The sequence below is a fragment of the Molothrus ater genome, chromosome 1 (assembly GCF_012460135.2).
Source record: "Molothrus ater isolate BHLD 08-10-18 breed brown headed cowbird chromosome 1, BPBGC_Mater_1.1, whole genome shotgun sequence".
Lineage (NCBI taxonomy): Eukaryota > Metazoa > Chordata > Aves > Passeriformes > Icteridae > Molothrus > Molothrus ater.
This window is the reverse complement of record NC_050478.2, coordinates 102,139,329-102,211,417: the sequence shown is the minus strand read 5'-3', so window position 1 is coordinate 102,211,417 and position 72,089 is coordinate 102,139,329. Positions and strand designations below refer to the sequence as shown.

General features: G+C 39.9%; 1 protein-coding gene across 1 annotated transcript; it reads left to right on the top strand.

Moving 5' to 3' along the window:
- Positions 1 to 26,409: 26,409 nt before the first annotated feature.
- RAB12 (RAB12, member RAS oncogene family) lies at positions 26,410 to 49,396 on the top strand. Its single transcript, XM_036406338.2, has 6 exons — positions 26,410 to 26,772; positions 38,283 to 38,343; positions 46,094 to 46,232; positions 46,745 to 46,834; positions 47,774 to 47,878; positions 48,157 to 49,396. Exons 1-6 carry the CDS (start codon positions 26,529 to 26,531, stop codon positions 48,268 to 48,270), a joined length of 753 nt encoding a protein of 250 aa, XP_036262231.1. The 5' UTR covers positions 26,410 to 26,528; the 3' UTR covers positions 48,271 to 49,396.
- The last annotated feature ends 22,693 nt before the right edge of the window (positions 49,397 to 72,089 follow it).

Below are 72,089 nucleotides of genomic sequence, written 5' to 3'. Positions count from 1 at the left end.
TTGTTACTTCAAATATTTCTTCACAAGGAAATTATTTTTTTTACTTTAGTGTGTTCCCTCCACATTCCTTGACCTCAAACTGTTCTAGTCCATGAATAAGTCTATTTCTTGTTGAGAAGGAGAACCTACCACAATTCTCCAGACAATCAGAAGGAATTAGCTTTGGGAAAAAGGCCATTGAAAAATTTCACAGGAAAAGACAGTAGAGTCACCCCATTTTTTCTGCAATTACCAGACCTGGGACTAACTCACATTTCTGATTTCTCCTCCAGGGAACTTGTGCTAAGCGGAGCACCACTTTGTGCTTTTATGTAAAACCCAGTCTCATCAATACTTTTCCAAAGATACTCACCGCATTAAATAATTTTCAAGAGATAACAATTTCCAAGGCCAGCTTCCATCAGTGAAATGCATTTACAGAAGGATCCTTTTCACTGATTCCCTCTCTCATGTGTTAAACAGCTTTGGGCCTTGTGTCCAAAGGGCCTTGAGGGACAGGAAGAGGGAGGCCAAAAAAACCCAACTTCATAAGGCCACTTTCCCTTCCTACACAGCAGAATGTTTGAAGTTGCTGCCAGCCTGCTCAGCTGGAACAGCAGCACTAATGTGAGCATCATGCTCCCGTTTGTAAGGACCTCTCAGAGTACCTGACAGCTGCAAAGCTGTCGGCTCCTCAGTGCTGCCCTGCTGACCAAAAGTGCCTGAGCCACAGAGGGCTCTGGTCTGCACCACGGGGACCCAAACAGCAGGACCTCTCCAGCTGCTCGGCCTCCAGCAGCTGTGGGGGTACGTGGTGCAAAACACAGCGCTGCCACACGAGTGCCCTGCCTTAATGACTTTGCTAATGAGGCATCCTTCTGGAGAGCTCCTAGTGCTGGCACCCCCTGCCCACTGCCACCCGTGCCGCCTCTTGTGCTGCAGGACTAGGGAAAAGTCTACTACTCCCCTCTCACATGCAGCCATGCAGGAAACACTCCTGCCTCTCTGAAGGATAACTCTGAATGATGAACGGTATAAGCCAGGAATCTTGGCAAATTAAAAAGTTTAATTTATGATGCTGCATAATTCTAGCTGCTTAGCAGGTGTGACATTACTTGCTTATTTGAAAGCCAAAAGAGGTAAATTAGATGAAAATGTGCTTTGTAGGAGGTTGTTAATCAGAAAGGACTGCTGGCTCCTTCAAACCGCAGGCGTTCTCAGCCAGTGGACTGCGCCACCAGCAAAGACCTCTCCACCCCATGGGTTCACAGATGCCCATGAGGGCTGTTTGCCTTGTTGGTTTTGGCAACAGCTGAGAGGTCTTTAACAAGGCAGCTTTCCCTCAGAAGGGCTCAGTTCCTATTGCCTTTTCCCCCAGCACAAGAGCTGATCACTGATTCTCAGCAGGAACTGGCGCGGCTCCTTGGCTTATTCAGTATCCTGCGAATAGCTGCTGAGCAAAGCGGTTCTGGGGGGAGAGAATAACAACAGTCTGGAGCCATTCCCACCCAGTGTCAGAGCAAAGTTCATCAGCCAAGAGATTTCTTTTGTATCCAAAAAGCATGACATTAATCTCTGTAACAGAAGAAAATTAGCCTCTCTGTTTGGCAAAGTTTTACTATCACTCATGCTCGCTACTTCACTTGCTCAAAAAATCTGAAATCTCCAGAGAAAATGAGTCCCAGAAGGTCTGAGACCTTCAGAATAGAAATTGCTAAAATGCATATACAGGAATAAAAGGTGCTTCCTAGGTCTTCAAGTGGTTTCATCCAACAACATCTGGAAGTAAATGCTAATACTAAGAGGGTGGGTGGGAAGGAGTCAAGTGTTTATAATAAGCAGGTAGAAAAAACTGATGTTGGCACTCAGGGCTTAGGGATCTGTCCTAGGCTATGTCACAGACTCTTGCTGGTCCTTTAGCTTGATTGTGTCAGATTCAATTCTCCAGGTTATTATTGAAGAGGCACAGAAACTGGAGTAAAAATCAGTACAGCAAAGCTGAATTTGAAGCCTAGTTTCATCAGTGTGCAGACAGGATCTTCCTGTGACATGATATGAAACATTCCTGCACATTCCTTAAAATAACCTTTTTCTGTGCTATGTGAGTTAGATTGCCAATTTTTCTTTTTTTTTTTTTTCGATTTGCATCTCTGTAGGTCTCTGCTGGCTCTTCATCCTTCCAAGCAGAGCACAGCTGTCAGGCAAAGCAAGCTGTGAGAGAACCAAAACCCACAGCACAGAGGGTCACCAGCTGGATGCAGACAGGTGGTCAAGAGGTCTCTCCACTAAGGTCTATGCTGAACTCACCATGCCAGTCCTGCTGGGCACACATTTCAGTCCTGCTGTGCTTCCCTCTCTTTCTCCCATAATAGGTGTGATTTGATATTTTCTGGGGGGTCTGGAGTGCATGTGTGGAAGTGATGTTGAGTGAATCTGAGGCTGAGGGGAAATTCTTCTTTCTACTAATTCTTGCTCATATTTCTAACTCAGTTGAACCTCCTAATTTATTGTCACCTCCACCTTTTGTAACAGCTCCCTAATAGGGCATGAAATACCGGTGAAATGAACACCAGATTTTGGAGAGCCCAGAGCAAATACGTCCTTCTGGTTTGTCATTGCCATTTATTTTTTGAACTTTCTTTCCCTCCCCTTAAGTCCTTGATTCAATCCATGACAGTTTCTTTGCAGCTCAGATGGCTACTCATTTTTCACACCAGATTTTGTGACACACCATATCAAAAGCCTTACTGAAAGCTCAGAACCGCTTAATCGATTTCATTCCCATCATCCATTAATTTAGTAATTCTATCAAAAAATAATCTAGCTTGGGTGGTATGATTTGTTCTTTGTGAACGTGCACAGACTTTTTTTCCTTGAGGTTTTCTATCGCCTGGAGATGTATGGAGTGCTTTTCCACTTAGTATTTCATTACTGAACAGCAGCCTGACATTAGACTCACCAGAAGACACACTCTGACAGCCGTGGCAGGTAAGAAGAAGGCACTGAATTCTTCCAGTCATTCCACTGCAGTACAGTGAGAATCAGTAGCTAGATTTTAAGACAAGTGACATCCCAAGGGACCCATAACACATGGGGAATCTGGTGGTTTCAGTCCTACCATTGTAAGATTCCTTATTGCTGCTTTCCTTCCCAATAGCTTTGCATCTAAGTCCTCCAAATGTTTTTGCCATGTCCTGAAATCCCAGGATCCATTTCATGATGCATTACAGAGTCTTTGCTTTTATCCCATAGGGTAGCACTTTATGTTCCCAAACAGAAACGGGATTTTTGTATCTTGATCAAATTATCAGCAGACAGCAGGTTTTTAGAGAAACATATTTAATATTAATTACTTCTTGTTTCCTTTCACTGAGAAATGGAGTGTACTAGGTCAGGATAAACTTGCAAACAAATGAGATATTCTGACACATCTTGGTCAATGAACTTCTTCAGGTCTATCTTCCAAGTGAAAAAAAGCACTTTGAAGCCTGATGGGGCAACTAAACAATGAACTGCTCATAGGCTGTCATTTGCAGTTCATCAGTCAGGAACTTTTTCTGATTCCAGGTATTTCATTTCTCAGCCAGGGCATTAAGCAGGTGGATGTTTCACTTTCAAGCTTTAACAGGTGTTCATCTGTTGTGATTGCAGGCACTGTCCCTCATTGCGGGGCACTGAGCAACTTAACCTGCACTGGCTGTTTGCTGAACATGGACAATTTTCTTCCAGGAGCCCACAGAGAAGACAGAGTGGAATCAATAATTTTAAAGCCCAGTTTAAAGTGGCTTGAGAGTTTTACTGACCTTATTTCCCTTCCCCATTACTTTTTCACTCAATGTTCTGATAGCCTAATTAGCCATATGGTTTGCATTAGCTGTATTTTTGCTTTATACAAGCTGTGTTAAGTCTCTGTTAATGTGTATAATCAAGATTTGATTGCATGATGTTGTGGGGGACAGAAAAGTTTGGGAACAAATGGTCTGTAACACACACCTTGTACCCCTCCTTTCCATTCACTTTTTTCTGGTCCCAGTCCAGAAACTTTTTCCTAATTGTTGTTTGGAAGCAGTCAGCTGCAAGAATACTTCAGGCACAGCAGACAGGCCCTAGCAGAGCTTGAGGAGCAGGGAGAAAGGAGAGCTGAAAGAGGGGGGGAAGGGGAGAAGCAAACACATCTTTATCAACTCTTATAATAACTGAAAGAAGCAGGGCAAAACGGTAGTGACTTGACTTTAAAAGCTCTGTTAACTTTGTTTTTTCCAAAGGAAATTTTCCTCTACATCTTATTATTACAAGATCAGAGATGGCTCATGTGTACTGCAGAGGCTGTGGTCACAACGCACATTCACAATGAAAAACCATTTTGATTTCTATCTGCTGTCTCCTTGTCATACAGAGACACTATCAACACCTGCATGCAGACCATGGACCTCAGCCCAGCTGGACTCCCAGAGAAGATAAAAAATCTCATTTAACCTCCTCAGTCTCTGCTAGGAAGCTGTGATTTCCAGTGTAAACAGCAAAATGGCCTATACACACTATTTCTGAAATCTGAGGGCAGTGAGACCACAGAACTGTCTGATGCCTGGCCTGATATTTGCTATGAGTTTCTATAAAATATCCTCATTGGAAAAGAGATTGAGGGCCCTCTTCCTAGGAACAAGCCATCACACAGAACACAGTCACTTCTTCCTGCCAGACAGCTTCTCAAAGTCTGCTTTCTGCAGCTCCTGAACAGCACCACTCTGCTTTCTGCAGCTCCTGAACAGCACCACTCTGCTTTCTTGCACAGCCTATCCCACACCACAACAGGAGGGACTATCTGTCATTTCTCCCCCTGCTTGCTGTACACCTCTCCAGTTAGGTTAAAGCATGCCTGAAGGGTTACAGGAGCAACCTTCTGAGCCTTGGGAGGTCCCCACCAGGACAAAGAACATTTTCAAGCTAGGCTGAAGTTACTTTATTATTTCTTCTGGCCCCTCTTTCCAAGGTTGTGGCCTCCACTGGGCTTTATGCCCAAAGACACTTTTTCTCAGGAAGGTGCAGACAGCAATGCCTGGATTTTCCCTTTTAATGTCAGAGTGGCTCGGGGCTTGAAATGATTAGAGGTGATTAGTCTGACCACTAAGACATTTACCCCCAGCTTGCTAGCTGGATCCCATATGATTTTTGTCAAGAAAAACAAAGCAAACCACCATTTCAATGACTTAGAATGAGGTGCTGATTTATATTTATTTCAGTAGAAAATTTAAGCCTTTACGAAGAGGATAAAGTTCCACTGAGACTGAGTGACAGATCCTAACATAAGAAGCTTTAGCATTTTATTCATTTATAAAAGTGTATTTGTATTCACTGTAATGCGTGACAATTCCAAATAACCATCTTTTTTTAAAATGTGCTTCCAATGAAATATGTTAACAGAAGCCTGTGTTCAGAAATCCAGTATTTGCAACACATTTTATGCAAATAGCTATCCTTCAAGGTTAATGTCTCTTCTCCAAAGGTGAGGAGAGAGTTCTTACAGTCTTGCTAGAATGAGGCACTGAATCTGCAACCAGCAGAAAAGAAAAAAAGAGGTTAAGTCCTGATTTCACCTTGGTCCAGCTCTGACAATGCATTGACCTCAGTGCTGACAGCCTAACTCAGGTTTAACCAGATCTGCTGGCTTTAGTGAGTGTTCCCCTCCCAGCTGTACTCACATTATCCAGCCATGTGCTCCAGCTCTACTCTGTGTTTCCTCCTGCTTTTCTGGTAGGTGTGCTGTGGTTTATGACTGAGTAAATATAAGGGACAAGTGTGAAAGGTTAAAATCTTTCATCTAGCTCTTCAGAGACAAGAGCCAATGTGCTAACTAGCATTTCCATGGAGCAGAGGCATCTTGAGAAAAATGAAGAGAAAACAGGAAGAAGCCAACATCTTGAAAAATGACCCACAACTTCAGAAGAGCATTAATATCCCTACAGATAAACGTACTGAGGTTAGAGAGCACTGGGGATGTTTATAGATATGGTGTTAGAACTTTTCAAAGCCAAAAATAGGAGTACTTGTCTTTCTGACCTTCATATTTATTGCTATTATTATTATTGTTATTATTGAGTGTTTGAGTTTCAAAATTTCCTCTACAGTACCTAAAGGGGTTTATGATGGACACTACAGGAAAGCTTAAGATAGGTATTTTAAATATAAAGATGTCAAAAAAATATATATAATCCTGTTGCAGAAAAACAGCTGCATCATCTTTTTCTCTGCGTGTGTGTGTGTCTTAGATGCTGAGTTAGATCCCCAAACGAAATGTCTCCAAAACTTGACCGGAGGATGACATTTCTGTTTTGTGGCAGCTCTTCAGGTTGTGACATTTATTGTTGCTGCTGTGCTTTTTTCTCTGTACAGGGACAAAAACAACGCGTTTCCGCTGTGTGCACAGAACAGAAGCGCTGGGTTTCAGTCTCTGACGCCGGCGCCTGTGGCCCCTGGCGATGGCAAGGCTGCCATGGGACACAGGGCTCCGCTCTCTTGCTCTTCAAGCCTTCAGAAAAAGCCCTGCTGACACAGATAACTTCCTGTAAAAAAATCTGACTGATGAAGCAGCCTGTTTCCTGTGTGATAAATGAACAGCACGTACTAACCAGCTCTAATGGGCAGGATACGGGTGAGTGGCTCGAAATTGGTATAAGAATAGGAACAAATGGAATGGACTGAGGAATAGGAAAAATGCCCATTTGCAGTGCATTTCCTGTCACAAGAATAGAGATGGATTTCTCTGAGCATGATGATATCCCCTCTTGCCCCAGTGGTAGCATTTTTGAAGAGGGTGCTTCCACTGCAGTTTCTAACTCAACGGGATCAAAATGAAAATGACACCAGGCTTATTTAAAATTCGCATCCCAAATATTTTTTCATTGCATATTTACACTGTTGATTGGCATTAGCATGCAGTCTGACACCAGATGAAAGCACAGACTAAGTTCATCAAAGATAACAAGTAATTCTGAGTAATGACTAAATGGCATTCCTAGATATCTACTCTTAAAAAAGAAAATGAATAGTTCTGGTTGTAATTACCAACACAATTTCCATACACTAAACTAGCATTTATGAATCTCGAACTAGGCTCTAATTGACTATGTTAGCTATGTGTCAGTTTATTTTTCTAATGCAAAAAAATTTAGTTGTTATCACTAGAACTGTTTGTTAAAGTTGAAAGCAGATAAATCATTAATAGGGCTGTCATATATTCATTATGGTTAAAATATATATCTCCACTTGTCATTTGGATGAATCTAGTTTCTTTTCTCATCTCAGTTTATTGACATCGCAGATGAAAAGAGCTTCTTTACTTCATTCCTGTTGTAGCTTAAAGCCTTTACAATTGTTTATTGATGAACCAGTATTTTGAAAATCAAGACTGCTGAGGCTTAAGATTGTAGTGACAATTACATGGTGTTTTGTTGCAAAGCTAACAATTTGCATGGGATTGATGATAGCTTGACATTAGGCAAATAAGGTATTATTATTGTAATTTACTTCAGAATTTTGTAGAAAACACTGCCTTGGTCCAATGCACAGATATCTATGACCGTGCTATGGAATCTCCTTCATGCCAAAATTTAACCACTTCAGTAGCCTTCCCCTTGGCATTTGCAACTGCACAATGCAAATACAGATCTGCCAAGCCCTATCTGCACTCAGGCATGGGAGTAACTCCTTCCAGGGGACTAGTTCTGCTGCAGGTTACCTGTCTGTATTAAGGACTTCATACACCCAGCTCAGAGGACTAACCCTGGAAGACCAGCTATAAGTGTGTGTGGTAGCATACAAACCTGAGAGATATTGTTGCCAGATGAACAGATTTTTCATCGTTTTTGAGGATTGTTATTGCTGCCTGCACTAACAGCTACATCCTCACTAGAGAACAACTAAATACATTGCTGGTACTGAACACACCTTGATAGACCACTGATTTTAAAGGAACATCTGTAAAGCTTGGCACAATAACAGAGAACCAGACAACGTGCTCTTCCTGCCATACTCAGTACCAGGTGCAAGAATCTACTTTAGGACATTCAGACACGGCATATGCCTGGCCTTAAATTTACCAATAGGAAAATGTAGCCATGATATTTTCTGAAAAATCTTTTCCTTAGGATTTTTTTCTCCTGAGAAGCTGAGAAGCCTCAGGAACAAAATGTAAACAATGATTATCTGCTGCTGTGGAATGCAACAGGTAGATCTGTGATTGGTCTCATGTGGTTGTTTCTAATTAATGGCCAATCACAGTGAGCTGGCTCGGACTCTCTGTCCGAGACACAAGCCTTTGTTATTCATTACCTCTTTTTCTATTCTTAGCTAGCCTCCTGATGAAATCCTTTCTTCTATTCTTTTAGTATAGTTTTAATACAATGTATATAATAAAATAATAAATCAAGCCTTCTGAAACATAGAGTCAGATCCTCGTTTCTTCCCTCATCCTCGGACCCCTGTGAACACGGTCACAGGAAAACAATTGTATTCAGCACAAAAAGATACTGTGTGGCAAGCAGGCTAAAGCCTGGGGATTTTGAACCTCAACTCTTACACTGACAGCTTTTCACCCATGCAGGGTTTATGGTGCACATTAGAAAACATTTATTCTTTCTTGGGAAATAAACTTTAGGATTTGGTGCTACAACCTCAGGGCTATTCTTTATCTCTCCTAGCTGGATGAGTGCAAGAGAAAACCAGGAAGGCACTGCCCACTTCCATGCTGCTCATGTGGGGGCAGCTTGATGCTGATCTGCATCATCTTGGAACGTGTGCTTTGATGGTTTAATGGTGTGTTGGCAGCCTGACCTTCAGTGTTTCAATTTCTTACTGAAAGTGAACAGTTCTGATGTTGGTGAGGACATACAGGCACCCTCAGTTCCAGGGCAGGTCCAGCTGCACAAGTACTTGGAAGTTAAATTGTCCACTCAGTGTATCTCTTGACCAATACCTTCATCAACATGAGCTTTGAATTACATCTTTGAGTTGAAACTGGGCATGTGCTGGTGCCACACTCAGCTTATTACTTCTTCTCAGTAATGAGAAAATTAAGGTATCTGGTGTCCTGTCAACTGTCCAGGAACATAAACTACCCACATGGAGAAGGAAAAAATTTTGCCTCTTCTAATACCAGTTAGTGGTGCGACATCTCAGAGACTGCCAGATCTAAGAAAATATCACACACTTTGATAAACTCATGTACCTTCATAACCTAGTATTGCACTGGGGGCATGTATGGATTAATTATATTAATCATACACATCTCACAAGATTAAATATGGTGGTTGATGCTTTAACACACCAAGAAGATTATTCACTGCTGACTAAGTCAATAGATTTCTTTTTAATGAAGTATTTTTGCAAAAAGGTATCTTCCCTTCCCATCCCCACATTGTCTCTAAAAGCAATGATGGCTTTTAGAGATCCATAATTTTCCTTCCTGTTGTTCCCTATTGTGACTGTACTTGTTGAGTGCATGTTAATGCGATTTCTGTGTTCTGTATGAGCCACATTTTTTGTTTTATCACTTAAGACTTTCAAGTAGTATTACTTGAGTCACAGAATGTAAATTTCACAAGACAGCAGCGAAACATTTGAACACCACAGATGAAATTTATTTTGTTTTATTTTCATTTGTACTGAATTTACTCAAATTGCTAACTACTGAGAATGCAGAGAGTATACTGTTACACATCTATTTCCAAAGTGCTGCTACTGTTTTCATTATTAATATTCTATAGTTTATTCCTTCAGAAAAAAAAATTAAAATATGTTTTTCCTTCATTTAAATCTGCAAGGATTTTTGAATTTTAACCTAGAACAAGATAAAGAGATTTCTTCTGTCTGGTATCTTTTCCCAGTTGACTCCGTGGTATTCTAACTGTAATGATAATGCATCCCAAAACATCACTTGCCAAAGAGAAATACAGTGGATTGCATATTCTGACTGGCCAGGTCACTTTGGTCATTTTGAGTTTCAGTAACAAATTATTAAATAGAAATAAATGAAACAATATAGGCAATATAGTTATTAAATTCGCTATCCTTATCCTTTATATATTAAAAATAGATCGTTCTTGTAAATTTACAGTGAAAGGCAAAAGTCCAGTGATGTTACATGCTCTGGGGCAGAAGCTGCTGACAGCAGTTAGGTGTGAAAGCCATGCTAAGCCCAGAGAAGCAAATGAAAGGAGAAGCTGGCAAACTCAGCACAACCTGCCTTGCAAGGGGCTGGTGGAGAATGAAGAATCTTGTTGCTCTTCTCCATGTCTGCTGAAGCATTTTCAGCAGGTACATGGCTATGACAGGGAAGGGTACAAAGGTGGAAGCAGAGGCAGATATCCCAGGAGAAGAAAAGTCTGACATACACAGGGTGACTTGGAGTTGGGTCTGGCAAGGGATGTGAAGGACTACCAGAAAGGGTTCTCCAAGTTCATAAACATCATGGAAAACAAAACATGGCCCCACTGCTGAATGGATCAAGGGAGCTGGTGACATATGATGTGGACAGGCTGAGGTACTCCATGCCTTTTTTGCCTAAGTCTCTACAAGGAAAACTATCCTTCAGGAATCCCAGGCACTTAAGACCAGAAGAAAGGTCTGGGGCCAGGAAGACTCACCCTAGTGGAAGAGGAGCAGTTTAGGGAGCACTAGAACTGAGTGGATGTACATAACTGCAGGGGCCTGACAGGCTGCACTCATGAGGAGGGAGCTGGCTAATATTGCAAGGACAGTCTTGGTTATCTTTGAACAGTCATGGCAACTGGGACAGATTACTGAAAGAGAGAAAATATCACTCCTATCTTCAAGAAGCCTAGAATATCTAGAGAAATACAGAACAGTCAGTTTCAGCTTAGTCTCCATCAAGGTTTAGAAGAAAATCTTCCTGGAAAACATCTCCAAATATAAGAAGGACAAGAAGGTTATGGGGAATAGTCAGAAGGATTTGCACAGGGAGGAACATGTTTCACCAACCTGATAGCCTTCTACACTGATATGACTGCTCTAGTGGACAAGGGGAAAGCAGTGGACACTGTTCACCCTAAATAAAGACTTCAAGATCAAGTCCTGTAACATCATCGTGGACAAGCTGACAAAATATAGATCAGACAAGTGGACAGTGATGTGGATTAGAAAGTAGCTGAATGACCAGGTCCAGAGCTTTGTGATCTGTGGCCCTAAGTCCAGCTGGAGGCAAATCCCCAGTGGCACAAGTCATGGGGCACAACACTGGGGCCAATACTGTTCAACACCTTCATTAATGACCTCAGTGATGGGGCAGAATCCACCTTCTGCAAGTTCACAGATGATACAAAAGAGAGGAGTGGTTGATACACCAGATGGCTGTGGCACTGTTGAGGGACTTTGGCAGGAGAACAGGGCAGAGATGAATCTCATGAAGGGAGAGTACAGAGTCCCACACTCTGAGAGGAATAATTCCAGGCAGCAGCACACACTGGGGGCAAGAGGCTGAAAAGCAGCTTTGCCAAGGAAGACCTGGGATTCCTGGTGGATAACTATCTGCCCCTGAGCCAGCAGTGCACCCCTGTGGCAATAAAAAGGCCAACAGTGTCCTGGGCTGCATGAGGAGGAATGTTGCCAGCAGGTAAGTGATTCCTCCTGTGTTTCAGCGCTGGTGGGACCACACCTGGCATGCTGGGTTCACTACTGGGCTCACCAGTAGGAGACAGATTTTGACTTTCTGGAGCAAGTCCAGCTAAGATTCACTAAGATGATGAAGGGATGGCAGGATCTCTCATGTAAGGAAAGGCTGAGAAAGATGGGATTGCTCAGCCTGGAGAAGTCTCAGGGGTAACTTATCAATTTATATAAATATCTTATGAGAATGAGTGAAAAAGACAGAGCCTGGTTCCTGTCAGTGGTGGCCAGTGATGAGAGAAGAGTCAAAGGACACATTAAACCTCATGAAATTCCATCTGAACATGATAAAACACGTTTCTACCATAAAGGATCTAACACTGGATCACGTTGCCCTGAAGGGTTGTGGATACTCCATCTGTGGAGAAATTCAAGGTCTGACTAGACATGGGTGAGCAATGGGATTGGACCTGAAGCTCACAGAATCATAGAGTGTCTTGGGTTTGAAGGGACCTTAAGTATCATCCGGTTCCAACTTCCCTACCATGGGCAGGGGTGTGACTCAGGAGATCAGATTTTTCAGGGCCCTATCCAACCTGGCCTTGAACAATTCCTGGGATGGTATCTTCTAACCTCATCCATTCTGTGATTCTGTAACAATGGATATAATCTGGCTGGTCCATTCCACAGATTTAGGGATCCTTTTTATTTCATTACCATCTACAGTGGGTCATTTTCATCAGATAAAATTTTGCAACTGAATTGCAACTGGAGGTTACACTTCCAATGAAGAGGCTGATCAGGATAGAAGAAGGAATCAGCCATGACTTCCAGATTAATCCAGCCATTTCAGTGTCTAATACCTCACCTCACTTGGTGTCAGTCAACAGACACACTCTATCCCATGATTTCACAAGGGCAATCAAGCAATGGTCACATAATAACAAATTAGGAGAACTGTGTTGGCATTGTCTGTGACCTTAACTCACCCCTGTGAAAGATAAGCTACCCAAAGGGCAGTAACCAGAGACCAGCTCAGCAACAAGAGCCCTTTATAAGAAACATGGACAGGGTTAGGACTGAGGAATTGCAAGGCAGAACTTTCATCACAGTAAATTTGCTGGACTGCTCCACAGGGAGCCATAGAGAGAGCTAGGGAGACTCAGACAGCAGACATTCCAGGATCCCTAAGTTTATAAATACTTCCCCTGAACCAAAGTCCCCATTCAGAGCACAACTAAACTTTAGGAAAGTCTTAAATCCCATTTTATGTGGCTTAGGACCATTTCTTATTAGAGCTAGGAAGACTAGATATAAATCTCTGTCCAAAACAGTAATCCTCTTATATTTCATTACTAGCACCACAAGCCTCTGTGAAGTGGTCTCTATCAGAACCATAATAACACTGAGTTGTGGCTAAGCTCTCTATCCCAAGCTCAGTCACAGCAAACCCACTAACACATTAAATCTGTGCCTGCCTTTGATTTATTAGTACTCCCTAAGCCTTTCCACAGTCAGGTATGGGTCTGAGGCAGCAGCTAGCAGCTGAAAAGAAAGGTAAAAGATATTCTAGCATCACATCTCTGCTGTGCCTGACTATGGAAGTACTTCATTTCAGGCCATGTTATCTTAACAAGCTGCTGAAGATAGTTCAAAATCATCTGTTATTTTGCCTTCTATGAATTGGATAATGTATAACTCCTGGCTGAGAGCTGGTAACTGGCTACAGGGGTTCTGTTCCATCTATGGGAAAATTCAAACAGCTGAATGTATTCAAGCTGATTTTTGTCCTAACACAATTCCTAAGGGCTCACATGGGCAATTACTGAGTTGCAGGTGTTGGCCATGACTAACAGATGAGGAGCAGCTAAGGACAGCTTCCAACTTTCTCCTCTTGTGTTCTGATCTGCTCAGCAAGATGTTAACCCTGTTTCTTCCACTGGGTTGTGAAATTTGCACTTGAGCTCCAAGGAGAGCTTGACTGGACTAAACTAGTCCAGGTTAGACTAGTGTCCTTGTCTTTTGGTTGCCTGGGGCATAAAATGTCCTGTGCTGGGACTGTCTACACCTATGGCTCTCCAAAACCAGATGCTGCCTTTAAAAAAACTGAAGTTTGTTTTAGCCTTTGCTACAGGCAGGAAAACTCAGTTTTTTGATGGTAACCTATGAAATGAAGGACAAGAATACAAAAGTTTGGTGCTTCATCTTTAGCAAAGTCAGTGCATACTTCCTGGGAAATGGCCTTTCCCAGTAGTCACTTCTGTCTGTACCTGCTTAAGATTATTACTGCACACAAGTTGCCATTGATATACATTTATTTGCTATTCATTCTCCACATGCATATTTCTCCCCTCACTTTAGCATATGTACAAATTTTTGTTTCCAGCAAGCAACCCGGTTAAATAATAGCTCTCTACATGCTTTTTTTTTTTTTAATAAATGGACATTTGGAACATGCTTATCTTCCTTTTAAAAGGATAGTGGAGTAGAAAATAATACTCTGAAAATTAAGAACAAATACTTCACTTTTTTCACACAAAACTTGGTATCAATTACTTTGAAATTGTTCTTTAGATAAAAATGCCATTGAGTTCTGCTGCTGTTCTCAGCAGCCATGTAACAAATACACTGTTGACTTGTCACAGGTAGCCATGGCTATTTGTTGTTGAACTTTTAAGAGAGTGCTATTATATTCTACTTGCTTCCTGTAAGCAAATAACAACCTGCAGGAAAAAAACAACAAGGATCCATGTGGCATTGTCTGTGTGGTTAAAGTGTTCCTCCTCAGTTCCAACAGCACCCCACACAGGTGTATGCTGGTGAATTTGCTCTCTCAGAGCTCAGTAACTATCTTTAGAACTGAGCGCTGGATTTCGTGACTATTTTTGTTGTTAGAGAGCCATCTTGTGGTGCATCTTATTAGTAATTCATAATAAAATAAATTTAAAAAACCCTCAGTGTATTACAGTTCAGAAATTGTTGTTTATAAAGACTCCGGTGGTTTTGCATCTTCATGTATCCACTCTCTCAAAGCTCCTTTTGAAATGGGCATAACCTAATCTCAAATTGCACTTCTGAGTCATAGCAATATTTGTTAGGGACTGGGGAAAATGACATATTTCTCTTCCTTTTAAAAAGAAAATTAAAAGGGTTTGAAGTGCAAAAGAAATAGCTACAATTTACAGCACAGTTTTATCCCTTCCTAACGCCCAAAGTGCTGATCAAAGCAGAAGGCAGGTGGTCTAGCTCTATTAATGAGATACATGTTTTTTTGCAGCCGCAAGACTTATAAAGTATCCTGGAAAGAATTTAAATTCAAATAAAGTTTGCTGTCACTGAAGTTACATAAAAATTGATTTTTCAAAATAGCAAAAGTACACATGGAAATGTCATCCAGGATGCTGACAGATTACAAGAGTTTTCCAGTGGCAGGGACATTTGACATCAAACTTCAAATTCCCATTTTCAAATCTGCAGTTAACTGAAAAAGATCAACATGACTGAACTAGAGTCAATAAACCAAATCAGAAACATCTTTGAATTTTGGCAGATTCCTCCTTCCGTAAGGTGCAAATCCTTGCACACTGCTACACAACAAAATAATGCCGTGTGCAAGATATCATTGAGCTTCCAAAGAATCAGTGTTTAGAGGAAAAAAACAAGTCCTTTGATAAAACAGAATGCCTCTATGCACTGAAAATTCCCCCCTGCATCTTTGAATGAGACCCTAACATTTTTTCCTATATATATATATATATATATATAACTGTTTTCTTGTCCATTAATAAGCTGTAATTATCTATTGTCCTTTCATTGAAAGGAAAAAAGTACCACGTAGCCAAAGATCATTAGTGGTCCACTCTCTGCTATTAGTGAAGTCAGTGAAAATGAAAAGGTAATTATAGAGGGTTTTTAGAGTAGTATATAATGACTAACATCTTCTCTAAAATCATTCAGGTTTAAATTAAAAAAACCCACCACAGTATTATGCAATTGCTTCTGCAGGACTTATTTATTTAATCTCCTTTGCTCATCTTGTCTGATATTTGTTCCAGGTGGCCAACAAGCTTTCACTAAAAAAAGTCACAGGGGGAAGCCCAAAGAAAAGGAGTCAATGACAGAAGAACAGAAGAAGACTGTACTAGATTAGAATATTTCCTTTGGAAGGGACCTACAATGATCTAGTCTATCTGCCTACTGAGAGAAACTGCTTCAGTGCACGGACTGGAGAGAGGGCAGGTGTGAGTCTCAGAAGAATGCTGAATGCTTTCAGCCCAGACTTTCTCTAAGCAAGTAATGAACTTGGAAGTGAAGCTCTGAACATAGGCTACAGCTGGATAGGTATTCTCCTTTCTTTCAAATTCCCTAAGAGTTAGGAGTTAATAAACTGAGCAGGGATATCTACAGACCTCATGCTGACACTGCCCTGTACCTTTCTGCATCTTTCAATCATATCTCCACATGCTTTTCATAGCATAGCTATGAAAAATTAAAACTAGTATTCTAGTAATGCCATTCCAATTCATAAAGTCACTTCCCTGTTTCCCTTAGCTCTCTCCTCCTAAAGCATAGCCTTAATGGTTGATTTCAAGACGATTGCCCACACTGTGCTTTCAGATATTCTTTGCATCACTCATCTACCAAGATCCAACCCAATTTGAACCAGCTGGATCCAATCCAATTCAGACATGCCCGAGATGGCCCGTAAAGGGTTAATCAGAATACAGTGGACAGCACAGCCAAAACCACATGCCAAGACCAGGTAACCCTGCTGAAGAATACTCAGTGCTGGCAAAGACTGTTGTGAACTGTAATGACTCCTAGTTATAGATGTGTCTCTTCTGAATCGCAGTTCTTTGGACTCTGTAATTGCATTTAATTAGGTAATGAGGTCCTCTCTGTAAAGCAACTTGTATTCATTATCCTCCCTGGTCGATCTTTATGTCATCTTTAAACCATCCAGGCAAAGATTCTGTATCATCATCTACACAATTGATTTTAAAAAGAGCATTGAAGTACTTTAATGACCCCTTTGGAACCTGCTCAAGGCACCCAGCTCTGACAGCCTGGTATCAGCTGCATTTCAAGACCTCTTCAATCCAACTTTATATGGTGTGTACACTGGTTGTCCTATGAGAATGTTTGGGGTTTTTTTGAGAATGTGCTTTATTACATCAAACCCTCTGGATAATTCCAACACTACCGTATCAATACAACTGTCTTGTTCCATCAGAACCACAGTTCACTATGAAATAAACATGACTGTTTGGAAAATTCTATTTTCCATCAAATAACACTTATTAACAGTTCATTATGTTATTGTTAACAAAATTAACTCCATTTTTACTTTGTATGGCTTTTTTTTTTTAATTTGCATGGGATTTAAGCAAATAAGTAGATCTTCAAGTTTCCTTCCCTTTCTCTAAAACAATGCTGGAAATCCTCACTGGCATGTCCTCTGGTTTCTAAGTTAATCTGAAAATTAGTGTTATTTAATATTATTTCAAGAAGAACTTTGCCACCACATTAATTATTGATATAAATATATTTAATTGTAGAAGATGCTACCCTATATTCTCTCTCTACCTTCCTCAGGTAAAGTAAATGTTCTGTACCATCTGGAAAATGAGATGCTTGTTGTGGTGATCTTGTCATTATTGCCATAAAGAAGACACCTTCCCTACAAATAAAGGTCTCCACCTTGTAGCTTGGGCAACTGTGCGATCAGACACAAGTCTGCTATTTGCACACAAATTTCTGAACAGTGACATTCACTAAACAGGTCCTTTGGTCAGGCTTCCTCTGCATAGCTGAAAATAACACCACTAAATAACTGATGGTTTTCAGGAATTTATAATTTAAAGCTTTGACCCCACACAGGTGGTCACTGTTCACTGGGGCAGGCTCTGTCACAGTGTCTCTTCCATACCCCAGACACAATTAAAAGCTGTTTTTCTGGCAGATCTCCAGAGAAGGAAATATGAAAGCCATTACAGTGTTCCCCAAATCATTCTCATTTTTACTGTATAAATGTGTGTTACAAAGTGGTCATGGACCAGATGAGCTTGACACTTCCCACCTCCAGTACATAACATTTTCATTTTGACTCTATTTAATGATTATTACACAGTGCTGCCAGTGTGAATAATGAATGCCAAGTCTCTTGCTCTGAAAAAGGAGGGGAAATCTGACTGGATGGCCCCAAACCTGGCAGTGCCTGTGAAAAACAAGAGTTTCAGAAACATGGATGGGAAAATCATGCCTGTCCCACACAACTGGTAGCAACTTGCACTTCCCAGCCAGTGATTAAAATGATACACTGATGGGTTTCACTGTACTGAAATTACAGGTGGAAAAAACTCACCTCCCATTAGCTTAAATAGATTTGGGATTTACCACTGAGAAATAGAACACTGAGAGTGTTTTGATTCATGTTAAATTTTCTGGATCATAACATTGCTCTGGGATATATGATTTGCACATTGCAAATAAAGAGAGGGGAAAGCAGAAGCTGAACATGCAGAGGGTTCATGTTTCTAAACTTTGCTTCAGAATCTTACCCATGTTCTTACCATGACATTGCTCCCTTGGGCTCTCTGCCACCTAAATATGTGTTCTCTTATGACAATCTTTAGATGAAGTATTACCAGAGAGATATTTTATAGAAGTGATGGATCTCTTCACCTATACTACTAATTCTCTTTATTACACTGTTTATTCAAGCATTGCTTTTTTTTCCAGACCTTGAAAATAATGGGTGTACAGCTTCATTCTTAGAGCCATTTCACTAAAATGAAGAGAACAATTGCCCTTTTGCAATTTTTAATCGAAATTTTTCCAAAAATTTTGATAATGATTAGTTCTGCTTTTCAACATTAGTTTCACATGTTTATTATTCTTCCTACAGAAAAAATGGTCTACTTGAGTCAAAGGAAAAATGAAATTTCATCTCTTCTTCATTAGAAAAGAGAAAGTGGTATCAAACACACATAGTAACAATAACCCGGTTTTTGCATACTGCATATTTTATTTCAATGTTTCATTTATCATAATATGCTAATATAGACAAACTATCAATGCTCTTTAATTCTATTTCTTGTCCCATATTTATTTCTGAACTAGTCACAGAACCACAGAATGTCCTGAGTTGGAAGTGGCCCACAGGTATCATCAAAGTCCAGCTCCTGCCTTGCGCAAGACAACCCAAGAGTGACACCATGTGCATGAGAGCACTGTCCAAATGCTTCTTGAACTCTGTCTGGCTTGGTGCTGTGACCACTTCCCTGTTCCAGTGCCCAGCCACCTTCTCTGTAAAGAACTTTTTCCTGATATCCAACCTAAACCTCCCCTGGCACAACTTCATGCCATTCCCTCAGATCCTGTCACTGGTCAGCAGAGAGCAGAGATCAGTGCCTGCCCCTCCTCTTCCCCTTGTGAGGAAGCTGTACAGTGCAATGAGGGCCCCCCTCAGCTTCCTCTTCTTCAGGCTGAACAGACCAAGTGACCTCAGCCACTCCTCATACAGCTTCCCTTCAAAGCCCTTCACCATCCTTTTGACCCTCCTTTGGATGCTCTCTAAGAGCTCAATATCTTTCCTATATTGTGGCTCCCAAAATTGCACACAGGACTGGAGGTGAGGCCGCCCCAGTGCAGAGCAGAGAGGGAAAATCCTTTCCCTTGCCCTGCTGGTGATGCCCCCCAAGGACAGGGTTGGCCCTCCTGGCTGCCAGGCACTGCTGACTCATGTTCACCTTGTCAAAGACCAAGAATTCCAAGTTCTTTTCTATGGCACTGCTCTCATTCCCCAGGCTGTACATTCATCCAGGGTTGCCCTGCTCCAGCTGCAGAATCCATCACTTGTCCTTGTTTAACTTCATATGGTTGGTGTTGAACTTCATACAGCACTCCCTCTTGTAGAATACAGAAATCCAGGTTTGTCAAACACAGCAAAACCACAACTGTTTCCATGAAATTTCATGCAGCCATGAGCTTCCATTAGTCTGTGGATAGGTGACTCACATGCAGTGATTGCTCTTGGTATTTCACTCTTAAGCATTATTTACAACTATCCTAGACAGGCTTGTTTAAAGCTAGAGATCTGCATTATTTTTTTTCCTATTATAACCAAGCAGAAAAATCAATTCTTCTGCTCCTGTCTGCCCTTAATCTGCAGTTGCATGTACAGAATTAGCAGGTAATGAAATAAATTAGGAAGGATTGACTGTTAACTGTAAGAAATCAGCTCTTCCCATGTTGTTTATAAAACAATAGTTGTCACATTTAAGATGATAATGAGCATCAGAGCTAGAGTGAGATTATAAACTTTTAAGTGAACCTTAATTACATTTTTCAATTTCAGTTATTGCCTGACAGTAAATCCCTCCTATGCCAGTCAAACTAGAATATGAGGCCTTTTTAGGTGTTCTCCTTTCTTAAAACACTGGAATGGCTTTTTGCAGGATTTTCTTGATATCTTTTGTTCCCCACGTCAGTAATTGAGGGCTCAAAACTAAGTGGCCAAGGAAATGCTTCTTTTAACTAGACAACATAAGCCCTCTACTGTATTTTTTAGCTTTATTCTCAGTTATTTGGATTACAGTGGGAAGCAAAAGGCCTTAAATTCAGTTTGATACTATGAATAATTCACATAATTCCTCTAACTCACTATGAAAGAGACTGTAACATTTGCTGCAGTGAATAGGCAGCACCTAGTGGTCTTGAAATGCATAAACAGATCACTTTCTTAACAGTTTATTCTGACTTTCTCTGGGATCTAGAGTGAATTTATTCTTTAGTATTTCACAGAAAAATACAAGAAAGAAAAAACTCTTAAGCTTTTAAAAGTCTCATTGCTTACCATAAAGGCAACCCATATACAGACCTCATGCTTTATAAAAAATCTGCTACTTCTTGTAGTGAGCAAGGTATTTTAATGTCTTCATCTAGTTGTAATCCTTCCATATTTAAATCAAGGCCTTCAAGTTAATCACAACAATTAGCAATATTGATTATCAAACCTCAGAGTTTATTTCTCTTTATTAGCCAAAAATTTGAAAATTATCTAACAATAGCTCTCTGAAATCACTCAGAAAAGTGCAGAATTAAAAGTAAGGAGAAAATCTGGTCAGTAAAGCTTATTATAGCAACCTGAGCTCCATAAGATTGCATACTTTGAAGGTTTATTTCACATTTCATCATATTATAGTAGTCAGAGATTATTATATCACTAGCTTTAATTTTAATCTAAGAATTTGTTTGTTGGTCTATTTATCTTCAGGATTTATTTTTTGCACTTTACTGAGTTTCTCATTTCAATAGCAATGTATTTTACTTGAGGCATTGCTAGAAACAGGACTGAGGTAGATATGCCTGCATCAGGAAAATTGCTCTGTAAATCTTTTAGTGGACTTCAGAACTTTATCGGAAACTTCAACCACAGGGAAAAAAAAGTTTGATTTCATAGATGTCAATTAACATTTTTCTGTGAACCAAGGAATTCAGCAAAATCTAGTCCTAAGACAGCCTTCCACTGGGGATGGGGACCTGCTTACCTTCACAGGACAGACCACAGTTCCTGTGGCAGACCACACAAACCCATGGCAATAGCTAAAGGATATTAGGTGTTCTGCATCCCCAAATTTGTTGAAAAATGAAGGTTAGTGAGTGCCTGCTTCTCCTGCTTACTTCCTTCCAGTTCTCCCAAGAGTCCCTGCATATGAAGCAGTTAATTTGGTTTCCAAGAAGATGTGGAACGCTGTTCAGTTCTGCCTGTAGAAAGACATGGATTACATGTGTAAAGCTGTTCTCTATGTGCAAGATGTGTCAAAGGAAAACCTACTCAGAAGTGACAGTGATCAGAATGCAGCCTATTAACCCTCACACTAATGGTGCTAGTAAGAAAGTCCCTCCGTCACATAAAATCCCTTTATTGTCTTTGTTCAAATTTAAATGCACAATCAGGAGGCCAAACTTCATGCTGAAATAAATGAGAAAACCCACTTAAAACTGATAGTACAATAAAGAATTTTCAAAGTTGTTTACAGTAGGACTTTTCCTAAGTTTTATTTGCTTTCCTGTTGGATTTAGTCATTTTCAATTTGACATGGTGACACTGGATGATAAATGTAAGGAATTTCTCAAAAATGAGGCTAATATGGATGAAATAATGCTAATATTGAATTATAAATGGAAAAATACTAAGGAACTAAAGCAAGGTGTTATATCACTCAAAGTTGCTATTTTTGAAATCTTAAAATGGGTTCTTGGCTAGGAAAAAGTTTCTTTCAGTTTACTCACACAGTAAATAAAATATTCAAGCCTAGAAAGGAACAAACATTAAAAAGGAGGATTCTTGCTCAGAATAAAAGCTGTTTAGAGAGAACATATAAAACTCACATGGGAACTCACATATAGTACTCACATGGGAATCACAGTGTACCACTGAACTGCAAGGGAAAATATTCAGAGTTTATGAAGTTTCCGAAAACAGGAGAGAAAAGGTAATTGTTTCTTTCTGAAAAAAAATATAGAAGAGGAAAAAAAGAAGTTGCACATAGATATCTTTTCACAAGCTCATGCAGTAAAAAAAGGAGGAATGAAGCTAACAAAAGCCACTGACTTACTTTATATTTCATAAGAGATTGTCTTAGGATATTAATCTGTGAGGGAGAATTTACATTCTGCTATGCACCTATAGAGCTTGAAGAAGCTCTATAAAATTTTGAGCTCACTGGGAAAGAAAGATGCTAGCTATACCCCTGTGCTTAGCATTTCTTCCAAGGTAGGTAAAGACTACTATTTCTTGGATCACTCTTCTGAAGTGCTCTAAATTTTCCTATGTACTATAGCAGTAACCTTTGAAATCCTACTTTTAGACCATTCTGGCATCATAAGCTTCCAGTCCCTGTCTTGTGTTCATTTTGACTGCCATTGTCTTAAAAATCTTCTTGCCACCCTTTCCAAAACAGTATATTCCAAGCAGTTTATGAAGGAAATCCTCAAGACTTAACACATGAGATAACCATCTCAAATTTTTCCAGTCTCAAAGAGTACACAGCCAAAATTACCAAGGCCTCACTTTCCCACCTGTAATGTGGACATAATAGTATCCCTTTAGATGTGTCCTGAAAAGATAAATAAATTATAACAGTAACATAGCTCAGATGTGATGGCATAAGTATCACAGAACAGCCTGTGAGAAAGATTGATTAAGGAGACATTCAAATGAACTGTACTGTTGTAGTCAATTGAGTCGCAGGTTTCCTTCCCCTGGAACAGTGACCAGCCAGTCAATATTCCATCAATATCCTTTAAGCTTAGAGAGACTGGGTTTGACAGCCAGGGAAGCTGATCTATCCAACCAGCCCTGTTCTGTCCCCCCAAAGGAATACTTCATGTATTTTCTTTTAAATAATTCTCTTGAAATAAATTCCACCTGGATCAAATCTAGAAGAGCACAAGATGTAGCAGAAGGCAAAAACAACCTGCATGAAAAGAGAGAGTTTAGGCCTGGGGCATGACAGCTGACATATAGGGGACATATACTAAAGGCTGTACAGTGGAAATTCAATGTACAGACACAAAAGTGACATCTCCAAGTAGCTCCTCACATTGGAGCAAGCCTCCCTTCACATTTCTAAACATAAAAACACATCTTGGCTGCCCTAAGAGTGTCTAGGATGAAGAGGAGGGATGGAAATTTTAGCTATAGTTTGCCCTAAGAGCACAGCTGAATCATGTATTAAAATAGCCCTTTTTTCCATACATATGCTTATTAATCAAATGAGAGGTTTGAGGGTTTGGGGATTTTTTTCCCTTTTGTTTCTTTGCTTTTCAAGAGGATAGAAGCTGCTTTTCTATTTCATCCCTGCTGCTGTAGCAATCCTGTGAGTTCTGCTCCAACCCTTTTTCTGCTGCCCAATGGCAATTTAATTTGTAATGAAAACATTGCAACTCAGACTACACTACCTATTAGCACATCGATTATTTTTCACCAAACAATTACAAGGAAATCAAAATCCCATCTCTTTCTCTGTTTTTTGAGCTAGTTTTTGATTGGGTTTTTTTTTCCCCTGTGTTCATCTTTTATTTGTGTTTCTAAATGAGTTGAAGTGCAGGCCAGGATATCCATAAAATTGTACAGCTTCACCAAAACGTTTTATGTAGTAATATTGGTATATTCTTATGTATATATGTTGGTAAGAGTCTACTGATGCACATACACTTAATACCTCATTATACAAGCTCCCATTTAGGGAAAGTCTATGAACCACACCCATATAAATCTCTTTATAAAACTAAGAGAGAAGTTACATAGTGAATGGTGACAGATGCTGAAGGAAAGGTCTGGATTCCAGGAAGTAGGTGACATAAAAAATTCATGCATGCTTACTGAGATGACACCACCAAGTAGCCAAAGAAATAAAAAGGAAGAGTGGGAAGGGCTGGCAACAGCCTGGAGCCACAAAGGAATACACTTCATGTTTGCAGGTTCTCTGCAGCTGTGGACTAATCAGGACAAAGCTCTTATGCTGAACAAATGATGCAAACCACTCAAGGCTAAGCAATTAAAGCCTGATATTCACAGCTCAGTTCATTTAATGAAGGACTGAAAGTATTAATGTTGCTGAATATTTGTATGCAGGTACAGGAATAAGGTGGTCAGCATAGATTTGCTTGAGTTATCTTGTTTGAAAGTGAATTGGTAGCACACAAAATAACAACTGGAAGTGAGGCTACTCTAATGACCAATAATGAATGGGCAGGAACAGTCTATAACATTCCTAGTGGCCTGCACCCTTTAGGAGGAACACAGGAGTCTTGAAGATCTATCAAAGTCAGAGATTTGGAAGAACATTATAATTCTAGAGGATGGACCTAAGGGATAAAAAACCCAACTAAAACCAAAACAGTTATCTTGTTATAATGCTGTACTTGCTAGATTAATTCACTCTCAGTGATGAATTGCCCCTTCAAATACCTAATTATAGCATTACATATAATCAATAAGGAGAGAATATGGTGAGTGTAATGCACAAGAAGTGTTGGGATTGAAATGGTTTTTGTTTATTTGCTTTAAGGTTTAGACCATTCTACTTGTTTGAAGAACTGCCAGTTTTTATTGTAATGAAAATTAGTGGCAATTTAAAAAATGTTAAATTGGTTCTAGTTCTCATTTTGTTTGTGGGTTTTTTTTTAAATTTGCTTATTTGGGGGGTTGTGTTTGGTTTTTTTTCTATTTTTGTTTGTTTGTTGTTCTTGGAAACTTAGCCTATCAAATAACCTCACTTGGTCAAGAAAATCAGCTGTTGAGAAAATCATTCCTGTATGGCAATGGTTTCCTAAATGTACCCCCAATTTTACATTCCCTTGACAAATTTTCTTAGCTTACAAATGGTAGTGAGAATCTAGGAAATGGGACCAAATGTTCTCACATCACTAGCTTTGACTGTCTGTGCCTCTCAGGTTCATAATACTTTATCCTACATGTAGACTTCAAATTCTCTTAAGACTATTAATCCCTCCTATGTCTGGAAGAGAAGCTGTGGATGCCTCAGTCCTGCAAGTGCTCAAGGCCAAGTTTGATGGAGCTCTGAGCAACCTGGTCTAGTGAAAGTTGTCCCTGCCCACAGCAGTGTGACTGGAATTAGATGATCTTGAAGGTCCCTTCCAACCCAGGACATTTTATGATTCCGCTCCCTTTGCTGCCAGCTGCGTCTGAAAAATCTGTATTCTCTGAAGTCTTGGTCTTGGAGAGATAGGAATTTTCTCAAGAACTACAATGAGCAACACTAATCCCTGTCATTTGTCCCTCATATGATTTATTACACTACTTCCTCTACAGCCATAATTTCCTTGCTTGGAATTTGAACAGCTGAGCTGGCACAGGTCGTTGCTATGAAAATTTCAGTGCCCAGGATCCAGCGGGTACCAGGTTGAGAAATCTGACTGTGAAATCCATCCCTGGATGACCCCAGATCCGTGTGTGCTACCACACATAGGGAGTACACCCAGGGCTGAGTTCTGCTTGACTACGTGGAGGTAAATTTAGGTGAAATAAAATTACACAAAAATCAAAATCAAGAATTCCAGAACAGGTCATGTAGGGAAGGCCCACAGTGGGTCATCTGATCCAACCTCCCTGCTCAAGCAGGGTCATCCTAGAGCACAGCGCACATGTCTCCGGAGGGCTCCTGATTATTTCCACTGAGGGAGACTCCACATCCCTCTGGGCAACCTATTCCAGTGCACGGTCACTGCACAGTGAACAAGTTCTTCCTCATGTTCAGGTGAAACTTTCTGTGCATCTGCTTCCCTCGTCCTCTTGTCCTTTTTCTCGGCACCACGGAGAAGAGCCTGATCTTCTTGGGACCCCTCCCTAGATATTTATATACACCCTCTCTGTCGTCTCTTCTTGAAGCTAAACAAGCCCAACTCTCTCAGTCTTTCCTCGTAAGAGCAATGCTCCAATCCCTCAAAGAGGACGGAGACCTCGCCGTTCGGGCAGAGGCAGCTCCCACTGGGAGCTCGAAGCAAGATCTGGCTGCGGGTCACCCCAGGAGGGGCCGGGGCAAGGCTGAGCCCCTGGGCCACACGTCCCAAGCCGCTCTCGGGGCGCTCAGCGGCGCAGCCGGGCTGGGCCGTGCCGGGGCAGGACGGGCGGGCGCTCCCGCCCCCGGCCCTGCGGCTCGGCCGGGCCGCGGCTCCGGCGCGGCAGAGGGCGCTGCGCGGGCGGGCGCGGGCCTGGGCGCGCCGCTCCCGGCGGCGGCGGCGCAGTTCCCGTTCCTGTGGCTGTTCCCGTTCCCCTCGGGCAGGGCCGGGCGGCGGCCGCGTCTCGTCCTCGCTGCCCCCTCCTCCCCGTGCCTCGCAGTGGTCGGCGCCGGTGGCGGGGAGGGCGGGGAGGGAGCGCGGCGCCGCCGCATGCATCGCTGATGGAGCCGGGCTCGGGGCTGCCGCAGCGCAGGGCGGGGGGCGGCGGGCTGGACCTCGGGGCGGGCTCGGCGGCGGGGTCGCCGGCGCTCTCGGGGGGGCAGTCCCGCCGCAGGAAGCAGCCGCCGCGCCCGGCCGACTTCAAGCTGCAGGTGATCATCATCGGGTCGCGGGGGGTGGGCAAGACCAGCCTTATGGAGCGATTCACCGACGACACCTTCTGCGAGGCCTGCAAGTCCACCGTGGGTAAGGGAGCGCGTCCCGTCCCGTCCCGTCCCGGGGGAGGCGGCGCTCCTCCCCCCGGTGCTCATGGCCCCGGCCGTGGGAACGCGGGGCTCGGCCGCCCTTCCCCGGCCCCTGTCGCGCCTTTCCCCGAGTGCGGGCCCGCTCCCCGCCTGCCAGGCATTCCCTCCAGACCCTGCCCCGCTCCGGGGCGCGCCGTGGTCCCCGTCCCCTTCCTGCCCAGGGCAGCCGGGTTGGTGTCCCCGGGTGGGTTCCTCGGCCGTGGGAGGATCGGGGGCTTGGTTGGTGCCAGACTTCAGCAGCTCTTCTTGGAAAGATCGTGGATGTCCTAGTTACCTTTGAGAGTTCTGAGCTCCCCTGTTTCAGCCTTGCTAACGGCAAACAGTTTAAAGATAAAATTGGGCATGGTTGGTGAAGCAGGTTTTTGTGCTTAAGTCTTAGAGGTTGCGTGAAAGGAGACAGAAGTATTTCAGGAGCTGAAAAGTTGCAGTGTGTATTTTGTGTACTCTTCCAGTGTATTATTCAAGTACTCTTCCAGACCGCAGTCAGATTAACTCCAGATGGCTGCTATGGCTTCGTGAAGAACCCCCCCTGTGATGTTAGATCCGAGGTTAATGTTTTGTTTCTCGAGAACACTGCGTGTTTGGCTCTTTATGCAGCTAACTAGAGAGCAAGCTCCTAGCTCTGTAGTGTACTGTCTTATTCATGATTTAGTCATCTGTGCATCTCTGAGGTAATTTAATGGCTGCTGTCTTTTAATACACAAGTGTGTAAAGGGAGGAAAACAAGCTCGTTATTCTGCGTTGTTTAATTAGAGTCCTATCCTTGGAGTTGAACTCTTGAGTATTGCAGCAAGGTGGTTGTTAAAGTCTGTGTCACTGGAAAATATGTATGCTTAGCTTAATTGTAGCTTGGAATGTGAGGGAATTTAGGCATCTGATGAAAAGTGATTGTATTGACTTTTAGAAGCTAAGTTATTACTATCCAAAATTATCTTCCTGTAAACAAAGTGATGCACAGTTACTCATACTTTTGTTTTATTGTGTGTTTTACCAGTTAATTAATTATTTCCTAGGCTTAGAATCCAGATCTGGTAGTGCAGATTAGCACTGTTATGTTGATAAGTTTTTTGGTTTGAAGTTGGCAACTTAACCTTGTAGAAGTTGGAAAGACAGTTTCAGAGGCATTAGTACTCAAGGGATGTGTTGTAATGAAGAAATGTTGGTGGCTTGTCTAGATTAACAGATTAATTGAATTTGTGGTACAACTAAAGTACAATTAATAGAAGAATGTATTCTTTATAAATTCTCCAGGTCTAGACATTGATGTTAACTCTCCTGCATCTTGTTTAGGTTGACCCACGTTAAGAGTTCGGTCAGGTCTGGGCTGCTCTCTGTAACTGGTGTTAGGTTTCCTGCTGTGAATCTTGGGAAGTGAGGGGAGGTGGTCTAGACCCTGGTCCAGACTTCCAGGCTGGTGGCTTTTCAAGAAAACAGATTTCCTGAATAACTGAGACAGTGATTTAAGCAGAGAAGCTTCCTTATTTTAGGGAAGAAACAGGAAATAAGTAGTGATATGCTGCTAGACAGAAGGTTACGTAATGTTTGTTGTACAAAATGTGCCAACATAAAGCAGCATAGGGAAATCAACTTGTGCCAAAATACATGTAGAAGGACTTGATAGTAATGGCATTCTTTCAAGGTCCTCAGACTAAACTTGAGAGCTGTTGAGATTCCCCCAGATCTTTTGACTGCTAAATGAAGGAGCTTTTCACAGTCAGCACACACTCAGATTTATTTTTTTTCTCTAACAAGTAAGAAAAAGTAACCTCTGCTATTCACATTTCATATAGATTGAAAATAACCCGCACTCCAAAACAACCTGAGTTCAGCCTCTAATACACAGCCGAAAACATAAAGCTCTTACTTTGTCACCACTGAACTGCAGTGGTTTTCAAGAATTTGCACGTGGGAGAATGTGTTTTGAGACATCAGTGAAAATGCTGTGACTGATCCAGTTACATAAACTGAAGATACCTTGAGATTCAATTTGAAAAGGCCATGTAACCAAACAAAAAACTGCATTTAGTTGTATGTACCTTATATTAGCAAAGCTGTAGTTAAAATAGAATGCTAGAATACATATTTACTTCCTTATCTTGGTATTTATGGTCTCAGCCTAACTTTCATCCTTTTATACTAAAACCTGTGGATATATAGGACCAAAACAACAACATTTAGCACCTTAAGATTTTGTATGAAAGCAGAGGCTACTCAGAGGACTTCCTCCAAGAGTGGCAGAATTGCAAATGTCCAAAGACCTTTTCTGTCTTCTGCCCCTAAGTGCTGATAATAGTGTCATGTTATTGAACAGTGGAGCATTTCTGCAGAAAAGGGAAGGTTTGGATTCAATTAAGAAAGATACAGTATTTAAATGCTAATTTAAGAAGACTGCATTGCCTGATTGGTAAAGAAAAATCTGTAATGAAAACACATCAACATGTCTTCAGTCTCAGCTCAGATATGGAACTTCTTTGAAAGTGTTCAAAAATAGCTTGGCAGATTTCAGCACATTATTCATAACAGCACACAATGTGCTGTTGATCTAAAATTCTTTTGATGTATTTATTTTGGGCATTATATTAGTTGCACAGAATATTGTGTCTCCTTAAATCTGCTATTTACATAGCACTGAGAATACCCAATATGCTCAAATATTTACTGATTTTTGAAGAAGTTAAAATTACTCTCACCATGCCAGTGTCAAATCCCCTGTCTTTCTATAATGGGATAATAACTTGTTCAGGGGTAATATTGGGATCATATTAGCTTTGTCAACAAACATAAATCTACCCTTCTATTTTTAAAGTAAAATTTCATCTTCATTTATTGTTTGTTGCCTGCATTATTCACACAGGAGCAGAATCCAAAGCTATCACTTGAAGGTTTTCCAGAATTGACAATTCAAAAAATATGCACCAAATATGGTGCGAAGAAGAATGATCTTTCCAAGGGTAGTGGATAAATACTCATTGCCACATCTGTAAGAAGATTCAAGCGTGGTGGTGAAGAAACAGTGTTTGCCTCTGCTTCTTCCACCCCTTTATCCCACCTCAGCTAGTTCTTATCCTAAAAGAAATACATCCTAATTCAGATCTCCATAGTCATGATGTTAAATTTATTTTTTAATATAAATACTTTTAAAGGGACTCTTTTTCATCAGAGTCCCTTTATGAAATATTCAATGGCCTTTGTTCTTTTCCCAGCATCTGTCCAGCTGCTGCTCAGTCTCCTGGTTCTAATCCACCAGTTCTTAGTTCATTCCCAGTCTCCCTGCTGTTTTTCTTCCATGACAGATCTACAGAATTCCTGTACTCAGCAGTATTTCCTGTCAATCTAATTCTTCTGCAGACATTACACTTCTCTCTTGGTTTTATTCTCTGAGCCTGAGGCTCCTGCTCTCCCAAAGGTGGGGCCCTGCACTGACTCACCTCTTAGGATGCTGATTGTCCTGGTCCCTCAATCAAGTTGGGCTCCTCAGCTTTTCTTTTACATGCTGGCTCAGTATGTGAAGTCTCTTGACACCTTATCTTTCAGTTCTTTTCCAACAGGTCTAAAATCATCCCAGGAAAGAAGCCTTGCCCTTGATAATGACAGTGCAGTTTATGTGCCTTGTGCATTGCTGGCTGTTTTAGCAGCTGTTCATAGGAAAGCAAAGTATCACATGTAGTAAACACTAAAGCTTCTTTCTGTCCTCGTTTACAAGCAAAATAATAGTGGAGTTTGTAATGGGAAGGGTTGTTGTGGCTCAGGATGGGAATTTAGTGACCTGTGATCTCTTCTGGGCCTGAGGGATCCAGATAAGTGGCATGTAAATGCATTGTGGTGCAAGCAGTCCTTTGACTTCACAGAAATGCTCTTTGACCTTGTTTCACCTTCATGTGAAATGGTATGGAAGTCAGAAACTCCTGAGATTTACAGAGGTCCATAGCTTTCCCTTCCAAGTGCTATTTTCCCTATCATTTATTTTTAAAATACCCATGTCCGTGCAAGATTCCTAGTGTCCATCAAATAAACAATAGCAATAGTGAAAACTTTAGCTTTGTCTTCTATCAGAATGTCTTAGTCAGGCAACTTCTGTCTTTAGTATATAGACATTTATATATGGAATATAAATATATACATATATACCTTTTTATATGTATGTATGCATATGTTTGGGGTTTCTGTCACAATTCAAACCTGTATTCATTCTCTTTATCCTTAAAAAATGGGGGCTAACAACATAAATGTTCAGTTTCATTCCCATAAGCTTGTCATATAACGTAATGATTTTTTCACTTAAAAGTATCAGACTACTCACTTTTGAGGTATCTGTCATTTTTCAGAACTACCCACTAAGTTACTCCTCTATGTTTTTAGCTATCTAATCAGTATTCTCACACACACTGTAAGCATAGTATGTGGCTTACTAATAATTTGATTGGATTTTTTTTAGTAAATCAAAAATATGGCTTAAAAATAAATTTAGTAATTTGATGTAATCTGAGATGAAGAACAATCTATACAAAATTTTCAGAAAATCATCCTGAGTCAACTATAAGAGCATTTCTTTCTTTAATTAACTTGTGTGTGCATGTGGGCTCTCTGACAAGTATAATTCATTTTAATTTTTCTTTAAACATTTCCCCCCTTCAGTAGAATGTCACTGAAAGCTTACTTGGTGTGGGGAGAAGGGAGAAAGAGTAGAAATAGATGTTTCTTAGTTTACCACTTTATGACAAAGTAACAGTAAGATGTTCTTGCTTTAATCAAGAAATAGCTCCTAAAGTGAGAAATTTATGCTGTTATATTAAAAAAGGAAGTTTTGATGAGGGATAAGTAATTCTGTGAGAATTGACTGTTCTTACTTTTGCATATCAAGGGTGTTAATACATCTGGGTTTATGTATTGGCTTTTTGACTAGTGCAGAATAGTGTAAATAAACCATACCAATACCTTATTAATGGTGTGCTGCAGTTTCTTGCCAAACTATAAACAGAGAGGAGCAGGAGGCTGGAAACTTGCAGAGAAAAACAGTTTTGTCTTACAGAAAGCCTGAAGATAATTAGGGAGCATGTATGAACCTCCTTGTTTGTCTTTGGAGGTGCAAATTATGACAGAAGCCTGTGTCCCCTGGAAGCTGCCTTTTACCTATAGGAGCAATGTAGTCACTTGCAATGGACAACATAGAGACTCCAGCAAGTGAAAACACCTGGCCAGTTGTTGTTTGCCCCAGATGTGCCAACTAAGTGTATTTTGCAGCATTTGGTATAGTCAGCACTGGTTTGCTATGCATAATCATTTGAATCCTCATAAGTGAACAAAACTGTAATTTAAAACAGGAAAAGGTAGGTAGATAATATAAATTATTAGGGTTTAGGAATAGGATTTTGTGGAGGTATGTGGTTTTTAATTAACAAGAGTTACAAGAAAGAAAAAAACAAAGTTCAACTTCAAATTTACTCTATTTGTAAACTAGATGGTAACTTCAGCTGATAGAAATATTCAGGCACTGGGTTATATCAACACTGCAGGACTGACAGATAGCCTTGTAGTCCCTAGCCAGGACATATATGAGAATACACAAATAAAACAACAGGCAGAGTGAAGAGGCCACTTGAACGGTGTCAAATGGGGAGTTAGGTTTGCAAGGAGACTGGAATGCAGCTGTCAGACTCAGTCTCTGCTGTAAACAGCTGAGCATGTCATTAGCAAAGAAGAAAAAGAAAATAGGGCTGTATGATTCTCAGGGACTTCTGGAAGTTGGTTAGCAACACTTTTACTACTTATTTCTGCTGATATCCCAAGGAGAGGGAAACTTGATACCCAAAACAAGCTGCTTATAGGTTCCGCCTTCTAAAAATCTGGGTAATGTTGCTCATGAAATAACCTCTCTTTTTCCATTCAGTTTTCCCTTCAGGTCAGGTAGTTGTTGACCAGTAGCTCAGTGTGTTTTTCTGCTTTGCAGTCAGAAGTTTGAAAAGAAGTCTTGTTCATGAAGCCACAGAGAGACTTATTCCTTCTAATTTCCTCTTCCACCTTATTGTGTTTGCCAGCATTTTGATACATGCTTTGAACTTAGTATCCTAAATAGTGTCAAAAGCCTAGGTTTTCTGAAAGGCCCTATGATTTTATTGCCCACAAGAATGTAAAGAAATGATAATTTCCTCCTTTCTCACTGAATTGGGAAGTATCAAGCATGTGAAATATTAAAGAAGCTGTATATTGGACATTAAAAAAAAAATCACTTGACTACACCTTCAACATTTACTCACTGCATGTATGTTACACAGAAAAAAAGAAAATTGGTATCTGTTTCATTCTAGTGTGTAGCCCAGTTGCCAGTTGAGGTATGGGTACACTTTTATTTTAGGCAAGCAGTCTCAAATGTCTGCATGTTAATCGTTCTAGAATTACACGCTCAAAGCTCTGTGGACAACGTACTTTACCTGCCTCTAAAATAATCTCCAAACATACTTATATCTGACTTAGCACTAAATGATTCCAGATCTCTTCTTTGAAATTTTTAAATTTGTAGCATGCATTTTGAAAGAGGCATTTCCAATTTGGTGTTTTTTAAAAGCTAACTGCTTGCCCTAGAGTTCAATTAAAATAAGACAAAATGGTTTAGGGTGTTTTTTCCTGGTAACAGTTTCTGTAACCTTTTCCTGCCCTGCCTATGTGCCTTTTGTTGTTGATTGCTTCCCCCCCTCAAGCAGGACGATAGAAATCAGAAGGCACGCTCTTGAGCATCTTTTGATTGACTTTGGCATTTTTGGGATAGATGTAAGTATTTTTTGAGTTACAAACCAGGATATTTTGTAATAAAATGATTTTTACCTCAAAACTCATGTGATCTCAGTTATCAAATGTAGCATAAGTAAGAATTTTTTTTTTTCGCATAGTGGTGTCACATGTCCAGATTCAATAGCCTGTGATAGTCTTCAAATTATCTGTTTATTTTAAGGGTTGATTGGTATATAACCCCTGGATTTTTAAACTGATTGTGTTTCTTTAAGCATGGTCTGATTATCTTTCACTGATTGAATTACTTTGATGCAAATCACTAATAGGCCTCTGAAAATTGAATCCATTGGAATTGATTTTAGTTGGAGGGGTTTTTTGTGCTCTATTTGCTTCTGTTTTCCCAGCTCTTCCATTAACTTTGTTACCAGGAAGTCTTGTCCACTGAAAGGTCATTCTGTGTGCATTAAGCAAAACTGTTTCCACTTTCTTTTTCTGTCTCTCATGAAAGGAAATTAAAAATTGCAAATTTAAACATAAAATGCATAGTAAGAAGTTTCTTTACCATTTTATTTCTAAACAGATACTTTTAGCTTTAAAGAGAGCACTGCACCCAGTTGTGTGTATTTCAATTTGTGCTTTGGCAGATAAGCTCTAGTTCTCTTTGGTGTGAGAAATTAATGTACTGTAGTCAGTTCTGGGCTGGGCTTCATTTTTGTAGGATTTCAGTCTCAAGTTTGGTTCATTGACAAGAGATGTCATCCTCAATGACTTGCCCTTATCTAGAACTTGATTAGTGTGCTTCTATTTTGAGTCTCTGTTCTCTTTCTTTTAAGGCTGTTTAGTTTTGAAAAGAGTGCAGACAGGTTGTTTGGCTGTGTGTTTAATATCCTTTTAAACCCTTCTGTCCTGGTAGCCCTTTGTTTTTCCTGGAGGAGGCATAGCTTCAGTCGAGACCATGTTGTAATAGATGTTCTTTGCACAAAGTCAATTTTTCATCCAAAGTTCATGTGCTACTAACAGCCATGGTGCACATTAAATAAAATGTTGAAAATCCTTAACTTAGGTTACACACACCAGGTTGGTGTTGCTGCCCTTAATGCCATGTTTTACATGTATCTAGCCTGTGGGGAGAGGAGAAATGCTCCTTTGCAGTTTTAAGTTGTAGGGCAAGCTTAATTAATTTACCTTCAAATGCTTAAATAATTGCAAAATCAGAAACCCAATCCAGAGAATGAGATCTGTATTTTTGTGTGCCTTTTTCATTAATTTTTGTAGGATATTTGTTTGGACTCCTGAAAAAGGCCTTTCCAGCGAAAAATGAGGATCAAAATGTGACATCCAAAATACATACAATTTTAATCTGTAAAATCCATGAAAGGAGAGATGGTGATTTGGATTTACTTGTTGCCTGAGTGTAATAATTTTGGAAAATTACTGATTGCCTATTGTCCATGCAAGGCTGGTATAGAGAGACAAGGCTGACATTTTAATGGGAGGGGAGATTGCAATAACTTTTTGGTTCCCCTTTCATCACTGTGACCTGGCAAATGGCACGCTTCAGTACGGTCATAAGCACGTGCACTTGTCAGATTTCCTGGCATGTGAATATTTTGTTATTCACTGACAATAAGCCAGCAGCCTTGAAATACAAGCTAGGTAGCATGCAAACCACTGGTAGTTTGCTGGTATTGTAGCAGCTAAAGAGAGCTTTTTAAAATACTTTTTATAAGATATGTTATTCAGATTTAATGTGGTTGTCAAGAGTAATTTTTGATTCTTCTGTTTTATTGAACTATATATAAAACCATGCCAGAGTAATTGTATGGACAGCAAAACTTTTCATTTAGGTATTTCCATTAACATATGTCGAGCTAAATAATTTCTTTCATTGACCTTTTTCTTAACTCAATGCAGTATTTGAAATTGAAGGGGAAAACAAATTATTGTGTTGTTGTTTTAATTGAATTACTAATTTGTATGTAAACTTGAAGCGCTGGCTTTGGCAGTCTCTGGTGAAACAGTCTAATGAAACCTGACAGGCTTAGGAATTTGTTTCTTCGTGTGCAAAAGGAAAGCTGCCAGATTTTTTTCCTTCAGTATTGGCAGACAGGAAGCTTTTGGTATTGTGTTGATGCTTGCAGAGCATTACTAATTATAAAAAAGTAATTGAGCAACCTTTGAAGAGTTCTGGCACTCTGTCTGACTTAAGTGTTAAATGATTCAAACAATTCTATAGAAGATCCTGTCTGCTTTTCCAAAAGTGTTACTTGTTTGTATCATTCCTTGCAAAATTTCACAGTAGGGAAATACTTCATGGTATGACTTCAAGATGATTAATATAAAGATCTGCCTTTAAACTAAGAATGCTGTTGACATATTATTTATTTTGAAACCATCTCTTTAATATGTAGTCTTTTTTCTACTTCATTTTATTAATATATTGGACCTTCTAGTCCCAGGAAGTCCCATTTGAAAATGTGGTTTATTACAACAGTTGGATTTTCTCTCCATAGCTAATTATTTTCATTTTTAAAAACATAACAAAATCTTTTTGGTTTTTTGGTTTGTATAAGACAGCAGTGGTTTGTATAAACCACTTCTATAAAAATAAAAATATTTTTGTTTTGTAGTTATTGAAACTTACATGAAATCCCTGTGATAGTTTTAACACTCAGCTTGGGCTCAGAGATTATTTAGATTTTTTTTAGCATCAAATGAATGGCAGATCATATAGTATGTTCTGTATGACAGAATGGCAGGCTTGGGAATTGGGATGAAGAGGTCTGGGCAGTTATATTCAAACTTCCTTGAGGACAGGAGAGATTTGAGGCAAGCAATTAGTTACTTAAGTTCTCTATTGTAGACAAAGCTGTGATTATTAAGACAATTGCATTTTATAGTTTAAATGCATTTTTATAGAGAAAAGGCTTACAACAGTAGAAATGGATGTGTTTCTTTAAAAAATAATATGATTAGCATAGAATTACAAGAATTCTCATTTCACACACTTTGGATACTAGAACATAGCTGGATCATTTCTCTTTGCTTTTGCACTAAGACAGTTGCTTTACAGAAGTGTACAAAAAGATTTCTTGGAGTAAGGATTAATAAATTATTTGCAAGTTTAGTCATTTGAATATTTTTATCAATTTGCATATGAATACTTGAAAATTGCCATTAAAGGTTTTGACTGTTTAGTACAAATCAGTTTAACACATTAACTCCTGGGGTTTGAAAGAGATACATGTTTGTAAGGGAAGTACAGGCATCATGTCCTGAATATCTCTCCAAGAACTGGTGATTAAGTGTGCTAGAAACTATTAAGGACATGGAGAATGAGGACAAGTGTCATGGTGTGATGACCATTACTTTTATCAATATGCAATGTGCAACTGCAGGCTGTTAGAGGGGATATTTGTTTAGAAGAATGAAGGTCAGTGATCCTTCCATTTATTTAATCTGGCTGAAAAATGTCCACCTGCTCTGCAAACTAAAAATATGGACATAATAGCCAACTTCAGTCCCTTCTGTTAAAGTTTAAATTCAGTCTCAATTCTTAATATCAGCAGGGACACTCAGCTTTTACCAAGGGTAGTCCTTGGGAAAAATGTGTTGGTTTTGTTAGAGAAAATAAAAACCATTTTTCCTCTTCGGTTTCATCCCTGTTCTTAGTTTACAATTGCATTTGAAATGGCAAAAGTGTTTCCAACACATTATGCTTCTACACTTCTGTGTGAGTTTTAAGTGTACTGGTCTGAACCATGTTCTCATGTCTTTTTATTTCTCCCTTTTTGATTTAGCTCTGTTAGGAGGGATGATGTGTAGAAAGATGAACTGAAGCAAAAATTTTCTTACAGATGTATCCTAAAATGAACAGGTTCACAATCTGCAAATCTATGATACTCTAGGACATTTATTCTCTGATACATTTTTGTAGTTAAGGTGGTAATCTTTTGTGTCTAGGTATTGTTTGACCACAGTAAGTCTTATGTGTTGCTAGCCAGCATTATTTTTTTATAAAAGTTAAATCTTTTTGTGTAATAAAGTCTTTATGGTTCTATCTTTGATATTTAGCTTGCATTCAAAATGTGCCTGGAGTTTTGAGATGATGAATAAAAGTACCAAACAGGTATAAAATAAATATTAAAAGTCAAATACCCTCTTTGAATATAAGAAGTTTGCTAATAAATATTTGCAGGACTTAATAATGACAGTCTTGACAAACTTCTTCATAAACCAACCTCAATTCCAGCACTTTATTACTTTACAGATGCTAAGCATCTATCCTGGAGGCCAGACCTATATTATTCCTGCTTTACAAACAGCAAATCTGATGTGGAGGGATTGGTTCCGCTCCATGCCTCCAGGGCATCTGTGCCAGTTGGAAGTAGAACAGGCTTGTCCTTGACAGTCGAGGTGAACAGGAGAGAAACAATCATACTGTGCCTGTTGTTTTACTGTTGTGTTGGGTTTACCTGCTGCTGGAAATTTTGCACAAAGGGGAAGGTTTATGTTGTCATGCTGCCAAATTGGATGGCTCACAGGCTGTTTAGTGGTTGTCAAATCCCCGTGGTGTTCCTGAGTTGACCGTAGTGGTGCAAGCCCTTCTGCTTGTTCAGACTGTTACAAGTTGATCTAAAAAAAAAGTATCAAAAAAGAATAATTGCACCCTCATTACTTTTGCTTCTTATTCCTCCTTTTCTGTTTACTGTATTTTATTTATAGGTGTTGATTTTAAAATCAAAACAGTAGAGCTAAGAGGAAAGAAAATTAGATTACAAATCTGGTAAGTAAAACAAACATGCAACCAGCAGTATGTTTTAATTTTTATGTTCTAGCATGAATTAATATGCTTGTCTAATACTACTATTAACTGTTATAAGCTGGTTTAGCTCTTACCCTATTACTTCTCTCCTCCATTCCCACAAGACTTAAACCAAACCAAATAGCTCTTAGATTTTTTTGAGGGTAAAAGGAGGAGAAGGAGAGATAAAGTTTGAAGTAGGGCATGAATGTAATTACTGAAATATTAATGCATCACAGAGGCCTTGAGCCCCTTTTCCTGGAAGAATGACATCACCTACATAAGAAATAGGAGTTTTACAAACAACAAAAGTTGACTGTGTTAAATAGACACTAGAGAAAGTATATTTTGTTTTCTTTATTTTTCTGGACTGATTACAACTGACCTTCATTGTAACAGCAATTATAAAGCAACTGTGAAGTATTTTCTAAACTGTTTTTCTGAAACGTGGTATAGGCAGTGCTGTTTCTTTGACACTGTTTTTAAATAACTTCAAAGTGAAGGGCATTCAGGACTGAAGTAAATCATATCCACTCTAAACAGAATGGAAAAATGAAGCAATCCCATGCAAATTAGGCTATACCTTTATTGGTACTGATGTCCTACTACAGAAAGCTCAGTGTCTGAGCTAAACTCTTCCTTTCTGCAGTAGTGTACATGATTTCTGGTAATGGTTCTCCATGTTGGTGATTAATACTGTTTTTATTGCTTAGAAGTTATTGAGCTAAACACTCCTTTGTTTTGCAGAGTAGTACAATACATAAGCATAATTATGAGAGAATAAACCAGCTATGTTCTATACATTAATCTTACATACTACTATGTAGAAGCTTAGCTCTGGTTTATTAACAGTGTGTGATGCATAATTAGCATTGTAGTTAAACTGTTTAAGCTGCTAACAATCCATAGAGGGGGGGAAGCTCTAAATATTCTTTTTATTACACTTTTGGGATGTTCTGGTAGTTTTTCATTCTTAATTACATGGATGCAGTGAATTCAGTGTACTAACTCCTCTTGGCAGGTCACCATCAATTCTGTCTGTCACACCATGTGTCTGTCTTGCTTCCCTCTGAGTTAACTGCTGCTTCATCTTTGGTCTCATCCGTCACCTAACACTTGAATGTTAGTGGCATGTCTTCATTCATCTGTCCCTCTTTGGAAACCTATGACCACAAGACTGGCAGTTGAGCCAGCAATTGTTAGCCAGGGTCTGCTGGAGCTGACAGAGGTAACAAAAAATTCTGATGTGGAGATGCTAATGTATGCCTAATACGCATTCTTACTGTGAAATGTACTAAGCTTATAAAAAAAATTTCTCATGTTGAATAAATATATTATAGGAGTGAAAATTTTTGGAAAAGAGATGTTTAAACCATTATTTTCCACATATTGAGAATATGCTAGCAGGATATAGGACACTTTAAAAATTGAATTTAAAAGTGGATAGGTTGTTAGGATGTGATAATTACTCCTATGGGAAGCCTTACTAAAGTGGCAAGGAAAACACAATGTACAGAGATAATATTTTAAAATATGATAAAATTCATGAACATGACATCCTGCTCCTAAGTGTCACTTTCTCTCTAACAGTGGCTGTTAAAATGTTGTTCTTAATCTTTAAAACTGCCTTGGCATGCTTCCAGGTTTTTTAGAAAAGCAAATACGTATGACTTTTGCTAATTAATTCTGAATTCTGTTTTGTTGTGTTGTTGGGCCTGCCTATAAACTCTTATTATCACAGAATCATTTAGGTTTTAAAAGACCCTTAAGATCAGTGAGTCCAACCATTAACCCAGTGCTGCTAAGTCCGCCACTAAACCCCTGTCCCCAAGGGTCATGTCTGCATGTCTGTTAAGGTGACACAACCTGGGCAGCCTGTTATGCTTGACAGTCCTTTTGGTGAAGAGATTTTTATTCCTAATAGCCAATCTAAACCTCCCCTATTGGAACTCGAGGCTGTTTCCTCTTGTCCTGTTCCCTGTTACTTGGGAGAAGAGACCAACCCCACCCTTGGCTACAGCCACCTTTCAGGGAGTTGTAGAGAGTGACATGGTCTCCCCTGAGCCTCCTCCAGGCTAAACACCCCCAGCTCTTTCTTGTCCCTCCAGCTGTTGGATTGAAGAGGAAGGCAGTTTACCAAGTCAAACACTTGGAAGTTTAGAAATGCAGACTTCAATTGCATGGCTGACCATAAGTCAGTCTCCTTTCATACCTACACAGTGACAGAATTCAGGCTTCCTCATAGTTCCTGGTAGTGTTACATACATTGATTGTAGTAACTTTACTACAAAAAGACCTGTTTAGTTCAGTGAACAGATAATTTCTGAAGTTTACATTTATCTGTTTTCTTAAAATGGCTAAAGTTAAATTTCAAAGCAAGAAATTTTGCTTTTTATTTTTTATTTTTTTTTTTTAGTAATCTGGTGATTCTACTTCTAGAGTCAAACAAGAATGGTTTTTTAAAAGTTTACTTCGGTGTTTTTATGGTCACTTGACCTGTCTTTCCCCTAACCACTATCAGCAGAGTGTTTTCCACAAAGCTCTACCACTTGAGATTATCAGAAGATACATTGAAACAGTACAGGGTTGAATATTTCAAGTGATCAGCAGTGCAAGACGTCCTTTTGAAAGCAGCTTTCACACCTGCTGCTGTTAGGAGAGTAGAATACAGAAGGACTTGTCTCCCTTGTTCCTTTCATAATGGGGAGCTGTGTCCTGAGGATCACAGAGGCATCTGCTCTCACATCCAGCTTCCTATCTGTTCCCTGCTTCCCCTATTTCCCCGACTTCCAGTCGGGAAACAACCTTCTACTCCTTAGATGATGCAATGGTAGAGCTTCACTGAGGACACAGGGTACCTTTTCTGTGCCACCTGGAGGAGTTAGTAGTGCCTCTTGGGTTGCCAGAAGTGTTAGGATTCAGTAAATCAGCCTCTGCCTTGCAGTTCTAGGCTGACACAAGCTCCTGTGTCCTGTGAGAAGTAGCACCTGCATGCAGCTCAAGTCATGAGGTAGAGTAACCAGAACTACTGGATAGTCTAAGTGTCCAGGTAAATCCAAGCATCTGTGAATCAGTGCTTCTTCAAAGCTGGAAAACTGGATCAAATAAATAATAGGAGCCCCTCAGTGATGCTTTGAAGCAGGACAGAAGGAAGGCGTGTGACTGTGCCCTCTCAGCTGAGTAACCTGGGCAGTTGCTGACACAAGCAGCTGACACAGTGACTCCCAGCTTCCCCTCTGAAAGGAAGGAGCTGGCTGTGGGAAGCAGGGCTGCCCTGCACTGCACCCAGTTCCTCCCTAGCCAAGGGAGCTCTCTGATACCTCTACAGGTTTAATGCTCAAGGTAGCCAGCGACCTGGGAACAAAACAAGCTTCGTTTGCTTCTGAAGGTGTTTTAAACCGGTGCAGTCTCATTAAAAATTCTCATTCTGCCTGCTCTGTTTTCTAAGAGACAGTTGTCTTGGAATGTACCTGTTCTAGAATATATAAGAATGTTGTTTCTTTGGGTCAGTACATCTGAAATAAATTATTTCTATAACAAAAGATCCTAAATATATTTATGGTTTATGGGATGAAAAAAAAAATCTGTTTAACAAGTAGAATTAACCTCTAAAATTACCTTAAAGCATTTTTTAAAATACTGCCTGTAGGTTCCATAGAAGCATAGAGCATGTGAAAATGTTAAATTAGTGTTAAGTTTTTATGTAGGTTTCAAAATATTTTCACTTCTATTGCCACTTTACACCACCACACATAACAAATAAATTTAACTAGAGAGCCAGAGACAGTTTTGAGTCTGTCCATGTGTTTGCTTCAACTGGTTTGGATAGACACAGAGAACATTTATGTAAAAGATAAATTATCCAAAGATACTTTAATTAAGATGGACTGTATTTGTATTGTGTTTTATGCAGTCTGCCATAGAACATGACAAGTCAACAGTCGAAAATGGGCTTTGTGTGATATTTTAATTTGCTTTTGTTTGTTGTGTGTTTGTATTTTTGGAATGATGTCTAGTTTCTGTTTGGGAAGCAAAAAACAGTCAAGCCATTGGATTCTCTAATTGCAGATTATAGCTGCTTGAGGAGTCATACACTGTTTGTTTCATACACTGTATGATTACAGATTAGAAAGACCAATGCTTTTCATTTAGAAAGTTTTCTTGGAAAAAAATTCAACAGAAGAAAACTGCTTTAAGCATTAAAAAAAAAAAGTAATCTGATGGGTTTTTTTTCAGTTATGCCAAGTGCTTGTTTAAATTGTAGTAACTTATTTGAACTTCTGGAGTTCAATTTAATTTGAATTAAATTGAACTCCCTTCTATTATTGTGTTGATTCTGACCAGAGCGAATAAAGAACTAGTAGCACTTAGTATCACTCATGAAAGTCATGAGTGTTAAACAGTGGTCATCTTTTCTTCCAGCTTTCCAATAGTGCTTCAATAGCTATCCTTACTAAAATACTTCAACTTCAGGAGTGCAATACATCCATGAAAATAATATAGCAAGAATAATTGCTCCAGCCCTGCACATTAGAAGAAGGCATTTGAAGTTGGATGTGCTTTTAATGTTAGCTCTGCATTAGGAGTGGTCATTTTTTTTCCTCAATACTGGAAGAATTTGCAGCACATTTTCATAAAAAATATGATGGCACCTAGTAGAAGAAAAGATTTTCCATGCTAAAGATGAACTTAATACTCAAACTGCAGTTTACTTAGGTAGCCGGGGGTTGCATTTTAAACTTACTTATTGCAGAAATAGTTTTCCAAATAGCTTTCACCTTACAGTTTGAAGACTAATACAACGTAAGGGTAATGTTAGAGACAGCAAAATCAGCTTGTTTTCTTCCACTTTTCAAAGGAAATAAGGGTTAGAATATCATGCTCACAATCAGATACCTGCTGACTGGTTTCATTTCCACCTGCTGCAGGAGGAGAGGTGAAGTGTGGGGGAGTCAGTGACTTCAAGCAAGGCGAAGAAAGTCAGCCATAATCCACTGGAATTGGCATGACCAGGTGACAGTCAGTGGTCATCTGGCCATTTCTTGTAGGTAGTGGGCAGCCAGGCTGTCCATGGGTGTTCTGAACTGGCCACAGCATGTGGTGTGTCCCAAACAGCCAGCAAGCCTGACTTCAGGTTGTCACATGTGGGTGAAGAACCTACACAAACAGGAGCACAGGGTGGAGCAGCCTAGGAATGCTGTAAACTTTTAAAGAGCCTGAGGGCGTTGTGGAGAGAGGAGAAGCTGATAGTACCAGGTGGACTTGGAGACAGAGCACTCAGCAGGGCTGGGGAAGTGTGGGGTTGGAGATAGCTGGAGTGGGAGAGTTTTGTAATGTTGCATAGTTCTTCTCTTCATGGCCTACTTATCCAGTGCACTGCTGACTGCCTTCAGGGAGGGTAGTGGGACATTAGTGATTTTATAATGTATGTACTCAGTGATCTGGTACCCTGTGATGGAGTTGTTAAAGGTCCTTAGCACTCACCTGAAGACACAGACAGGTGACACTGAAATACCCTCTTTATTTCTGTTTTCCACTAGGGGCACAAAAAAAAGGGAAAAGACTGGCCAGCAAGACAAGCTGACAAACAAAACCAAAAAGCAAGTTTTCCCACTGCTCTGAACAAAGATAGAATTGGTGTATTCTCCCACATGAGATATGCCCTTCCACCTGCCATGTAGTTATTTGTGCTCAGAATGATGGAACTTAAGGTCCCCCACCCCTAATACACTTCATCAGTAGGCTGGATTAGCAACAGATGATACAGGCTGCTCTGTGAGATCATAATTCTGAGAGTTCTGTTTTTAAGCACTAGAGCAATGTTATCCATATGTGGAAAATCAACGGTTCATACTAAAATTACTAATTTTTAACAGACTGAACATCCAAAGGACCTTCCAAAAAATGAATCTGACCATAACAAAGGAGTAATGGAAAAGAATGTGGAGTTACTTGCTCTGAGCAATATTATATATATATAAAATTTCAGCTGCCAGAACTTGTATTGCTTTACAAAAAATGCCTCATTAATGAAAAGAAAACAACCAATTAACCATCTAAAACTGATCTGCAATATTACTGGTGCTTGACCTTTATGAAACAAACTGCCTATTTTCATTTTCTGTAGGGTCCCAGAGGTTTATATGAATGTAATTCTGAAGTTCTGAGAGTGGGATTTAAAATAAAAATAAAACAAAAATGGATGCAATAGGAATTTGTTCTTCTCTGCCCTGTGTTGCAGTGTCATTGGCTTGCAGTGAAGTATAAGTCATTATTTTCCCACAGGCTATGAAGCAGAGGTTGCAAATCTTTTTCTAGTGGACTCTGCTTTACTCTGTAAAATCACTAGCAGATATTTGTTGCTATCAAGTACACTTGTGGCAATTTCAGGGGCAAGTTAAATACTTCACTTTGAAACTTGCTTGAAATTCCTAAAGATTTTATGCAAAATAAGATAGGTTTGCGGTAATATATTATATTGCTTGTGCATAGAAACTTAAAGGGGTTAAATCTTCAAGACAATCAATGTGGCATTTTGTGAACATGACCTTTTTTTTTTTTTTTTTTTTGTAACAAATGTTTCAGGTCTCCATTGTTAATCTCATTCCCGAATTCATTCTCTTCCCTTTGTTTAAAATGTGACTGTTGAAGAGGATTAATTTTGAAGTTTTGAGTCCCAACACACATGAATACAATTTTCCTCCCTCTACTCTTAATTTTGATCCATCTTTTGACTTGTTCTAGCTTTGAAATTGCAAAATTATCCATTGGCTTTGGGGACTGACCTCAAGCAGCAAATGCTTGATCACTTTGGAGCACCATATAACCTACTTTCCAATTAAGATGCCAGTCACATTTAAAGACTTAGGATATGCACCAGCTATTTTTTTTAGTATAACTGCCAAAAACCCTCCCTTGGGAGGCTTGATGATGTGATTAAAAGCAGTTCAGAAGTTTTCATGGCTCAGTAAAAAACAACTCTTCTGTCTCATCTACTTTGGAACAGAAGTCATAGCTCGTGTGGGTGACTTAGTGTCGTTGCTGGAAATTATTCTCCAGTGTGAATGCACCCTGTCTGAATACCTGCAGTGAGCATAGAAATGTTACTTGCACACCTCAGATAAGTAGATGTAAGTGTGAAAGCCAGGTCTCTAGTGCAAAAGTTGTACCACTTAGTGATTGCTCACTCTTGTGAGCAATTCACTTTGTGCCTGGAGGTTTTGCAGTAGTTTTAGAACCATGGCTGAATTGCTGTGGTTGATCCAAAAAGAGTCTGAAAGCTCAAATGATACTGATCGGTGCATTGCTCATTTTATTGTTCAGTGTGTAGATGTATTTAATAAGCATGTATCCATTTTTTTCTTTATTTTTTCAGGGCTCTTAAAAAACCCAACCAAAAGTCCACAAAACACTCAACAAACCCCAAAACCACAAAACCAGCTTTATCTCCTGGTACATTTTCATTGGATAGCTTCACTCTCAGACACATGTAGAAATGTTTGGTGGCCTTTCTTGTTGAAGTTAGTATGGGATAAATAGCTTTTTTAATATGAAAAAGTTTTATGATTGAAAGTACTGCTCCATTTTTTTTTCCTGAAATTCACAGATATGGAAGGAAATCTGTAGTGTCTCTAATGAATGTGGGAGTGTTGTTATCAAAATGTAAATGAAGTTATTCTGTACTTTGCAAATTGATGAAATATTTGTGCCACTGTTTGCTGCTGCTTCTTAGGGACACAGCAGGTCAGGAGAGATTCAACAGCATTACCTCAGCTTATTACAGAAGTGCCAAGGGAATTATTTTGGTGTATGATATCACCAAGAAGGAAACATTTGACGATTTACCAAAATGGATGAAAATGATTGATAAGGTATGCCTTAAGTATTTTCTTTTTATATGCTTTTTTTAACAAGGATTTTTTTTCCCCCTCAGAGAAATTTACAGCATGGGTTTAGGATTAATAAACTACTGTCAGATAGTTTGCACTGATTACTTTTAGCCAGGATTTAACATTGATGAGTTTTGCTTGCAAAATGGTTGTCCATTCCTGCTTTCTTGAACTAGAATTGTCCCAGTTAGAAGTGTCAGTGAAAATCTGTAACATTGCTCATTTACCTTTGCAGTGGGGGGAGGGGGGTTTGTTTCCTGTCTATGAAATAAGGTCATTGTGTTCATTCTTAGATAAACTGGAGCAGCTAGTTCTCAAGTCACGTTTTAAAAATGAAATTTAAAAATTGAAAATTTTTGAAATAATGTTTGGGAAGAACGTTTACCTATAAACTATGTCAGTGTGATAGTGGAATTGCCCTTTTTTTGTATTGTGTTTGCATTACAAAATCTTATGTTTCTAGGTGTAGTTAATTAGAAATGTTTTAATTGCAGTATGCTTCAGAAGATGCAGAGCTTCTATTAGTTGGAAATAAACTGGACTGTGAAGTTGATCGAGAGATTTCTCGGCAGCAGGGAGAGAAGGTAAGGACAGGTCTAGAGGCAAAGCTGTTGTGGCATTGCTGATGATGGTCTGTGGCTACTCTTGTTCAGACTGCTGGATGCAGGGAGCATATTGAGAGTGGTGGTGGTGGGCTCTCAAAATCCATGTGGTGATGTGCAGTTATAAGTGTTCCTGCTGGAGTTGTGTGTCTTTGGTCTAAAAAAAGAGTAAGCTACAAGTCAGCTTCCACTGTACCAGGAGTGTATGGGATACTCCTTTCTGGGCTCTGAAAGGGGGCGTGGTGAAGATTTGAAGCAAAAATGGAGATCTCTAGTCAGGAAATCTTTGTGGGCCTTCTTTCAGATGTTTGCTTCTCAGTACTGTTTTTGGACAGGCAACAGCCCTGCTTTGATTATTGGCTCACCTTTGTTTTCATGTTCCTTTTGTTCTCTTGCGACCCCAGAAGTGTTAAGGAAGCTGGCAAGAGAATATGTTTGTTGTAGAAGCTGGCAAGAGAGTATGTTTGTAGTGTGATACTCAGCACTGTCTTGACCAGAATTATGTCAGTATGGGCGTACACAAACATCTGGAAGTGAGGGCTTATTCCAGACTTCTGCAGGTCTTGCATCTGTACCTTCCTTTTCTACATTTTGAATAATAAAGTTGAGATTAGCTGTTCTGAGAAGTTCTTCCTTTTTGGCAGTCTGCAGCAATACGTGTCAACTGAATACATGAATTAAGTCTGGAAAAATGCAGAGTACTTTTCCAATAAATGTATTTTAAGCAAAAATTAACTCTATGTTGCAATATTTTCTCTACCATGCAGATTCAGGATTATTAATTGAATCAGACTTCCATCTCAGATTTGGGGAAAGTTGCGTGTTTGGGGTTTTTTTAAGGTTTTATGAGGAGGATATATTTGTTATCTGTCGCTGTTTGCACATATCTTCATGGAGTTATTTTATTTTCTCTCCCATCAGTTTGCACAGCAAATAACTGGGATGCGGTTCTGTGAAGCAAGTGCCAAGGATAACTTTAATGTGGATGAAATATTTCTAAAACTTGTTGATGACATTCTGAAAAAGGTAAAATACTCAGGTGGTCGTATTCCTCTGGTCACACAAATGGTCAATGTTTAAATAATGATTGCACATGCTTGGGAGGACAGAGAACAGTACATTGTCAGGTGAAATTTTTGGATAGTATATAGTGGGCATGATGCAGCTCACAGACTGCTGACCACTGCATTTCACTAATAAGACCCAAAAGACCATGAAATTGAGGCTTTGGCTGTCAGTGAACACTTGCAATTAGTTCTTTCTATGCAGATGACTGTTTACAGGTGATTTTTCTTTTCTTTAAGATGCCACTGGATGTTATAAGAAATGAGTTGTCCAACAGTATCCTGTCCCTGCAACCAGAGCCAGAAATCCCACCAGAACTGCCTCCTCCAAGGCCACATGTCCGTTGCTGTTGACTTTTTACTTCCTCCAGAGTGAAAAATATGAGCAGGAGGGTAAAGAAAGTATCTGTACTACTCTGCACTACAATCATTTGGCAGTTTCTCATTGCACTTTGTTATTCGAGTCAGAGCTACACACTAACTTGTAAATATGCAAATATGCAATCCTATGTAGGATTCAACTATAACATTTAATTATTACCCCTCTCCCTCACAATGATGTTTCGTTCATTGCCCCAGTGTTATAAATACTGTACAGTCGGTGGGGGTTTGCCACACATCCAGTTGAGGAGGAGGAGAAATTAAATCTATTCCTATTCTTGACATAAATGTTGTAATAGTTCTTTGTTATTATAAACAGGCAGGCAGAAGCTCTTCTGGTATGAAGATAAGTATATGGTGCTTTGCTAACTATTTTAAAGACAAATTTTTTAAAAACAGAGGACTTTATGTACAAAGCTTCCATAATCAGCATTATGTTTCCTTTTAATGTAGTGAAAACATTTTTGGCTGTAGCATCCTCTGCTGACTGGATTTATTGAAAAGCTAAGTTTAATTTTTGGCAGTCTTTTATTTATTTTGTTTAATGCTGCACCCTTTCTTTGTGTACCAAGACATCACACCTGGTGCAGATCTAAGATTGCACTTTGAAAAAACATATATAATTTTCTGCATAAACATAAATTTGGTTACACGAATCATTAAGTTTCAATAAAAGAATGGAGATATATCAAGCTCTAAAAGAAGGTATAAAAAAAGCAATGCTGCTGTCCTAGACAAATTCTTGAGAAAAAAAAAAACTAAGATGATGATACATTTTCCTGTGTTAAGGAATATATATGTGTATTTTTGTCTGGACATCTGTAGGGATGGGGGAAGGGAACCTAAGGTAAAATTATTTTCTTTCCTAATGGTGGAAATTATTCCCATCAAGCAAATACTGTGTTAGGATTTTGTCTGATAATGAACTTGTGAATTATATCTTTGGTATATCTTTTATTAAATGCACTGTTTAGTTTAGCTGTGGTAAATCAGTAGATACATATTTGAATAACTTGGTGTGTCCTGAATGTTGTGGTATTGAAAAACATTGTGGTCTTTCTAAACTAATGAAGTGCAAATAAAATTTTGTATTTATGAATGACAGTGGAACTGCACCTGTTATTAGAATGGCAAGTATCAAGTGATGGGTAAAAGGTAGAATCTGGAATATGGAACAACACTTGTGTTAATTTTGTTATGATTTAATTTTCTGTTTGACAGTTCTTTAGGTGTAGTGGGAAGAGCAGCAGACATTAGTTGTTCACCTTGGTCACTGCTCTGTTGGGAGAGCAGCTGATGACCTGGCCCAGCTGATATCTTCAAATAGCGTGTGACTGCTTGTCATGCTGCCTTAGCAGGTGGTCACCAGACTATTGGTTACACTGACAACACAAGTATGAACCAGTCTTTTTCACACTACAGCTTCTCTACTTCGCATTCTCTGGTGCTGGAACCCATTTTGTCACCTTTGCCACTCTTCTAGCCAGAACTGGCACTGAACACTAAAGTATACCACTGACTTAAACAGATTCTCTCTGTTTTATGGGAGAAAAAAAGACACAACAAACTGCTAACACACACCAAAAAAAAGCCCTTATTTCACTGAATAAGCTCTGACATTCTGAATTCAATGCCATGCAGGCCTGTAGCACACCTGGATTTCTACTGAAAAATTAAGGAAAGCATGGTTGATATTTGTGCTTATGTCTTCTGCCACCTTGTGCCTAAACAGTTCGCTTTTTTAAATAGTAAACTTACAGTTTACTATCCTATTGGTAAGATAAAATGAATTTCTAAAGCACTTCTAGGAGTTCAGATGATACTGTGGGCAATAGCAAGGAAGGGAAAATTATGGAAAGTGGGTTTTAACTTGACAACCATTTTATTTTAGCGGATTTGTTTTTATTTGTACTTAGAAACTTGTGATTTTTTTTCCTGCAGTTTTTGAATTTAATAAAAATTAAGAAATTTGACTTAGATAAACTTTCTTTTTGTAATTCTGTGCTGTTTGTATATAGGCAGATTGGGATCTCAGTCTCTTGTACCAAAAATTAAAAACTATTGCATTTAAGAAGGACATATTTATTTGAGTGCTTGAATGTGTTTTATTATTCATTGGAAATCATAAGAAAATGAGGAAACCTGTTTGCTTTCCATGCATTATACTATGAAGAGGGTTTTGTGTCCTGATTTTATCTCTACAGCTTTTATATTAATCAAAACCAGTTTATTTATGCCCTTGCTCCACCCACCAGGGATTAGTGGTGGGATATGGGAAGAGGGGAGGAGGGAAAAAAAGTTATTCATGGTGCTTCCTTGTCTCATATGGAAGTTCAGCAGTCAGCCCAACCTTTGTTGGCATCTAATGATGCACTATTTATATGGTCTGCACAACCATCAAGGATCACAGGATGGAAAAAAAGGGCAAGATGAGCACTGCCACAACTGTGTTTGCCCATCACTGTTCTTTAGAAGCCCTGGTTAGAGGGGGAGCATTCCCACTCTTCAGGGAGTGTGTGGGGGTTGTTTCCTTCCAACACTGAGCCCAAAAGAGCTTTTGGGTTCAGTGTTGGAAGGAGCTTTTTACACTAAACTCTCATCAGATGCTGTGAAGTCCTTTAGTCCTGGCAGGTTCTTCATGATGGTCAAAATAAATGTGGGAGCATGGCAAGCATAAATCACAGGAGTGTTAGCTGCCCTGAAATAGTGGGTTCTTGACTTTCTTGAATCAGAGAAATAATGAAATATTGAAATTATTAGATAGATTGTGGTCATTGAAGGGTGGTTTGCCACTGATTTCAATGTGAGGATTGAATACAGTAAATTCCTGATATTATATTATGTCCAGTTAGCACTGTGTCTTTTACCAAAACTAACATTCTTATCTGTTGGGAGACTCAAACAATCTTTGATTGTGTCCCTAAACTTTTTAACCTGACTGTAATGGACATTCAGCCAGTGGGTTGAGTTAACAGATCATTTCTTCACAAATGAACAGGAAACAGGAACACTGGAACTTTGTCTCGTGTCTAACACAGAAAAAACTGTGTCACAGTCACAACACAGAAAAAACTGAAACCACTGGCTTACCAGGACATCTTGAATTATGCACTGTTGTCCTGTCTGTGCTAGAGAAATAGTGACAGTCAAATCTACCTTTCACTAGATTTCTCTGCTCCTTCAGATGTCAAGATTTGGTGCTTCTGTTGAAGAAGGATGAGAAGAAGGTGGGGGGAAAAGGGCTGGAAGTTAAAATACCCAAATTAAACCCCCTCAGCACAACTTTAGGCCATTCCCTTCTTTTCTGTCACTTGTTACTTCGGAGAAGTGACTGACCCCACCTGGCTACAGCCTCCTTTCAGGTAATTTTAGAGCACACTAAGATCCCCCCTGAGGCTTCTTTTTTCCAGGCTAAAGAACCCCTGGTCCCTCAGCCACTCTTCATAAGCCTTGTGCTGCAGACCCTTCCCCAGCTACATTGCCCTTTCCTGGACACTCCAGCACCTGAATGTCTATTTTGTTGTGAAACTGAACACAGGATTTGAAATGACAGAAAGTGACCCATTGAACACTATCAGCAGCTACCTCAGGACCCTTGGATCTTATCCAGCCCTGTAGACTTGTGTGTGTCTTAACTGGTGTACCAGGTCACTATTTCCCTTTGGATCGTGAGGGCTTTGTTCTGCTTCCCATCCCTGTCTTCCAGCTTAGGGGGCTGGGTACCCAAAGAACAACTGGCTTTACTATTAAACACTGAGGCAAACAGGGCATTAAGTCCTTCAGTCTTTTCCTCATCCTTTGTCATTATGTTTATCCCTCAATTTGTAAAGGGTGGTAATTCTCCTTAGCCCTCTTTTTGTTGTGATGTATTTATGGACATGTTTTTTATTGTCTTCTATTGCAATAGCCAGATTAAGTTCTATCTGGGCCCTGTTGTTTCTAATTTTCTTTCTATATAACCTCAACACATCCATGTAGTCCTCCTTCGTTGCCTGCCCATTCTTCCAATGTCACAAACTTTTTTTCCTGAGTTTCAGCCAAAGCTCTGATCAGCCAGTCCAGTCTTCTTCCCTGCCAGCTCGTCTTTCAGCACAAGGGGATGACCTGCTACTGCAGCTTTAAGATTTCCTTCTGGAGGCATGTCCAGCCTTCTTGGACTCCTTTACCCTTTAAGACTGTCCCCCAAGTGGCTCTGTTAACCAGAGATTAATGTAATTTAATTTAATCTGTTATTTATGTCACCACACTGAAGGGGCAGGAATTTCTGGCAGCAAAGGGTTTGCCTGAATTGGTTTGCCTTTTATCAATTTTGTTTGTGAAAGTGATACCATAACATGATCATTACTTCAAGTGCTAGATTTAAGCAGAATTTGAAATTTGATGGGTCTTTTTGACTTGGGTAAGGATTTTTAGTTCATCCAGTTAGCCTTGGAAGCCAGCAGTTTTCTTACAAACTAGTGCTCTTTGTCTAAAGGGGGCTGTTCTGCTGGCTGTCAGTGTGGCCATTGGCTCTGGGATCCTTTTTGTTCCATGCCATTACTTCTGTGCATCAAAATCTCTCTCGTTTGGAAGCTTTATAGCAGCTACATTTCTGGGGTAGGAAGGAAGGCAAGGTACATAGGAAAAAGGCAACAGAGCAAACAAACTAGTTTAAAAAGAATGTGAACAAAACTCTTTTCTAGACAGGGAATGGGAAATGCAGCCTGTTTCCAGCTTGGTCACTTTTCTGTATTGAGAGTTCATTGCCATAAGTTCATCTCTGCAGTCTGTGAAAGACAAAAAGAAACTGCACCAGCCAGCCTGGATACATTTTCCCTTCTGGTGCTGGCAGTTTCTCACTCAGTGGAAATGGGAGCAGTTTTGCTGAAGCAGAGTCTTTTTCCACTAATGGAAACGTCTCATTGCTCTCCTGATGGCAGCTATAGTCACTCCTTGGGGAGAAAAGGCACAAATACTTGGACTGTGCCTTTCAAATTGCTACCATCTTATACAGATTCTTGATTGTGCTGATTGTACATCTTCCATTTAAAGTAGTTTAAATGGGTCAGTTAGAGATATTAGTCCTTAACGTTTTTTTATTTCTTGTTGAAAGATGTAAAACCTGTTTGCTTTAGTTTTTAAAGCAATTTAAAGTTGAATTGTTGAATTGAAGTTGAGTTTGGTCTGTCCTAGAATGTGTCAGAATGGCTGCATTAAACTGTTCACCTTCCTCTTCCTTCTGGCTTCTTAGAACTCTTCAGACGGTCAGGTACGAAGGTGGAATGAAGAAGTTGGCACTAAATAGTGAAAAGCGGAGGTGTCAGAGTCCGTATTAGGCTGAAAGGAGGAGTGCGGGTCAATGTGAGGTTTTCTGGCACGGCTGGAAATTCCTGCCAGGGCAGGCACTGTTGGGGATCGTCCATTAGGGGTCAGTGAAGCTCTGCCAATGGAGGAGTCTGTTCCCTGCCCTGTTGGATGAGCAATCCCTTCCCACCGATTCCTCCCGAGCAAACGCCTCTTCCGTCAAAAGTCCTGCTTTTTCCAAAGCAGCAACGTAAAGTGGTGCTTAGCTGTGGGCACTGAAAATATAGCCAAAGAAATGCACGAGTGTGTTGTTTTGGTACAAGGAAGGAAGTACTGAAGTATTGGAAAGACACTTTATTTTCTGTATGCAAAACTGTGTTTTCTTAAGTGTCTTTTTCTGACAGAAAGGCTATTCTTAGCTAACTTCCAGTTAGCTAACTGCATGATAGATACAATCTGTTTGGTTGTACTTCTTGATGATCCCCTTCAGTAACTTATTCAACAACCAGTAAGTATCCAGATGGGCCTTCTTAATTTCCTAATAAATTAATCAAAATGTAAAAAAAGAAAAAAACCAACCAAACAAAAAACCAGAAAACCAAAAACCCCACCCTCGATGTGATTTATTACCTTGCTTTTGCTCAGGACTCATAACAATTTTTTTTATTCTTAGAATTTCCTGTGGAATCTGTTTTCTGTACTTGATTAGATGGCCTGGAGTAAAACTATTTTTCCTTCCAACTCTGGCCAAAAATATAGGTAAACTGTCTCTTGTCAAGGGTGTTTTCCTTAAAATTGTAAAGGTAAAGTTTTTAATTTTAATGCTAGGTACTATAGAGTTCTGCTTCAATTAATTGTTCCTCGGGGAAACTGTTGTGTCACAGAGAATTACAGGGTCAATATTTTAAAATGAAATTTTATGTCAGTCTGGCCATGTGCCAGCCCTTGCAAAATAATCCAGCATCCTGTAGATCCTAACAGATAGTTCTGAAATATTTTGTTTTATTTTGTTTAAAAGTTTTAATTTTTATTTCCTTTCCTGAAGATGATTTTGGCTCTTAGAAAAGAGAAATACTGGTTGATGTTGGCTGATTTTAGTTGTGATGAGGGAATTAAGTTGCTTGTTTAGATTAAAGTTGTTATGCTTTCTTCTAACCCAGAGTTCCTTATCATGTTCTCTAAAGCTGCCTTATGTTGTATTTAAGGATTGTAAAATCTACCATGTGTATCTCACAGTGCCACAGACACCTTCCTTAGTTGGCATAAGAGTTTGGGTCCCTAAAAGCTGCCCAGCACTGAAGAAAGAAGTCAGGTTTTTTCCTCAGGGATAGTGATGCAGATTCACAGTAGCCATGTAAACCCAGGCTTTATGGAATTGTCCAAGCTTGCCTCCAAAGTAGAGAGAAGGAAGCCAAAATGTTTTAACTGCCAAATTATAAAATTACTTTATGCTCCAGGCTTCTGACTTGCTAGTCCTTCTTGCAGGGGTACTGCAGCTGCCCCTAATGGGGTTTTAGTCACGTGTCAGGGGGGAAGGACAAAATCCAAAGAGCTCCAACACCCACTGGAAGGAAGAGGAGACCAGAACATGCATTTGCAGCCAGAGATGACCTCTGGATAAGGGCATTGCTTTTTTTGCTCCAGTGCAGTTTTGATTTTTAAGAACAGAGAAATGGAAAAGGCTGCTCAGGTCTCATTAACTTAATCCCCTGTGTTATCAACAAACATAAAATGGAGGCATTTTCCCAACTGCAATCCTAAAATAGACAAGGATTTACAGAAAATAAAGTTTTTTTCCCCTGCTGGGCAGGAAGTCTTGATGGTAAACTTCTGCTGTCCCTGAGCTGATGAATCATAATAGCAATTTTTTTTTCTCAGGAATTGGTCCAATTGCTTGCATTTTTTTATACCCATGTGGATTATTGATATCTTCAATATACTGTGGTGGTAAGTGCTACATCATTAAAATAGACTATGGGAAAAAGAACTTTTTTAATTTTGAATTTATCATCCACTAATTTGTTTCATTCCCCCAGCATTCTCTTACAGGAAGAAACAGTTGAACAATTGTTTCCTTTCTACCATTTCTGTGGTAAAATAACTTCCCATGATTTTAAGATCTTGTATCAAGTGTTTCCATCAGTAAGATCTTGTATCAAATGTTTCCATCAGTCATATCCTTTGCAGTCTTGGCAAGTTCTGTTATCTTCAGTTGTTCCTGGTATTGAAGGCATTTCATACCTTTAAACATCCTTACAGCCCTCCTTTGTACATCTTTTTTTTTTTTATCATCCCTTTTCAAGAGGGCCAGAACTACATTCAAAAATGTGCTTTCAGCATCAGTTTACACTATACCTGCTTATCATTTAATCAGCAGTTTATCCAGAAGAGGACTTTTGTTCCATGGCATCTTAGTATCTCTAGGAGCCTTCAGCAAGGGATGTGTAGCATGGCTTTTATAAATCCAGGTGAATAAAGTCAAGCTGATTTAGTCTATGATGGCTGGATATAATAGATATTCTTAGATCCCCAATATTATTTTTCTACATAACTTATGTCCTTTGATTATAGTATCTAACAACTATCCCAGACTTATCTCTCTCCAATGTCCCTTAGCGAATTCTCATCAGCGGAATATGTGTGAGAGGGAAGAAAAAATGGCTGTTTTTTGTACAAGAATGTATAGTCACCACTCCAAAGAAAGCACAGGCAAGTTACACTATTTCTGTCACCTTATGTGCAGATTAAAAGCAGTTCAAAAGCTTTGAAAATCTCCACATTGACACATTTAAAAGTTTAAGCTTGGCTACATTTGACATCCAGCACCACTGGTGCTGGATACAAATCTATATCAAAATAACTCCCTTTTGCAGGCTTTTGTGAACTCTGTGCATCCAGACAAGGAGTACTTAAATTGGCAACAAAACACATCTTAATTGAAATCAGTTTGTTATTCTCAAAGTCTTGTTATAAGCAAAAATGGGGACATGCCTTATTTGAGAAGCCAAGAATTTAATGTTGATGTAACTGAAATTTCAGTAGACCTAAATAAAATGCAATAAATGGTTACTAAGATTTTACTCCAGTTACTAAGTTTCACAGTCCCTATTATCCAACTAAATTAATACTTCTCACTGTATGAAAAATAATCAATTTAAACTGTTGCACAGAAATGCACACAAGCACATGCACACACGCTGAGTGGGGTGTGGTGTTTATGACTGGGTTTCCTCCTCTTCCTTGCCAAGAGGAATGTGATGTTGGCAACTTCTTCCTCACTGTAGGTTCCACTTGGGGCTCTTTTCATGTTTTCTGGTACTTGAATGGACCTTGCTTTTTTTCACTGGTCTGCAAGTGCATTTTGTCTGCATTTACAATACACAATGGATTTTACATGTGTTGGATAATGCTATCTGCTCCCTGCTCCTAACACTAGTTTTGCCCTGCTCCAAGTTGTGAGTATTTATCTCTAATTTACCAGTGATGAGTATTTGCATCCTTAGTGTGATTCCAAGCCCTCTCTTGTCAACCCAGGCCTGTATTTGTCGAGACCACATCCAGTATTCCCACCTTGAAGGCCTTACTGTTATTCCTGTATAATTGCAGTGGCTGCTGTATGTGTGAGTCCTAAATGCATCTTTCTATGTAGAATAACCAGCTGCCACCGTTTTCTCTCCAAAAACTATTACATCATGTGATTAAAATAAGCAAAAGTACATAGAATGGGCAGTAGTTGTCAGATCACTAGGAAAAAAAAAAGTTGTTACAGCTATGCAAGCTAGACCAAGGTTACCAGTCAGGCAGAGACAAGTTCAGCCAAAGAGGAGAACCAGAAAACTACTGTAATAAACATCAGATTAAAGAGGCATCATTTACAACAAAAAGATTAGCAAAATAACTTGCTGTTTTCTATGCATAGCTGTAGATCCACATTAAAACAGGAGAAGGTTGTGTATGCTTATGTTATGTATGCTATGTCAATCTTAACAAGTGATGTGATCCAAAATGAGCAGTTCTGCTGAAATGAGTTGCTGCTGGACCTTGCTAGGGAAGGGATTGCTTGGGGCTTGTTGGTAATCTGGCCTTGGGCAGCAGCTGCCAACAGCAGTTAGAATTTGCTACCTGTGCTCCTGAAGAACAGCTTCTGCTTTAGACTCCTTGGATAGATATCCTCTTTGTGTTCTCCAGCACAGTTTTGTGACATGAACCAAAGTGCAGCAAGAGGGAATGGTCCTGATCTGAATGAAAATACTCATGTATGTATGCCTTGTATGGGTTCAGAACCATGGTGAGTCAAGCTTTTTACTGGCATTTTTTACTTCCTGGAGTGTTTCCCAGCAGTGAAGGAAAAAATTAAGAAATTAGGACTGGAACCAGGAAGCTAAATAAAACATTTGAAATGTGAGAGGGATATGAGATTTCATGATAAATGCACTCAGGCAACCAGTGAGATACTTCTGCAAGGGCCATAACAAGATATGAAATGTAGCTGCAAGAGACCAGGATCATCTCCACATAGATCAAGCTGAAAAATGGTAAAGTGCTGTCGGCAAGCCTGGATACACTCATGCTTGAGTGGGAGGAAAAAAATGGAAAGTAACAATGTTGAAAGACAAGCACACTTCAAGTTGAATCTCATTCTGTTAGTCCAGTCCTTACTTGTAATGTCTTCATCTCTTTCATGACAGCTGGGGCAGGGGACACTAGGCTATATAAAATGCTAACCAGCATCTTGAATTACAAAAGGCAGGGAGAAAAGATCTGATTCTGGGATGAAACCATCCACTCAGAAAATGCTTTTCAATGCAAAAGTAATAACTGCATGCTAATAGCTGTAATCGTAAACCTAAGATAATACAATGTTGTTTTTATTCCCACTGAGTGGTTTCCTGTGAGCCTGGTCTTTTACATCTTCTTAATCCCTTCACATGCTACTTCATGCATTTTCCTTTCTAATGCTCTGCTTTTCTACCTGCTGTCTGTGTGCCACATGCAATTTTAGTGAGCATGCAGGATGATCTATTTAGCAGTAGCTAGCACTGGCTGGCATTTGCATGTACCTCTTTTTAATTCAATTACTGACTGTGCACCAGGCAGTAATTGCAGTTTCAGAAAGCTAAGGTTAATGAGTAAATTGAGTTTTATGTCTTCCTGGGTCATAAAAGAAAAATTATGGATAAAATTTGTGTAGGAGAGATTTAAATAGTGGTGGTTGTGCTAGGCTGTGCTGGAAGCTCATAAGGAAAGTTTAGGTGTCTGCTGAAATAGAAAATGTCATTGATAATGAAACTCAGAGTGGGATGGAAGAGAGCTATTCTGAACAGTTCAACTTCTCTTTTTCCTCTTAATGGACACAGCATGCAATTTAGCCAGTGATAAAAAGTCAACTTCAGTTTTTCTGTAATAAGACTAACTTTTGCTCTAAGTAGGCATCATAAGTAAATATCAGTGTTTGAGAGACAAAACAACAAAAAGGGGTTTGTCTGATGAAGGGGTCTAAATTAAAATTAGACATTTGCTTCCAGGTGCCTACCCATCTCTGGATAGGTCAAAGAGCAATCCCTGCAGTACATCAGTTATCAGTTTGATCAACAGGCATCGGGGCTCTTTAATTGAATCAGTCATCCAGTTCTAATCAGCTGCCATCTAGAAACTGAATTCCTATCAAATTAATATGGAGCTCTTTTGTATGTTTCAGAGAAAGTCTAACTTGTCTGATCTCTTCCATGAGATGAGGAGGAGGTTAGGCTGCAGTAATGGCTTTCTCAGAGCAGTGTGCCTTTTAAGGTCCACATCTCCCTTCTGTAGCAAAACAGAAGACTAATTAGGATGAATAAGAGATAGAAGGCAAATGTGGGTAGGTGTGTGGGACAGCCAAACCTCATGTCTCGAGTGCTGCACACCAGGCAGTAACTCAGCTGGGAGTCAGATCTGTCCTGCCTTGCTTGGGCCACTCAGTGCCTTATGCTTTCCTTTCTTCCTTGGATCCCCTCACTCTCCTGTGAGGAGCTTCAGCAAAGATGAGCCAGTGTCCTTCCTTCTCTGGCACACTGCAATAGCACATCTGGACAGCCTCATCTCTGATCTCCCTTAAAATTTCCTCATTAGAAAGTGACTCAGCCATGGCTAGCACCTTGACCCCTCTCCTCAGTGCACGACTTATCGTGTCCCCTTCCATCTCATTGTACCCCATACAAAGCTGTATTAGTGAGGGCTCAGGAGCTCAGGAACCATTTAAGGCTTCTACCACTCCATGTGCCCAGCTACTTGCAACTTTAGGGAAGAGAATTGCAGGAGTATTTTTGAGAAAATGAAAATGGAAAATGGATGGGAGTATGTCACAAGTAGATTGGATTTGCATGGGAGAGTGAAAGTGGAAGAGAAAAGGAAAAAGACATGAGACTAGTCAAGAAAATATTGATGAGGAAATTGTCCTCCTTAGTATTAAACCTGTATTGTCAGGCTATCAGACTTAGTGGGGAAGTGCCTGCCTTGTCAGTGCTAGCTGAGCTCCTGGTTTGCCCTGATGAGCCACCAAAGCAGCCTCTGGCCAGTCAGAAGGGAGCTGGCTGAGCCCTGTGCAAGTGGCACACCGGCACCCCTCCGGCAGCCCCCAGCAAGCACGGCTCAGACCCTTGGATCAGGATCCAAGGAGCTGTCACATCAAAGTCCCATGCACACATGGACCCACAGGACAGGACTGCCAGGAGCCTCCAGAGCACTACTGCAGTGGGAGCAGAAGAATTAGAAGGAATGGGAAGAAGGAAGGGAGAAAGAAGAAGACAGGCTGCAATGGAAGAGAGAAGGTGAAACAAATGTTGATAATATTAAAAGCATAGTCTAGATCTTGCCAACAAAATCATTAGCATATGAGTGGAAGCGTCTTTCAACTAGAAATGGTCTGTGTGTACTTTGTTTCTGAAATATACAACATGTCAGGCTACTTTTTTGCTGGACAGAAAACTTCAGCCCTCAGCTTTTGTTAAAACAATGTCAACTACAGCAGCAAAACCTCTTTTTCTAGCGTTGCAATATTTTACATGACATTCCAAGTGATGTGCAAGACAGTAGAACCAAAGGGGAGATGCATTAATGTAAGTAAGTATTTTCTGCATTTTCTGTCCTGGTTTCAGCTGGGACAAAGTTAATTTTCTCCCTAGTAACTGGTACAATGCTCTGTTTTGGATTTAGTATGACAGTAACATTGAAAACACACTGCTGTTTCCCATTGTTGCTGAGCAATTTACAGAACTTTTTAGCTTCTTGTGCCCTGACAGTGAGAAGGCTGGAGAGGCACAAGCTGGGAGGGGACAAAGCTTGGACAGCTGACCCCAGCTGACCCAAGGAATATCCCATACCATATGGCATCATACTCTGTATATGAACTGGGGGGAGAGCTGGCTGGGAGCCACCACTCAGGAACTGACTGATACCAGTTGGGGCGAGCTAGCACATTGTGCAACACTTGATTTGTATATTCAAATTATTTTATATTATAATTATTATTTTCTTCATTTTCTGTCCCATGAAACTGTCTTTATCACAGCCCATGAGTCTGAGTCTTCCTCCTCTCTCCTCCACCCCTCTGGTAGGGGGGCAGTGGCTGAGGGCTGTGTGGTGCTTAGTTGCCAGCTGGGGGTAAACCACAACAATTGGATGAACCTACTTAATGCCCATTGCATTATACCCTTTTCTTCCTCCCCTGTGGATACACAAGCACCTAAGCATATGTCAGGTAGTCTGAAAATGTTGCTGGCATTGAGAAGGGCAGTGTCCCTGACCCCTTGCCTCTGGCAGAGCTGTAACTTAGAAATGCCTCAAATTATGCATTGGAATCATGAGAGCACTTTCTGACATTTGTTTATATTTTATGGTAATGCAGCCTAACAAAGGTATATCCTGGTACTTCTTTGCCTCCATACCCCTTTTTTGCTAATTTCCACATAATATTGCCTATATTCCACAGTTCTTCTGGTCAGATGAGAGTGATCTCTCATAAGGACTAGTAGTTATTTTCTAGGGACTTCCAGAACCATATTTCCTAATATTTCCATAACTAAGATGGATGTTTCTAAGGGAATAGCTACATGAGTGCTTGCAGCTGTGTTCAAAACGTAGTGCAGCCAAAGTCTGTTGTGAGTGCATATTACACACCCAAAATTCAGTTCCAGACAGTGTTGGGGCTACATTTTAAGAGATCATTTTAATTCCTAGGCCTCTTAATGCTAATAAAAATTCTTGCTATTGCAGGATTAGTCAATGGCAAAACCCATCTGAAAGATTTTTTTTCTCCCACTGAAACTGTGGGTGGAGGTCTGTGTTTGCATCCTTACTCTCTTAACTATTCTTTATTCCTGGCCAAAGCAGAATTTGTTGAGATTGTGATCCTGAGCCTCTTTAAATGTCCATTTAATAAGTGTTCTGTTTTTCTCATTATAGGAACAAATTTCAGATCTGAGATTTGGGTGTCTCTGTAGCTCTTTCCTAGGCTCTACATTATTATGTTAGCTTGTGGCTCTAGTCCTGAAAAAGAATGTAATTTCATCCTCACATTTCAAAAGGTTAATCTCTTCTCATTAACAATAAGGGGTCACATCACATGGCTGGAAAAAAAAATGTAGCATACATCTGAATTTCCTACCCATGTGAGCAGTGGAAAAATGAACAGGAGTGGGAAGGAGTCATCACATCATATACTAACTCATCTAAATCTGGATGCTTAAATTAGGTTCCTCCACCAAGTGGAATCAGAACGAGTCATCTCTGCCACTGTTCGGAAAGCCAAGAGAGATTAGGCTCCTAATTTATTTAGTAAAATATTTGATTGTATTTTATTATGTGTTAAATATCTTATAAAGGTACTCTGTTTATCTTGCCTACCTCCCAACCTCTCAGCCTCTTAAACTGCTAACTTACTGATCCTGCTGAACTTTCAGAAATACACCAGAAGTGCTTCTCCTGAGCACTAGAGCTCAACAGGAAACAACAAAGAAACTTGAAGAAAGCCAAGACAAAAAAATGTCAGAAAAAAATTCCAGAGATGAAGAGGAGGAGCTGCAAATGTGTGTCACAGCCACAACAGTAGCTGCTGCTCTCACCCCTCATGGGCTGTGAGAACTTAATGAGCAAAATTTTCCATGCACTTAATAAATACTTGGGCTGAAGGGCTGAAGAAGGTCATGTTTTAAAGACCTAACTGCAGACAATTGATCATGATGGGGCTAACGAGGTTTTTCTAGGGGGCAAAAGTGTGACTCCAGCAGAGCCATAGGGGCAGGAGCTGTCATGGGAAGGGCCACTAAGCTCTTGGTCCTCACAAGTGGATGCCCAGCATCAGCTGTGGGGCTGTAAGGGCTCCACAGCTGCAACAGCCTTCTTGCCATTGGCTTCAGCAGCCTAAATGTTGCAGGAACCTTTAATCTGAGTCTAGCTAGATGAAAGCAGTTACACGTGTAACTAGCAATGCCATAATGGCAGCTTTGATTACAGTGTAGGTATCTTCAAAAATAGATGATCTTGGGAATCAAGGTCAGGATGTGATTACGAGAATTACAGGCTTTCCTAAAAGTGCTGAGGAAAACAAAAAACGCAAACTGAGAAACTTATTGATTCTTCCATTTTAACCCTGATGACCAGCTACATCAAACTGATCTGCCGGGAGCCATCACAGACAAATCCACAATAAAAAGAACACGGCGTGGATCGGCAGCAGACATCAGAAACCTTCCCAGAGGAGAGGTAAGGAATGTAGAGCTGCCCTTGTCGCTTCTCCTTTGGTAAATGACTACTCAAAAACCCTAATTAAGTTTCCATCTTTAAAATGTGATTTCCATTTGGTCCCTGAGGTTTAAAAATAGTGAAAAGATTTCAGCAATTGATGACACTCTCAGTTGTACTAAATTAGAGCACAGAGGAATTAGGAGTTGCTGCTGCTGGTGTCATGTAGTAATGGTATCTCCTTTTCTTCTTGCCCTTGCACCAGGTTGCAGTTCCCCAACACCACGCTCCCGGGCAGCAGCCACATACCAGAGAGGCAAATCACACTCCAGTGGTGCTTGTTGGTCAGTGTAAGTTTTTTATCACTTTTGAATTCATCTAGCCCTTGAATCCCTTCATTCAGCCTTGCCCACGCTTCCAATCTTCTCTCACACACACAGGCTTGGGGAAAGAGGTAACAATTCTGCCTTTCTGGGTGTTTTTGACAACAGCTTAACTTTACTGACCACTGTGGAAATTCTCTAGATTTGCACTGCCATGAACTTATCTGGGCTCTGGGGATCCATGTGTGTGGGTTATAGACTCCTTAATTGCATGTGGGCAGCATTGTCCTCTGACTCAGAAATATCTTTGCCTTGGGAAAAAATAATATACTCCCAAAAAATTATTGTTGTTCTCCATTCACAGACTTGATCTTTTTAACATTGCCCTGCATTTGTCTTCACAAAATTTATTGGATAAATGGCAAAAAAAGCTATTAGTTGTTTCCACTGAAATATGTGAGTGATAAACACATCTGTTATTCTTTACAGATATGAGAATTCTTTACAAATCCATTTCTCACACTGTTATACTCCTGTACAGTAACTGGGCATGTTTTTGATTGAACAGTCCCTGATTCAAAAGCGTCTCACCTGCTCTTAATATGAAGGCAATAAAAAGTAGCTATGTGCTGTGTTGCTGGCACAGCTTCAGCTTTTCCACATTACTTAAATCGTGACCATATATTCCAGTTAGCTTAGGCTTCAGGCTTTAAAAGCTCAATGTGAGTAATGAAGGGAAAGCAATCTGATTAGCTGGTGGAGCAGACTAAAAGGCACCTTTGTTACAAAGGAGCTTAAAAAAGGAGTAAAACTACATGAAATGGATTAAAGGTATATTAATAATGATAGTATCAAACAGCATAATAAAGAAAAATATCTGCATTCAACTGATATTAATATTTAATAGATGGCACAGGCATGTCCATGGCTTTATGTTCTTCTGTTTTAATGATCTTTACCACAGCTTGAGGTCCTTTGTCTTGTCCCCTTCTACTGACATCAGCTGGAGGAGACAAAGATTAAAACAAGGGTAATTTCCCCATGGTCATTGCTTGGCAGTATTTCTGCTTTGCTCAGCCATGAACTGAAGTTTAAAGGATGCAGTGCTGTCACTCAGGCTGATTCTCCCCTCCACCCCATCTTACCAGGGTTAACCACTCAGCCAGTCACTGCAGAAACACGTGTCTCCTTTGCTACCCCACAGCCTCATATTGGGAACGGCACCATAATCTCATTAGAAGGTTGAATTTGCCATTGAAGCTTGAATTCCCATAACAGGAGGGGAGTGGACTAATGCAATTAAGCAAATTAGTGTTTTGAGCCACTGCATGATATCTGTCCAATACCATGAGCAACGACTAGGTAGCTTTCTTCCACTCCTAAAAAAAAAAAGTCAACAAAACCAATACTCCAGTCCTCTCCCCACAGGATGCTCAGGGAAATACTGTAGTCCCCTCTCAGCTGTAAAGGTCTTTACAAATGGGAAGAAAATTTTTCACTTGACCTAAAACCAGAATTGCTTGCCTTTGTTTTTCCCAGTGCTCGGATCCCAGTGGTTCTGATTATTTATATCAGTGTAATGTTTATGCTTCTAAAGGTAAAGTAAGTAAAACCAGAACATTTTGTTTTGCTCTTTTCTTCTCATATGTGACAGTGGTTACCAGATCAGAGCAAAACTCCTGTTGATTTCAAATCTATTTTGATGTGAAGTGTTTCTTAAGTGCTATGAATAACTCTTTTAAAATACACTAGATTTTCAAGAGATAATTCCGGCATATTCAGTAATTCTCTAGAAATGCAGATTATTAAATGCCTAAAGCAGCGCTTTTCTGCCTTTTGTTGTGGGGTTTTGAGGCTAATCCAGTTCCCTCCTCCCTCCCTCACCCTGCCAAGTAAACAAAGCGGCAAAAGCAGACTGTAGCAAGAATCGGGAACCATAAATCTTTGAATAATATCCTGGCACATGAGTTTCAAAAGCAACATATTTCTCTGAGAGCCCAGGGGAGAGTGCAAGGGAGAAAGGGAAGGAGGGGAGCAGTGGTACCCTCCTGAGGATAATGCTGCTGTCTCCATCCCAGCATTTCTTCCTGGGGAGGAAGAAGCTGGAATGGCATGGGTAGGATGTAGGAGCCTCTTACGCATATCAATTACCGAGGAGGTTACGCCGCTGGCTGCTTGCCGTCTTCGTCTTTGAATGAGAAAGGCAGGAATAACAAGTGCATTTTAGTAGATGTTATTGTGCTACGACTCATCTCCTCACAAACAAATCCCAGTCTGCCACCAGGCACTGCAGTCAGAGGAGTGGAAGCGTAGGTTATTACTAAATAAGGGCATTGGCTATGCACTCAACTTTATATAATACACGGTTCCTACCCTAAGCTGCTTAAAAAATAGATGTATATTATGTAGGCAGTATACATAGTCCCAAAGGATAGTGTAATCTTAGCATTTTTTTCCTGAAAATGCGAGGGACTTCAAGACTGAGTCAGTGCTGAGAATATCTGTCACAAGCTTGAAAATAGAACATAGTGTAGATAATGCTGTGGTTATTTGAAAAGCGTCACGAAGCTGAGTATTTCAGTGGCCACAAACTCCCAAAATGTCAGAGCTGAGCTGGTACTGAAGAGACACTGATATGTGCTGAAACAGAAAATACAGGACTGAGTCTCACTAACAAAATGAGCTCTGCGCTGTGATGGCAACAGCCATACAGTTTGGATTAAAGTATTTTGATATTTATGGTATCAGATCAGATAAGGACAAATTAAAAAAAAAAAAAAAGGATTCGTGTTTTTAAATATTGTTTTTCCTCCTGGTGTCATTACAAAACAGAATCAGGGGGTTGAATTACTTTCCTATGTGAGTTCTTATGTAACACTGTAAAGTAGTCCTGTTTTGCCTATTTGGTTTCCTTTTATCATGTTTGGATTTAAATGTAGCCCTAATCCTGCATATCCTGCTTTGAAAAGCTTAGATCTGTAATGCATTGTATGGTATTCTTTAAAAGACTTTGCTCTTTACTGCATGGTAGCCTTGAGTTAACAATATAGATTTCAATTCTTAACCTTATATTTGATAGTTTTGCTTGGGTTATATTCTTCATTTAATACAATGTAAAATTTCAAATATGCATATTAATTGGCACATATTCTTGAAAGTTCTTCAGGGATAAACACCATAAATGTGTCATTTTGGAGAGGAAAAAAAAAAGATAAATTGAAGCCATATTTTATATCCATCGTGAAAGGCTGTGACTGCTGTTCCTGCAGTAGATGGGTGTTACTTGCTCTTGAGTTGGTGAGGCAGGAAAGCACTGCCAAGTACCCATGACTTGGTTTTCCTGGTCACCTTTCATCCCATAGTGAGGTAATGAGTTCACTGAGCAGCTTTTATCTTTCTCCCTCTCCTTCCCTGTTCTCTTTTTGATGGTGTATTTACTGGCACTCTGATTTTCCATCACACAAAGGTTTCAACAGGTAGTTTGCACAGCTCACCTCTACTACAGATGAGACATAAAAAAACCACCAAAATGCAGCTCTGCAGCTGCATCTCTGCCTTGACCTACTGCCAGACTTAAACACAATGGTTTCAAACTCTTCAAGCCTCGGGCATCTTTCTTACCCTGATTATATTTTATGCTTGGAAAAAAAGCATGAAGCACGGGCAGCCCCATGAAGCTGGGAGGATAAGACCTTAAAAATTATGCTGCAGGCAACAAGGATTTGATGAGAGGAGTAATGTGGCCCAAAGGACAAAGGGGATTCTAATACTCTGAATGGGCAGGGGTTGGAAGAGAAGAGAAAGCAGGAGATGGAGATAAACAAAGGCAGGGACGTGCTTCAGGGAAAGTGTAGTAAAGGAAGAGCATCTAAATGCCAAAAGTGAACCTCACTTTTTATCCTCTTTTTGTGTTTCATACAGTCACTTCAGCACAATAGGTATTCATCTAGACCACAGGATCCATTGATAACTTTTTCATCTCTTCAGGAGTCTGTTAAAATTGTGCATGGCTTTGCCTCGTGAGATAGTGAACTCCTGTCTTGAATGGAAAAAGGATGGTGTACTGACTGCAAAATTAAAGCAACTAAAGGGAGCTTTAAAGTTACAAAATGTGATAAACTTAAAAATAATCAGCAACAATTGGCAGTTTAATAGGTATTGCAAATCCTTCTTGGCCTTCAGTGAAGAACAGGGGTTTTATAAAAACAGATAAACATCTCTGGAATGTGGAGAAAACAGAATTTTAGTACAAAAGTCCAAAAGAAATGAGAAGGCATCCTGTTGTGTGGCTTACAGAGGCACTGCCACATCCAAATGAATTGCTGTTGACAGACAGCAAAAAGGATGAGTCAGGTGTGTATTCTTCGCTCAGGTGATGGCTGTCATACCATAATGTTTTACATTATTCTTCACTGTTTATTGCTAAAGGGAATTGTCCCAGTTTTAATACCAGCACTTTGCCTGAATAAATCCCACATGCCTGTTTTTTGGGAAAAGTAATACTGATTCATGTAGAGCAGGTGCCTAAGAGCAAAGCAGAATATCAGGGAAAAAAAGATTAAAATAATGAATCCTTAGTGTTCCTTTGCAGGAAAGGTTCTAGTTATGATGCAAATGATACAAAATTAATGTATTCATGAATTAAAAATGAGAGGTGGCACAAACATAAACTCTGTTGTTGAAATGGAATTGCACTGCCGTATTCCTCATGAATTGCCATTTTATGCTGAGACTCCTCAGAGCAAAGCTGCTCCCCCTTGGAGGGGTGAAAGGCTTCTGCATGACTGAACCCAGGAAACAGAGGGACATCCTCCTGCAAGGAAGGTCTGTGGTGTGTGGGGTGGATTTGTTGGAAGGAGGCACAGCCAGCAGGTGTTGTACACAGCCCCAGTGTCTCATGGAGCCTCCACCAGTCCCTTCCTCCTCCCTACCCTCCATATTCTTCATCCACTTGGAAAGGATGTGTGACACATGGAAGAAAGGGAGGTACAAGTCATTGCCAAGCTGCACTGGGATAGTTTTCCAAATATACTGTAACAGGAAGTATGTCCTAAACCTAGGACATTTTATTATGGTAGGAAGGTAATTGGTTGGAAGGTGATTTTATTGTAACCTTGCTTTTCTTTTTCTCCTCATCCATATTTTGTCTCCTTTCCCCCCACATTTTCCATTTTGCTGTGTGATGATGATAAATTTGAAGAATTCTGGGTGTGCAACGTAACTTACAATCTGATGCTAGTTATCTGTAAGGTGTGCCAAAACAGATCTTCATAAAATGATGAAAAGTTAATCCAGTTCTCATCTCTGAGTTTTTCTCAGCACACACAGCTACAATGCCCACTGGCTGGGGGTTCAGATAATGTTGACCAACACATTTCTTACTTTTAACCCCCAGAGTAAATCCTTTTCGAAGCAAACTAAAGTTAAGTTTTTAACTACTGAAATATTTCTTGACTGTCCTAATAAAGAGAAAACATTAAAGATGTTCCTGTGATAATCAACTGATCATTTTGGGTCTACAAACTCTCTGAGCTTCTCTACTGACCTTCTATCATTTTCCTTCAAAATACGATTTTTCTTCTCCATTCTGTATTTACTCCTGTTGTTATCCTAAACTTAATTCTATATTTGTTAGCTTAGTTTTTCTTATTGCTGATAAGCTATGATGCAGGGTATGTGTTTTTTCTTATATTTTAAAAATCCTGTAGAATTCCCTCTTATACAAAACTGGTGAAGAAAAGCTCATCCCCCATTTTGTGTTCAACTGTCACATTTTCAACTCTAATGTAATTTCTTTTTCACGTCACTCAATTCAGTGAATTCTAAACTTTTGGAAACCTCTCTTTATGATATTCACATAAATGTCTTCAGCATTTCTCAAACACATATGAAAGCTGTATATGCTGAATACATTTTAGAAAGAGTTATTTGCTCATGTCAAGTTCCCAGTCTTGCATGGGGCTAAATTTAGTTTACCATAAAATTTTCTATTATGTAATTTAATTAAGGTTTTCCTAGAGTCTGTCACAGTCTTGAGCCACCAGAATAGTGTTTTGCTATGAGCAAATTTGGTGAATGAAGATGTTCCCTTTCTTTTCTAAACTGCTAATAAACAGGTTGAAAATGCCAATTATATTATGATATTCCCTGTCAAGTTTAATGATTAACAGCTTTTCATTTTTTCCCAGCCATGCCTACATATTTTCCACATTGCAGCAAATTGTTAGCTCATTACAAGACGAACTGTCAAGAACCTCCAAAGTCAGATTTTATCAAATCTCTTCAGAAAATTTTTAACTAAATGGTTTATTGTGCACTTCATAAGCTCTTGGTGTTTAGAAGACTCTTAGATTTACTATGGAATGGCTTCATTTTATTATTTTTAATTAATGTCTGTGCTGCATCCAGTGCTGAATCATCTTCCGCACTCACACAGAGCGGCAGCTGGTTTGTGATTTCACTTCTGTGCTGACATCCCCTTTTGGAAGGCATATCTTCCTACTCTTTTTTTTTCCTCTGGGCTTAATCTAGTCTTACCCAAGCAGTCACAAGCTGTGCTGCCATAGTCAGTGGATTTAGCTTTCTCCAGGGAAACGAGCAGCAGAGGCAGCACGTGCAGGGCTCCAGCCCACGCTCCAAACCACGCAGCTCCCAGCCCCTCCCTGGGGATGGAGAACAGGAGCCCTTGGGACAGACAGCCAAGCCCACAGCTGCACAGATGGGAGAAGGGCTGGAAAACCAAACCTAGGTCCTGTCTCCTCTCAGCACAGGGCTGAGGGGCTGGGGTCAGAAGTGAGCAACTCTCCTGGAACACCCACTGCTGTGGCATCCCTCCAACAAGTGCCTGCTCTGAGCAAGGGTCAGGATAAAATTAATTTAGGAAGCTGCAGCATCAGTGTAAGGACAGCAGTGTGAACTTGTAATCACTCCCAGACCAAAACACATGTCCAATAAACAGAGGTTTTGGGTTATCTTTTCTTTATGTAAAAAGATCTTCATATGACTATAGGACTAATTATTGCACAGCTGAGGCATTTAAGTGCATTTTAGCATCAGAAATGATGGTGGTTTATAAAGAATAAGACACAACCTGATAACTATTTGATTTACTGCAATTCAGGTTGCAGAGTCAAGCTCTGAATGGAGTTGAAGTTTCTTGACACGGCAGGAAAATCAAAGAAGAAGAAAAGTTTTCTAGTTATCTTATCTTGTATAAAAGCTTAGAGTCTGTACTCTATGGAATGTTAATCCCAGTATTTCCGGGTGGGACGTGCCTGGCCCCGTCTGACCCTTGCTGCTGGACCAAAGGCTGCAGCTGTGGTGTTTCACCTCAGAGATGCCTTTGGCCTGCTGGGTGCTGCAGCTGGGCACTCAGAACAAATCCAGGCATAGTAGAAACTCAGTTTACCTCTGGTGGAAAAGGTTCAGGCGACAGCGAAGAGAAAAAGGAGAGGATTCTATCATAGAGTTTTAATCCAGAGTTTTATTCCAGGATGACTGACCTCTGAATCTTGTAACAGCTCCCAATGAATATCGACCACATGGTCCCGTCTCCTTTTAAGCTCCTTTTAAGGGACAGAGGGAGGGGAGGGACAGGTGAGGGCCAACCAGGTGGGAGGAGGGGAAAGCTCAAGGGATAAAGACACTTGGACAGGCCAATGAGCCCAGACCTGAGGGGCATCTTTTGAACTTCTGCCAACCACACCACGACCCTGCTGGAATGTTAAGGTTGATGGACAGCTCTCAGCAGGAAGGCAAAGGGGGAGAGGAAAGGAGAGGTTGGCACACCTGGGGGGTTGGGATAGGTGAAACAGGAAATGGCATCACACTGCAACAGTACTCCAGTTTCTGAGGGAAGAAATATCTCTTTGTCAGCTTCTTACCTGGCAATGAAATTACAGCTCTGCTAATCTTTATTTAAAATTGTTAGGTGACAGCATGATGCTAGCACTGACCAGCCTTGTGATGTTAAATGCATTTAAATGCCTCACCTGTGCAATAAAGAACTGCTTTCATCTAGCTTCAAAAAAGAAAACCCCTAAAGTGTTTTAAAGATACATGTCAAAGTTTTTAGCCTCTTTTGAAATTCTAATAATTCAGTGCTAAGGATACCTCTTCGATGTGCTACAAGTATCTGCTGATCTAAAAATATTTTTCTGTGAATATCAACTCCCCAATTTAGTGAACATCTTTATTGTTGAACCTTCTGTTACAGGTGAAGGGAAACACCATTCTCCATTCTGCTACTGATAAGAAACAAGCTGTAATACTGAACAAGACAAGAAAGTAAGCAAAGCTGCTTCTTTGACTTCTGAATAGGAGGTGCTAGAGTATTTAAATTCAAAAATTATAGTCAACTACTTACATACTAAAAGAACATCAAACCCCAAACCCCTAATACCATTCTTGGTGAGTTATATTGTGCTGAGGTTGTAGGTACTGTATTCTTCTGTGTTTCCCACAATCAAT

Bases quoted from the DNA above. Each gene is read 5' to 3' on its own strand.
- RAB12 (XM_036406338.2), top strand. From the start codon at position 26,529: ATGGAGCCGGGCTCGGGGCTGCCGCAGCGCAGGGCGGGGGGCGGCGGG. The intron at 26,773-38,282 runs GTAAGGGAGCGC...TTTTATTTATAG, and splicing joins GGCCTGCAAGTCCACCGTGG to GTGTTGATTTTAAAATCAAA. The intron at 46,835-47,773 runs GTAAGGACAGGT...CTCTCCCATCAG, and splicing joins CTCGGCAGCAGGGAGAGAAG to TTTGCACAGCAAATAACTGG.